This window comes from Pristiophorus japonicus, chromosome 20, assembly GCF_044704955.1.
Source record: "Pristiophorus japonicus isolate sPriJap1 chromosome 20, sPriJap1.hap1, whole genome shotgun sequence".
Taxonomy (NCBI): Eukaryota; Metazoa; Chordata; class Chondrichthyes; family Pristiophoridae; genus Pristiophorus; species Pristiophorus japonicus.
In genome coordinates this window covers 82,084,187-82,156,275 of record NC_091996.1, presented here as the reverse complement: position 1 = coordinate 82,156,275, position 72,089 = coordinate 82,084,187, and the positions used below count along the sequence as shown (strand labels likewise).

Here is a 72,089-nt window from a genome sequence, read left to right as displayed (position 1 = left end):
AACCTTCACCATGAAATGTCCACCGATCATGTTAAAAGTTGAACTGAACGGAATTCCAGTATCCATGGAATTAGACACGGGTGCGAGTCAGTCAATCATGAGCAAAAGGGCCTTCGAGAGGCTGTGGTGCAGCAAGGCACAAAGGCCCAAGCTGCTGTATGTATAGGGTTAATCACATTGGGTTAATTATGATATTTAGTCATTTACAGTGTGTCTCTGCTTTATGCCTCGTGAAGTGTTGTTGCTAAGGAGAGAGAAAGAGAGAGAGAAGCGACCTTGGGACGTACACCAGCTTGTTATGAGACGGTCGCCGCCTTGAGATCTCATGCTTTGTGGACAAGCACCTGGGGCCTTACAGATTAGGAGTTGGCCATAAGCCACATGCACCCATGTTTTGTTCAATAGTATCTTTGTTTAATAGTATAAAGGAGCGGCACTGTCCCATAGCTCTTTGAACTTCACCTTGGACCGTGATTGGCGAGCGGTGCCGGGACCCCCAAGGCTCCTGACCGGCCGTCGTTGCAGAGTTCCCGACGGGCTGAAGGCCGTGAGCTTTGTTGCATCTTATCATGCTTCTCTTTTCTTCGAAAACTGTATTATTAATGTTTCTTTTCTCTCAGTAAACGGTATTTTATTCTTTACTTCATTTGTCTTGTCTCTTAATTAACATTCATCCAGATCCCGAACCTGAGTCTATTATTATCGATCCAAAACAGCTGCCCTATTCATACCAAGCTGAGAACTTACACCAAATAGCTGATCCCTGTAATTGGCAGTGCAGTAGCAAAAGTCTCCTTTTGGAGTGGTGCACAAACTCCCACTTTGGATTGTGCCAGGAGATGGCCCCACAATGTTCGGCAGAAGCTGGCTGGGAAAAATCCGCTGGAACTGGGATGACATCTGAGCGCTTTCGTATGTTGACGATGCCTCATGTGCCCAGGTTTTGAGCAAGTTCCCGTCGTGGTTTGAACCAGGCATCGGAAATTTCTCTGGGCGAAGGTGCAGATCCACTTGGTTCCCAGTACACGACCCATCCACCACAAGGCACATGCGGTGCCATACATGATGCGAGAGAAAGTGGAGATCGAGCTGGACAGGCTGCAACGAGAAGGCATCATCACGCCGGTTGAGTTCAACGAGTGGGCCAGTCCGATTGTTCCGGTTCTCAAGGGCAATGGCACGGTCAGAATTTGTGGGGACTATAAAGTAACGATTAACCGTTTTTCGCTGCAGGACCAGTACCCGCTACCCAAGGCAGATGACCTATTTGCGACGCTGGGAGGGAAGACATTCGCCAAGTTGGACCTGACCTTGGCCTACATGACGCAGGAGCTGGCGGAATCTTCGAAAGGCCTCACCTGCATCAACACGCACAAAGGTCTGTTCATCTACAATAGATGCCCGTTTGGGATTCGATTGGCCACGACTATTTTTCAAAGGAACATGGAGGATCTGCCAAAGTCGGTTCCGCGCACCATGGTTTTCCAGGACAACATATTGATCACAGGTCGGGACACCATCGAACACTTGCAGAACCTGGAAGAGCTTCTATGTCGGCTAGATCGTGTGGGACTCAGGTTGAAATGCTCAAAGTGTGTTTTCCTGGCGCCAGAGGTCGAGTTCTTCGGGAGAAGAGTTGCGGCAGAAGGCATCAGACCCACTGACGCCAAGAGGGAGGCCATCAAGAACGCACCGAGACCACAGAACGTGACAGAGTTGCTGTTGTTCCTGGGACTCATCAAGTATTTTGGTAATTTCCTACCCGGGTTAAGCAGCTTGTTAGAGCCCCTACACAAAGGAGATGACAGGGTATGGGAGAAATCACAAGAGACTGCTTTTGAGAAAGCCAGAAATCTGTTATGTTCCAACAAACTGCTTGTTCTGTATTACCTATGTAAACGTTTAGTGCTAGCTTGCGATGCCTCTTCGTACAGGGTCGGGTGTGTGTTACAACAAGCAAACGAATCGGAAACATTGCAACCGGCCACCTATGCGTCCATGATGTTATGTATGCAATACCTTGTAACCAGCATTCTACCGCCACCAGAGGTCGCATCTGCTGAAGTCCCAGCATCCCTGGATCACTGTATATAGGCAGGCCTCCCATGCTGTGCCAGCACTCTGGAGTCAGAATAAAGAGACTAAGGTCACACTTACTCACGTCTACAGTACTCAGTCACATTGCTTTATTTGAGACATAATAGATACAGTCATCGATGTACCAGAAAAAGGGGAGAGGGAGGAGACCCGAGAAGGAGTGGAACAAAGAATGTTCCACATATCCCACAAAAAGGCAGGCATAGCTGGGGCTCATGTGGGTTCCCATAGCAACACCTTTAATTTGGAGGAAGTGAGTGGAGTTAAAGGAGAAGTTGTTCAATGTGAGAACAAGTTCAGCCAGGCGGAGGAGGGTGGTGGGGGATGGGGACTGGTTGGGCCTCTGCTCCAGGAAGAAGCGGAGCGCCCTCAGGCCATCCTGATGGGGGAAGGAAGTGTAGAGGGATTGGACGTCCATGGTGAAAAGGAGACTGTTGGGGCTGGGAAACTGGAAACTGTTACAGTGACGGAGGGTGTCGGAGGAGTCGCGGATGTAGGTGGGAAGAGAGTGGACAAGGGGAGAAAAAATAGCGTCGAGATAGGAAAAAAGCAGTTCTGTGGGGCAAGAACAGGCTGAACCGATGGGTCTACCGGGGCAGTCCTGTTTGTGGGTCTTGGGAAGGAGGTAGAAGCGGGCTGTGTGGGGTTGGGGAACTATGAGGCAGGTGGCTGTGGAGGGAAGATCTCCAGAGGAGATGAGGTTAGTGCCACTCTGGGAAATGATGGCTTGATGTTCAGTGTTGGGGTCATGGTCCAGGGGAAGGTAGGAGGAGTTGTCAGAGAGTTGGTGATCAGCCTCTGCAAGGTAGAGGTCGGTTCACCAATCAACAACAGTGCCACCCTTGTCAGCAGGTTTAATGACAAGGTTGGGGTTGGATCTGAGCGAGCGGAGTGCTGCAAGTTCAGAGGGAGGTCAGTTGGAGTGAGTGAGGGGAGCAGGGAAATTGAGACGGCCAATGTCCCGTCTGCAGTTTGCAATGAACGGGTCTAAAGAGGGTATGAGGCCAGAGGGAGGGGTCCAGGTAGAGCGAGAATTCTGATAATGGGTCAGCTGTGCGAGAAGACTCCTGGCCGAAGAAGTGGGCACGGAGGCGAGGGCGGCGGAAAAAGAGCTCAGCATCGTGCCGAGCTCGAAATTCATTGAGGTGGGGGTGTAAGGGGATGGAACTCAGGCCTTTGCTGAGGACTGATCATTCGGGGTCAGAGAGGGGAAGGTCAGAGGAGAAAGTGAACACACAGCGGGGGTGGGATTGGAAGAGAGGGTACGATCAGAGAGAAGTGTGGGGGAAGAAGATTCCGGAGGGGCGTTGGTGTCCAAGAGTTGTTGGAGCTTACGATCCTTGACATCTGAAAGGAAGAAAAAAGTATTTTGTTGAAGCACCGGATGAGGCGAAGGATGAAATGGAACTGTGGACCAGGACAGCTCAGAGATAGAGTGAGTCAGTGCTGCTGGAGAGAGGTCGAGAGTGTGCATACAGCATGGGTTAGATACAGAGTAAAGCTCCCTCTACACTGTCCCATCAAACACTCCCAGGGCAGGTACAGCACGGGTTAGATACAGAGTAAAGCTTCCTCTACACTGTCCCATCAAACACTCCCAGGGCAGGTACAGCACGGGTTAGATACAGAGTAAAGCTCCCTCTCCACTGTCCCATCAAACACTCCCAGGGCAATGTAAAGCTCTCTCTAAATTGGTTCACTAGGCACAGCCAACTGAGATATAGAATATGTTCAATGCAGCATACAGCTCCCTTGACATAGAAACATAAAAACATAGAAAATAGGTGCAGGAGTAGGCTTTCGAGCTGCACTACCATTCAATAAGATCATGGCTGATCATTTACCTCAGTACCCCTTTCCTGCTTTCTCTCCATACCCCTTGATCCCTTTAGCCGTAAGGGCCATATCTAACTCCCTCTTGAATATATCCAGTGAACTGGCATCAACAACTCTCTGCGGCAGGGAATTCCACAGGTTAACAATTCTCTGAGTGAAGAATTTTCTCCTCATCTCAGTCCTAAATGGCTTACCCCTTATCCTTAGACTATGTCCCCTGGTTCTGGACTTCCCCAACATCGGGAATATTCTTCCTGCATCTAACCTGTCCAGTCCCGTTAGAGATCCCCTCTCATCCTTCTAAACTGCAGTTGATCCAGTCTCTCCTCATATGTCAGACCTGCCATCCCGGGAATCAGTCTGGTGAACCTTCGCTGCACTCCCTCAATAGCAAGAACATCCTTCCTCAGATTAGGAGACCAAAACTAAACACAATATTCCAGGTGAGGCCTCACTAAGGCCCTGTGCAACTGCAGTAAGACCTCCCTGCTCCTATACTCAAATCCCATAGCTATGAAGGCCAACATACCATTTGCCTTCTTCACCGCCTGCTGTACCTGCATGCCAACTTTCAATGACTGATGTACCATGACACCCAGGTCTCGTTGCACCTCCCCTTTTTCTAATCTGCCGCCATTCAGATAATATTCTGCCTTCGTGTTGTTGCCACCAAAGTGGATAACCTCACATTTATCCACATTATACTGCATCTGCCACTCGTTTGCCCACTCACCTAACCTGTCCAAGTCACCCTGTAGCCTTTTAGCGTCCTCCTCACAGCTCACCCCGTCACCCAGCTTAGTGTCATCTGCAAACTTGGAGATATTACGCTCAATTCCCTCATCCAAATTATTAATGTATATTGTAAATAGCTGGGGTCTCAGCACTGAACCCTGCGGCACTCCACTAGTCACTGCCTGCCATTCTGAAAAGGACCCGTTTATCCCGACTCTCTGCTTCCTATCTGCCAACCAGTTCTCTATCCATGTCAGTACATCACCCCAAATACCATGTGCTTTAATTTTTCACATCAATCTCTTGTGTGGGACCTTGTCAAAAGCCTTTTTGAAAGTCCAAATACACCACATCCACCGGTTCTCCCTTGTCCACTCTGCCAGTTACATACTCAAAAAATTCTAGAAGATTTCTCAAGCAGGATTTCCCCTTCATAAATCCATGCTGACTTGGACCGATCCAGTGACTGCTTTCCAAATGTGCTGCGATTACATCTTTATTAATTGATTCCAACATATTCCCCACTACTGATGTCAGGCTAACCGGTCTATAATTACCCGCCTTCTCTCTCCCTCCATTCTTAAAAAATGGTGTTACATTAACTACCCTCCAGTCCATGGGAACAGTTGATAGACTGTTGGAAAATGATCAGCAATGCATCAACTATTTCCAGGGCTACTTCCTTAAATACTCTGGGATGCAGCCGATCAGGCCCCGGGAATTTATTGGTCTTTAATCCCATCAATTTCCCTAAAACAATTTCCCGCCTAATAAGGATTTCCTTCAGATCCTCCTTCTCACTAGACCCTCGATCACTCAGTATTTCCAGAAGGTTATTTGTGTCTACCTTCGTGAAGACAGAACCAAAGTATTTGTTTAACTGGTCTGCCATTTCTTTGTTCCCCATTATAAATTCACCTGAATCTGACTGCAAGGGACCAATGTTTGTCTTCACTAATCATTTTCTCTTCACATATCTATAGACACTACCCAATGAAACAGACCCCCTCAGGTACAACATGGGATGAATACAGAATAGAAATTGCTCTGCAGTGAAGTGTCGAGTTTCCCAGGTACTGGCCAAATTTATATTGAAGTTAAACTCCGGGTAACTCAGCATTTCTACAGCCGAGCCTTACTGCAGCTGCTGATCAGCTCCCAGTAACTGGTTCGACTCTCACCACGGCCAAATCCTGGACTAAACAGGCTCTCAGTACAGTTCCTCACCTCTCCAATCATTGCTGAAGCTTTCTGTTTAATGTCGTCTATCACACTGAGTGTGTTGGTCCCACCAGGTTTGCTCTGTGATCCCAGCCACAGATTGTAGTCCCAGACAGTGTGCTGATGATTTAACTTCTCTCTCTCCACCTTCCTGGGATATTGCTCACTCCAGGAAACTATCAATACAAAAATGCTTCATCTTAATTCATATTAATTCTCGAATCTGTAAGAGGAATATAATGGGAATATTTGTGTTACTATGATTATATTTAAGTTGACTATATTTGCAATTAATGACATTTACTTGAAATACTTTGGTATTAATTTGTTGTTTTCTGTCCTTTGCCCTGGTTATAGCGACCAAACTCACTTCCAGTGTCAGCTGTCACTCCAGCTCCGCCCACACTGACATCCACAGGAACATAGGAACAGAAGAAGGCCATTCAGCCCCTCGAGCCTGTTCCACCATTCAATGAGACCATGGTTGATCTGTGACCTAACTCCATATACCCACCTTTTCCCCATATCCCTTAATATCTTTGGTTCACAAAAAGATATCAATCTCCGATTTAAAATGAACAATTGACCCCCAGCATCAATTGCCGTTTGCGGAAGAGAGTTCCAAACTTCTACAACCCTTCGTGTGTAGAAGTGTTTCCTAATTTCACCCCTGAAAAGCCTGGCTCTAATTCTAAGACTATGCCCGCTCGTCCTAGAATCCCCAACCAGCAAAAATACTTTCTCTCTATCTACCCTCTCTGTCCCGCTTAATATCCAGAAAACTTCGATCAGATCATCGTTTAACCTTCTAAATTACAGCGAATACAACCCCAATTTGTGTAATCTCTCCTCGTAACTTAACCCTTGGAGTCCGGGTATCATTCTGGTAAACCTACGCTGCACTCCCTCCAAGGCCAATATATCCTCCCTAAGGTGTGGAGCCCAGAACTGCTCACAGTGCTCCAGGTGTGGTCTAACCAGGGCTTTGTACAGCTGCAGCATAACTTCTACCCCCTCGTATTCTCGTCCTCTAGATATAAAGGCCAGATTCCCATGAACATTTCTGATTATTTTCTGTACCTGTCCATGACATTTTAATGATCGATATACCTGAACCTCCAAGTCCCTTTGGACCAACACTGTTTTTAGCCTTTCCCTATTTAGAAAGGACCATGTTCGCTCCTTTTTAGCTCCAAAATGGATGACCTCACATTTGCCTACATTGAGATCCATTTGCCACAGTATTGCCCATTCACTGAATCTATCGATATCCCGGTGTAACATTACGCTATCATCGACACTGCCCACAATGCCACCTATCTTTGTGTCATCGGCAAATTTGGATTGATGACTTTCTATGCCATCGTCCAAGTCATTAATAAACATGGTGAACAGTTGCGGCCCCAACACAGATTCCTGCAGGACACCACGAGTCACATCCTGTCAATTTGAGTTCATAAGAACATAAGAAATAAGAGTAGGCCACACGGCCCCTCGAGCCTGCTCCGCCATTTAATACGATCATGGCTGATCCGATCACGGACTCAGGCTCACTTCCCTGCCCGCTCCCCATAACTCCGTATTCCCTTATTGGTTAAGAAACAGTCTAACTCTGTCTTAAATTTATTCAATGTCCCAGCTTCCACAGCTCTCTGAGGCAGCAAATTCCAATGATTCTCAACCCTCCGCGAGATGAAATTCCTCCTCATCTCAGTTTTAAATGGGTGGCCCCTTATTCTAAGATCATGGCCTCTAGTTCTAGTCTCCCCCATCAGTGGAAACATCCTCTCTGCATCCACCCTGTCAAGCCCCCTCATAATCTTAGGCGTTTCAATAAGATCACCTCTCATTCTTCTGAATTCCAATGAGTAGAGGCCCAACCTACTCAACCTTTCCTCATAAATCAACCACCTCATCTCTGGAATCAACCTAGTGAACCTTTTCTGAACTGCTTCCAAAGCATGTATATCCTTTCGTAAATATGGAAACCAAAACTGCACGCAGTACTCCAGGTGTGGCCTCACCAATACCCTGTATAACTGCAGCAAGACTTCCCGGCTTTTATACTCCATCCCCTTTGCAATAAAGGCCAAGATTTCATTGGCCTTCATGATCACTTGCTGTACCTGCATACTAACCTTTTGTATTTCAGGCACAATTACCCCCAGGTCCCGCTGTACTGCGGCACTTTGCAATCTTTCTCCATTTAAATAATAACTTGCTCTTTGATTTTTTTTCTGCCAAAGTGCATGACCTCACACTTTCCAACATTCTACTCCCTCTGCCAGATTTTTGCCGACTCACTTAGCCTGTCTATGTCCTTTTGCAGATTGTGCGCGTCCTCCTCACACATTGCTTTTCCTCCCATCTTTGTATTGTCGGCAAACTTGGCTACTTTACACTCAGTCCCCTTCATCAAAGTCGTTAATATAGATTGTAAATATTTGGGGTCCCAGCACTGATCCCTGCGGCACCCCACTAGTTACTGATTGCCAATCCGAGAATGAACCCACTCTCTGCTTTCTGTTCAGTAGACAATCCTCTATCCATGCTAATATATTACCCCCAACCCCGTAAACTTTTATCTCGTGCAGTAACCTTTTACGTGACATCTTGTCAAATGCCTCCCATTATCCCTACTCACTGTCTCCTGCCGCTCAGACAATTTCCTAATCAGGTCAATCATACGTCCTCAATTCCGTGGGCTTCTTAGATAACAGTATCTTATGTGGGACTTTACCAAATGCCTTCTGGAAGTCCTTATAAATAACATCAATAGACATTCCCCTGTCCACTACTTTAGACACCTCTTCAAAAAATGCACTCAAGTTTGTGAAGCATGGTCCACCTTTCATCATCATAGGCAGTCTCTCGAAATTGAGGAAGACTTGCTTCCACTCTAAAAATGAGTTCCTCAGGTGACTGAACAGTCCAATACGGGAATTACAGTCTCTGTCACAGGTGGGACAGACAGTGGTTGGAGGAAAGGGTGGGTGGGACTGGTTTGTCGCACGCTCCTTCCGCTGCCTGCGCTTGATTTCTCCATTCTCTCAGCGACGAGACTCGAGGTGCTCAGCGCCCTTCCTGATGCTCTTCCTCCACTTAGGGCGGTCTTTGGCCAGGGCCTCCCAGGTGTCGGTGGGAATGTCGCACTTTATCAAGGAGGCTTTGAGGGTGTCCTTGAAACGTTTCCTCTGCCCACCTGGGGCTCGTTTGCCGTGTAGGAGTTCCGAGTAGAGCGCTTGCTTTGGGAGTCTTGTGTCGGGCATGCGGACAATGTGGCCCGCCCCGCGGAGCTGGTCGAGTGTGGTCAGTCCTTCAATGCTGGGGATGTTGGCTTGATAGAGAACGCTGACGTTGTTGCATCTGTCCTCCCAGGGGATTTGTAGGATCTTGCGGAGACATCATTGGTGATATTAAAAGGTCCACCTTTCACACTGATAGGGTGTAACCAGGGGCGCAAACCTGTCTCCAGCTGACATCACTAAGGAGCCGGGAGCCAATCACACGGCAGCCAGGAACGATATCACAAAGCAGCCCTGGCCCCTCCCCCTTGAGGTGTGACAGGGTCACCTGACCAGACTGGACTCGGTGGTCTGCAGTGTCACTGGGCACCAACACAGGTTGTACACTCAATCTGACAGCAAAGTACTGCAATCCCTAAAATGGACAACAAATGCTGGGCGCACTCAGCAGGCCAGGCAGCATCCGAGGAGAGAGAAACAGGGTTATTGGTTCAGGTCTGACACACTTCATCACAACTGGGACAGTTAGAGATGTAACAGGTTTTACGTAGATGCAGAGGCAGGGATAGGGTGGGAGGCAGGAGCGGTTAAATGTTGCAAATGGGTTCGCAGAGTCATAAACAGCTGCTGCCTGAAAAATAGGGGCAGAGATTATGGTCTGAAATTGTTAAACTCGATGTTGAGTCCCGAAAGCTGTAAAGTGCCTGATCGAAAGATGAGGTGCTGTTCCTCGAGCTTGTGTTGAGCTTCATTGGAACAGTGTAGGAGGCCGAGGACGGATAGTTCAGAGTGGGAGTGGAGAGGGGAATCAAAGTGACAGGCGACCGGAAGCTCAGGATCACACTTACGGACTGAACAGAGGTGTTCCGCAAAGCGGGCACCCAATCTACACTTGGTCTCCCCAATGTAGAGGAGACCGCATCGTGAGCAGTGAATGCATTTGAAAGTGTACTAATTTGAAAGAAGTACAAGTAAATTGCTGTTTCACCTGGAATCCCAGGGCAGGTACAGCATGGGTTAGATACAGAGTAAAGCTCCCTCTACACTGTCCCATCAAACACTCCCAGGGCAGGTACACGGGGTTAGATACAGAGTAAAGCTCCCTCTACACTGTCCCATCAAACACTCCCAGGGCAGGTACAGCACGGGGTTAGATACAGAGTAAAGCTCCCTCTACACTGTCCCATCAAACACTCCCAGAGCAGGTACAGCATGGGTTAGATACAGAGTAAAGCTCCCTCTACACTGTCCCATCAAATACTCCCAGGGCAGGTACAGCACGGGTTAGATACAGAGTAAAGCTCCCTCTACACTGTCCCATCAAACACTCCCAGAGCAGGTACAGCATGGGTTAGATACAGAGTAAAGCTCCCTCTACACTGTCCCATCAAACACTCCCAGAGCAGGTACAGCACGGGGTTAGGTATAGAGTGAAGCTCGCTCTACACTGTCCCATCAAACACTCCCAGGGCAGGTACAGCACGGGTTAGATACAGAGTAAAGCTCCCTCTACACTGTCCCATCAAACACTCCCAGAGCAGGTACAGCACGGGGTTAGATACAGAGTAAAGCTCCCTCTACACTGTCCCATCAAACACTCCCAGGGCAGGTACAGCACGGGGTTAGATACAGAGTAAAGCTCCCTCTACACTGTCCCATCAAACACTCCCAGAGCAGGTACAGCACGGGGTTAGGTATAGAGTGAAGCTCGCTCTACACTGTGCCATCAAACACTCCCAGGGCAGGTACACGGGGTTAGATACAGAGTAAAGCTCCCTCTACACTGTCCCATCAAACACTCCCAGAGCAGGTACAGCATGGGTTAGATACAGAGTAAAGCTCCCTCTACACTGTCCCATCAAACACTTCCAGAGCAGGTACAGCACGGGGTTAGGTATAGAGTGAAGCTCGCTCTACACTGTCCCATCAATCACTCCCAGGGCAGGTACAGCACGGGTTAGATACAGAGTAAAGCTACCTCTACACTGTCCCATCAAACACTCCCAGGGCAGGTACAGCACAGGGTTAGATACAGAGTGAAGCTCGCTCTACACTGTCCCATCAAACACTCCCAGGGCAGGTACAGCACGGGTTAAATACAGAGTAAAGCTCCCTCTACACTGTCCCATCAAACACTCCCAGAGCAGGTACAGCACGGGGTTAGATACAGAGTAAAGCTCCCTCTACACTGTCCCATCAAACACTCCCAGGGCAGGTACAGCACGGGGTTAGATACAGAGTAAAGCTACCTCTACACTGTCCCATCAAACACTCCCAGAGCAGGTACAGCACGGGGTTAGGTATAGAGTGAAGCTCGCTCTACACTGTCCCATCAAACACTCCCAGGGCAGGTACAGGGGGTTAGATACAGAGTAAAGCTCCCTCTACACTGTCCCATCAAACACTCCCAGAGCAGGTACAGCATGGGTTAGATATAGAGTAAAGCTCCCTCTACACTGTCCCATCAAACACTTCCAGAGCAGGTACAGCACGGGGTTAGGTATAGAGTGAAGCTCGCTCTACACTGTCCCATCAATCACTCCCAGGGCAGGTACAGCATGGGTTAGATACAGAGTAAAGCTACCTCTACACTGTCCCATCAAACACTCCCAGGGCAGGTACAGCACAGGGTTAGATACAGAGTGAAGCTCGCTCTACACTGTCCCATCAAACACTCCCAGGGCAGGTACAGCACGGGTTAGATACAGAGTAAAGCTCCCTCTACACTGTCCCATCAAACACTCCCAGAGCAGGTACAGCACGGGGTTAGATACAGAGTAAAGCTCCCTCTACACTGTCCCATCAAACACTCCCAGGGCAGGTACAGCACGGGGTTAGATACAGAGTAAAGCTACCTCTACACTGTCCCATCAAACACTCCCAGGGCAGGTACAGCACAGGGTTAGATACAGTGTGAAGCTCGCTCTACACTGTCCCATCAAACACTCCCAGGGCAGGTACAGCATGGGTTAGATACAGAGTAAAGCTCCCTCTACACTGTCCCATCAAACACTCCCAGAGCAGGTACAGCACGGGGTTAGATACAGAGTAAAGCTCCCTCTACACTGTCCCATCAAACACTCCCAGGGCAGGTACAGCATGGGGTTAGATACAGAGTAAAGCTCCCTCTACACTGTCCCATCAAACACTCCCAGAGCAGGTACAGCACGGGGTTAGGTATAGAGTGAAGCTCGCTCTACACTGTCCCATCAAATACTCCCAGGGCAGGTACAGCACGGGTTAGATACAGAGTAAAGCTCCCTCTACACTGTCCCATCAAACACTAATACAAAAGCAAAATACTGCGGATGCTGGAAATTTGAAAAAGAAACAAAAAACATTCTAAATACTCAGGCATCTGTGGAGATAGAAACATAGTAAATGTTTCGGATCAATGGCCTTTCGTCAGAACGGGAAAAAGTTTGAGATGTAAGAGATCTTAAGTTGGTTTAGGCGCAGGGGAAGTGGGAGGGGAGGAAAGAACACAAGGGAAGGTCTGTGATAGGGTGGAAGGCAGGAGAGATTAGAGAGACAAGAGAGATGATGGTGGTGAGTCAAAAGGAGATGGTAATGGAACAAGTTAAGAAACAAAAAATGAATCTCGATGAGTTTCAAATGGGAATGGCAGCATCATCAACATCTGCCCTGTGATAAAATAGGGGCAGAGGTTATGGTCTGAAATTGTTGAACTCGATATTGAGTCCAGGAGGCTGTAAAGTGCCTAATCGAAAGACGAGGTGCTGTTCCTCTTGCATTGAGCTCCCTTGGAACAGTGTAGGAGGCCGAGGACGGAGAGGTCAGAGTGGGACTGGAGTGGAGAATTAAAGTGACAGGCGACTGGAAACTCGGGGTCGCCTTTATGGACTGAACAGACCCAATCTGCGCTTGGTCTCCCCAATGTAGAGGTGACCACATCGTGAGCAGCAAATACAGTGCACTACATTGAAAGAAGTACAAATAAATCACTGCTTCACCTGGACAGCGGGAAGGGAGGAGGTAAAAGGGCAGGTGTTGCATCACCTGCGCTTGTACGGGAAGGTGCCGTGGGAAGGGGAGGAGGTGATTGAGGAGTGGACCAGCACAGGTTAGATTTGTTTTTATTGGTTCCAGGATGTGGGCGTCGCTGGCAATGCCGGCATTTATTGCCCATCCCCTAATTGCCCCTTGAGAAGGTGGTGGTGAGCCGCCTTCTTGAACCACTGCAGTCCGTGTGGTGAAGGTGCTCCCACAGTGCTGACTGTTTGGGAGGGAGTTCCAACGATGAAGGAACGGCCGATATATTTCCAAGTCGGGATGGTGTGTGACTTGGAGGGGCACGTGGAGGTGGTGGTGTTCCCAAGCGCCTGCTGCCCTTGTCCTTCTAGGCGGTAGAGGTCATGGGTTTGGGAGGTGCTGCCGAAGAAGCCTTGGCGCGTTGCTGCAGTGCATCTTGTGGATGATACACACTGCAGCCACGGTGCGCCGGTGGTGGAGGGAGTGAATGTTGAAGGTGGTGGGTAGCGTGCCGATCAAGTGGGCTGCTTTATTCTGGATGGTGTCAAGCTTCTCGAGTGTTGCTGGGGCTGCATTCATCCAGCCAAGCGGAGAATATTCCATCACACTCCTGACTTGTGCCTAGTAGATGGTGGAAAGGCTTTGGGGAGTCAGGAGGTGAGACACTCACCGCAGAATACCCAGCCTCTGTCCTGCTCTTGTAGCCACAGTATTTATGTGGTTGGTCCAGTTAAGTTTCTGGTGACCCGCAGGATGTTGATGGTGGGGGATTCGGTGATGGTAACACTGTTGAATGTCAAGGGTTGGTGGTTAAATTCTCGCTTGTTGGAGATAGTCATTGCGTGGCACTTGTGTGGCATGAATGTTACTTGCCACTTACAAGCCTAAATGTCGCCAGGTCTTGCGGCATCCAAGCATGGACTGCTTTATTATCCGACTGGCGAATGTCACTGAACAGCCCCACTTCTGACCTTATGATGGAGGGAGGTCATTGATGAAGCAGCTGAAGATGGTTGGACCTAGGACACTGTCCTGAGGAACTCCTGCAGCGATGTCCTGGGGCTGTGATGATTGACCTCCAACCACCACAACCATCTTCCATTGTGCGAGGTATGACTCCAGCCAGTGGAGAGTTTTTCCCTGATTCCCATTAACTTCAGTTTTACTAGGGCTCCTTGATGTCACACTCGGTCAAATACTGCCTTACTGTCAAGGGCAGTCACTCTCACCTCACCTCAGCTCGTTTGTCCATGTTTAGACCAAGGCTGTAATGAGATCTGGAGGCGAGTGGTCCTGGCGGAACCCAAACTGGGCTTCGGTGAGCAGTTTATTGGTGAGTAAGTATCGCTTGATAGCGCTGTCGATGACACCTTCCAGCACTTTGCTGATGATTGAGAGTAGACTGATGGGGCGGTAATTGACCTGGTTAGATACAGAGTAAAGCTCCCTCGACACTGTCCCATTAAAGCTTTAGATCAGGGAGAGGGAACAGTGTGAATCAGGGAATGGAAACTGTTAAGTAACCCCACAAGGCTAAGTATGGTGAACTAGTTCAGGCATGACCTTACTCCAGTTTATTTATTCTCAAAGTGAGGATTCAACATGGCTGCCAACATTATATACAGAGCTTGCACGTGTCTGCCAGTGACCATTAGGACTCTGAGTGTGGCGCCCTCTGGTGGCAGGTAAAACCCAGTTAACATACATAACATCATTCCCCCCAAAGTCCTTGGTACAGGTTGTATTTACAAGTTGAGACAGTCCAGGGCCTTCCGCTCCCTGGTGGATCTTCTCAGTTCGAACCCAAGCTTGGGTGAGTTAGTAGGACCATTGCTGCATTGCGGAGCAGTCGGTCTGACAGGACTGTCAGGGATGGTAGGTTCATCTTCATGAATGACACAAGTGTCAACTGATGGTTGGATGTGTTGGTTGGCCGATGATGATGTCATCTTCAATTTGTTCTGGGGGTCTGTGAATCGCAGTTTGGTTTGGTCGATGTGCCTCTTGCATGCTTGACTACAAACACCCTGTTATCCTCCTTGGCCAAAACCGTGCCAGCAACCCACTTTGGACCATGACCATAATTCAGGACAAACACAGGGTCATGAACAGCAATATCACGTGATACGGCCAAGCAATCGTGGTACCATTGCTGCCGTTGCCTTCTGGTTTTGACGTGATCATTGAGATATGGGTGTACAAGGGAGAGCCTGGTTTTGAGGCCTCTCTTCATTAACAGCTCGGCAGGAGGGACCCCGGTGAGCGAGTGGGATCTCGTCCGGTAACTGAGCAGAATGTGGGACAGGCAGGTCTGTAGGGAGCCGAGAGTCACACGTTTTAGGTTCTGCTTAAATGTTTGGACAGCCCGCTCCGCTTGACCGTTAGACACGGCTTTGAAAGGGGCAGACCTGACATGCTTGATGCCACTACGGGTCATAGTGGAACTCCGAACAGGTGAAACACAGTCCGTTGTCGCTGACAAGGACATCGGGCAGGCCATGGGTAGTGAACATGGCCCGGAGGCTTTCAATAGTGGCTGTGGATGTGCTGGATGACATGATTACACATTCAAAGCAGTTGGAGTAAGCATCCACTACCACCAAAAACATTTTGCCGAGAAAGGGGCCGGCAAAGCCTATGTGCATCCTTGACCAAGGTTTGGATGGCCATGACCACAGACTCAGAGGAGCCTCCACAGATGCGTTACTCAGTTGCATGCAAGAGTTGCACTGATGCACGCATGACTCCAAGTCCGAGTCAATGCCCGACCACCAAACGTGAGACCTGGCAATGGCCTTCATCATGACAATGCCTGGGTGGGTATTGTGTAAATCTCACACAAAAGTTTCCCTGCCTTTTTTTGGCATAACAACACGATTACCCCTAACAGACAATCAGACTGAATAGACAATTCATCTTTGCGGTGGCTATAAGGCTTAATTTCATCCTGCATTTCCCTGGGAATGACAGACCAATTTCCATTTATTACACACCTTTTAATGCTTGACAGTACAGGATCCTGGCAGGTCCAGGTCCTAATTTGGCGAGCCGTGATGGATGACCCCTCACTCTCGAAGGCATCCATGACCAGCAACAAGTCAGCGGGCTGCGGCATTTCCACCCTGGTTGTGGGCGATAGTAGCCGGCATCAGCACAGTTTTCAGTGCCTGGTCTGTGACAGATGACATAATCATAAGCGGATAATGTCAGTGCCAATCTTTGGATGCGGGACGAGGCATTGGTGTTTATACCTTTGCTCTCAGAAAACAATGAAATGAGCGGCCTGTGGTCTGTTTCAAGCTCAAACCGAAGCCCAAACAGGTATTGGTGCATTTTCCTAACCCCATATACGCATGCTAAAGTCTCTTTCTCTACCATACTATAGGCTCTTTCAGCCTTAGACAGACTTCTGGATGCGTATGCAACTGGTTGGAGTTTGCTTGCTGGAGCACACAACCGACCCCATATGATGAGGTGTCGCAGGCCAGCACTAACCGCTTACATGGGTCATAGTGTACCAGTAATTTATTGGAACATAGCAGGTTCCTGGCCTCCTCAAAGGCTCTTTCTTGAGATTTGCCCCAAACCCAGTCATTACCCTTTCTCAGCAACATGTGCAAGAGCTCTAGCAATGTGCTCAAACTAGGTAGAAAGTTACCGAAATAGTTGAGAAGATCCAGGAACGAACACAGCTCCGTCACACTCTGGGCTCTGGCTGCGTTCTTGATGGCTTCTGTCTTCGAGTCCATAGGCCGGATGCCGTCTGCTGCAATCTTTCTCCCCAGGAATTCGACTTCTGGTTCCATGAAAATGCACTTGGAACATTTTAGCCTGAGTCCCACTCTGTCCAGACGACGTAGAACCTCTTCCAGGTTGTGCAGGTGTTCGGTGGCGTCGCGACCGGTGATCAGGATGTCATCTTGGAACACGACGGTTCTCGGGAAGGACTTCAGCAAACTCTCCATGCTTCTCTGAAATATGGCTGCCGCTGATCGAATTCCGAAAGGGCATCTGTGGTATATAAACAGTCCTTTGTGTGTGTTGATGCACGTCAGTTTTTTCATCGATTCGACCAGCTCCTGTGTCATGTAAGTGGAGGTCAGGTCCAATTTGATGAACGACTTACCCCCGCTAGCATTGCAAACAGGTCGTCAGCCTTGGGTAATGGGTACTGATCCTGTATCGAGACTCGGTTGATCATTACCTTGTAGTCGCTGCAGATCCTGACCGTGCCATCACTTTTCAACACTGAGGCAATTGGACTGGCCCATTCGCTGAACTCGACTGGTGATATTATTCCTTCCCATTGAAGTCTGTCCAGTTCAATCTCGACCTTCTCCCTCATCATGTATGGAACCGCCCGAGCCTTGTGATGGACTGATCTTGCATCTGGGCCTAGGTGGATCTGCGCCTTGGCTTCCGTGAAGTTGCCGATGCCTGGTTCGAACAACGAGGGAAACTTGCTCAGCACTTGAGCACATGAAGCGTCATCCATTGATGATAAGGCTTTAGTATCGTTGCAGTTCCATTTAATTTTCTCAAGCCAACTCCTACCGAACAGCGTTGGGCCATTGCCTGGAACAATCCACAACGATAAATCATGCACAGCTCCAACCTTTACTGCCGCGCTACCAATGACTGGTATGAGCTCTTTGTATAGATACGCAGCTTCACATTGATTGGGCTCAGTTTGGGTCTTTTGCCTTAGTGTTCCACAGCTTTTCGAAAGCCCTCTGGCTCATTATTGACTGATTCGCACCCGTGTCCAATTCCATGGATACTGGAACCCCATTTGATTTAACTTCCAGCATTATCGGAGGACTTTTGGTAAAAGAATGTACCCCATACATTTCTTCGTCCTGTACCTCGGGTTGAATTGTCTGTGTCATTTGATTCACGCTGGATCGATTATCCTCAGCCACGTGGTGTGTCACAGCACGCTTGCTCGGTTACGGACACATTCACTGAAGGTGCCCAATTGTTGCACTGCCTTTGCACACGTACTGTTTGATTCGGATTTGCTGAGCCCGATGATAGCCCCCGCAACATCAACAAGGCGAGATTTGATTCACCCCCGATGGCGGACTTTGAGCAGTTACAGGTCGTATGAACGTGGATGACTAGGCCCTGCCATGTGCAGCTCTGCCTGCCGACGATATTATTTAATGCACAGTACTTGCCGGTGATTTTCAATGCTGGAAAGATATCTGTTTCGAGTTTTCGTCCGTGGACATGCATGCCTGGGCGATCGTGATGGCCCTGCTCAGGTCTCGAGATTCAGCAGCCAACAGCTTTCGAAGGATGGCCTCGTGGTCAATGCCAAGCACGAAAAAGTCCCGCAGCATTTCCTCCAACGCAGCTCCGAAGCTGCACAGCCCAGCAAGACGTCTCAGGTTGGCGACAAATTCCGTCACGTCCTGGCCCTCGGAGCGATTGTGCGTATAGAAACGATACCTCGCCATGATGGTGCTTTCCTTCAGTTTAAAGTGGTTCCGAACCAGCGTACACAATTCATTGTAAGTCTTATCCATTGGTCGAGTCGGTGAGAGTAGATTCTTGATAAGACCATACATTTTTGACCCACAAACGGTGAGGAGAGCCGCTCTGCGCTTAATTGCATTATCGGTTCCTTCCAATCCGTTGGCTACGAAGTACTGATCGAGGTGATCAGTGAAATCCTCCCAGTCTTCCCCTTCCACTAATCACGCCAAAATTCCAACAGACATGGTTGTGTGAAAGTTCGTATTTTTAACTCGTCACCAATTGTTAAGTATCGAATTATTCCACGAGGCTAACTACGGTGAGCTAGTTCAGGCATGACCTTACTCCAGTTTATTTGTTCTCAAAGTGAGGATTCAACATGGCTGCCAACATTATATACACGGCTTGCACGTGTCTGCCAGTGACCATTAGGACTCCGACAGTCACGCTCTCCAGTGGCAGGTAAAACCCAGTTAACATACATAACAGAAACAGTGTGAATCTGGGAGTGGGAACAGTGGAGTGTGGATTATAGTCGCCAATATTAGAGCATCAGCCTTGTTATTCCCACCGTCTGTTTTCCGCTTGATAGGGAATCAAATGTGGGTGTTTAACAGCGTTACTGAAATGTAAAGACTGCAGCGATGGGGGGGGGAATTCCCACGATCCCATGGAAATGGGGACTCCAGGGTGAATCAGTTCCAGCGATGCTGTAAAGAGCTGAGGCCGGCGCTAGGAGCGGCCGTCCCATCGATCGATGAACAGCTGATTGCCACTTCGATTGCCTGCTGCCGCTCATTACAGTATTTTGGTGGCTGGCCCTTGATCTAACACCCTCCGCTAATGGTGACCCATTGATTGGGAGGGGACATGGAGTTGCTGGGGACTTTGAGCGCGAGTTAAAGGCAGATCACCGTTTACTGTTCACTTGCTGTAGGTTGGAGGAGAACTTCTGAAACACATCGGGAGATTATCTGGGACCTTGTCAGGAACTCACCAACACTTCATCAACATATTTTCCTGAAATTCTCTGAGGACTTCACCTGAAAAGAATGAGTTCGCAACCTGCAGGTGTCTCTGTTTTAGCGCACTAGGTCTCTCACCAGGACCTCCCACACCAGGACCTCCCACATCAGGACCTCCTGCACCAGGACCTCCCACACCAGGATCTCCCCCACCAGGACCTCCCACACCAGGACCTCCCCCACCAGGACATCCCCCACCAGGACCTCCGCACCAAGACCTCCCCCACCAGGACCTCCCCACCAGGACCTCCCACACCAGGACCTCCCCCACCAGACCCTCCCCACCAGGACCTCCCACACCAGGACCTACCCCACCAGAAACTCCCAAATCAGGACCTCCCCCACCAGGACCTCCCGCACCAGGACTTCCCCATCAGGACCTCCCCCACCAGGACCTCCCCCATCAGGACCTCCCCCACCAGTATCTCCCCCACCAGGACCTCCTCCACAAGAACCTCCCCCACTAGGACCTCCCCCTCTGCACCTCCCCCACCAAGACCTCCCCCACCCAGACTTCCCCCATCAGGCCCTCCCCCACCACGACCTCCTCCTCTGGACCTCCCCCTTTGGACCACCCCCTCTGGACCACCCGCTACCAGGATCTCCCCCACCAGGATCTCTCCCACCAGTACCTCCACCACCAGGATCTCTCCCACCAGTACCTCCTCCTCGGGACCTTCCCCCACCAGAACCTCCCCCTGTGACCTCCCCCCACCAGTGCCGTGCCCTCGGTCCCTGGGCCACCCTGAACCCTGCCGCTGTGTGTCAGCCAGAGCACTCCGTACCTTCAGTGGGAGTGGGTGTGGACCCACACATACCGCTCGCAGACGTTGCCTCGCATCAATACTTGAATGCCATTGTATCGGCGCAGGCCCGAGGGAGGTATTAAAGGATATTGCAAAAGTGCTTATACCAGAATGTTTTTATGCCGGACACTGTACTGTTTACAGATTGTGTTCATCTGATTGTTTGCTGAAAATGTCTGGAGCGGACCGAGGCCTCTGGGCAACAATGGCCAGGAGAGAAAACTCACCCCAGGCGATTGGCAGGATTGTTCAGTAATGGAAAACCATTTAGCCCAAGATCAGCTGTGCAGCAGAAACCTATCAACGGCCATTGACGCCATTACCTGGATGAGATAGTCCCGAAAGGTGGGAAAGAACTGCCATTAAGTCCCAGACCCAGTGGAACCAGAAGCCATCAGGAGCCATCATTGGAATACACAAACGTAAGATCTGCGATGATGGGCCATTCGGACAATCACCCCAGACAAAGGAAATACTCTATTTTGGCAGGAAGTAGCATGGACTGTAATGTAAAAGAGAAGGCAGTTGGCTGCCATCTCTCCCTCTTCTCTCTTTGCTCCAAGCACTGTGCATTCCATCCGGGACGGAGAGGAAATGCACCAACGAGGGATCAAGATCCTCGCTACTCTACCTTCGGAAGGATCGTCGAGACCAGGACCTGAATGCTGCAATGGCGGCACGGAATCGGAAGCTTTCCCCAAGGAAGAAGCAGCGAGTGAGCCAATGGGTAATCTGGGTGAGCATTATCCAAGCCCCCGCACCGCTTTGACCATCGAATGGAGTGTGAGGGGGTGTCGTGTGTCCCAAACCAAGCCTTAGTGGTTTAGTGGGGAGGTGCTGTGTGTGATTATAGTGTGTGTAAGGTGGGATTTGTTGGACGAATCCAGTTGTACCCTGTACATTACCGTAGTGTTTTGATTTCTTAGTCGTCTTAATTGGTGACAGGGGCCTGTTAGGACGGGCCAGTTTCTGTACTGTTGTACTGTTTCGTTTACACCAGCAGGTGTTACTTTTACTGGAGGGTGTGTCTGTGTGTGTGTGTGTGTGTGTGAGTGTGTGTGTCGATGGGTCTAAGTGTGTGTGAATGTGTGAATGTGAGACTGTGTGTGTGTGAGTGTGTGTACGTGAGTGTGTGTGTGGTGTGTGAGTGTGTGTGAGTGTGTGTCTGTGTGTGTGTGTGAGTGTGTGTGTGAGTGTACGTGAGTGAGTGTGTGTCTGTGTGAGTGTACGTGAGTGTGTGTGAGTGTCTGTGAGTGTGAGTGTGTGTGTGTGAGTGTACGTGAGTGAGAGTGTGTGTATGTGTGTGTGTATGTGTGTATGTGGGTGAGTGTGTGTATGTGAGAGTGTGAGCATGTGTGTGTGTGTATGAGTGTGTGTGCTTGGAACCGAATGAAGTATTGTACAGTTGAGACCTAAAGACCTGACTCTGGCTCAGTTTTCTGTTCCCCCAAATAATTCCCGTGTCTAGAACCGTAGGCTGGGGTGATTCGAAACCACCGACACTATACTTGCAGGTGTCTCTGTTTTAGCGCCTCCAGGAAAGTTCAAATTCTGCTTGTCAACAATTAGATTCTAAAACCAGACTTTGAAGCAGGCATGTCTTATTAGCACAGGACCCATTTAGCGCCTGTTTGACCCTGCCATTAGAATGAAGCCAGTGACTGCGTGTCCCGGTGAAAGTGAGTTGGAGTGGTGATGTCCTGATTGCCAGCGCGATTACCCCATGGTGTGGGAGAAAGTGACAGCGAATGTATTCTGTGCTGATCGGGTGACTGTATTACGCACTGATAATAATGATTGATTAGCTTTAATGGGCTGTGTTTAAAGGCTGCAATGTACTTCAGCCTTGACAATCGGTAGCTGGTAAAGGAAAGGGAGCAGCTGTTTAATGAATAGCTTCCCTCTGATCTGAACAGCAGTCACCACGCTCCAAACTCCCAGCTCCAATTCACTGCAAGTAGCCTTAGACACTCCCTGCGGGGCCCACTGGTCCAATCAGCAGCCGGTCCCTTCAAATGGAGACATCCGCAAAGGCTTCATCCGACAAGTCTCCTGTACATACGGCCCGGGTTAGTGACCTTGTACTCTGCACCCATCTCATTAATAATCACTCCAGGCAGCTCAATAAAGCTGCCATCAGATTAATAATTGCAACTGAGACCATAACTGTTCACTTTGATAATATTGCAAGGGCTTTAATTGGATGTGCTGGGAGGGTGTCCCCACTGACGTATTTGTGGGGAGTTTCAGGCTCCATCGATAGCCCAAATACTGTGGGTTCCATGGTGTAATGGTGAGCTCTCTGGACTCTGAATCCAGTGATCTAAGTTCAAGTCTCGGTGGGACCTGAATTCTTGTTGTCCCAGCTGTTGTGCAAACCAGTGAAAGACTGCTGGGATGTTGTGTATGTATATACTCCGTACACTCAATGTACAGTTACATAAGACCAATGAATGTATCTTTACACTGTATACAATATGCCTGCACCACCAGAGGGTGCAACTGGTGGAGACCGAGAGGTCACCTGCACACTCCAGGTGTAAAAGGGAGTCCACCTTACTGTAACCTCATTCAGGAGCTGCAATAAATGGACTAAGGTCACAACAGTTCAAGTGCAATACCTTGCCTCGTGGAGTAATTACAAGAGTGCCTGCAAACACTACACAAAAACTGTGGGTTGCATGGTGTAATGGTGAGATCTCTGGACTCGCAATCCGAGTTCAAATCTTGGTAGAACCTGAATTCTTGTTGTCCCAGCTGTTGGGAACTGTGCTGCAAACCAGCGAAAGATCTCTGGGATGCCATCACAGCAGCTGGGCATTTTCCTGCCTGAATCAATGAGGATTGATCTCCTTGTCTCAATATCGATTCATTAACTCAGCTTGTCTTTCCCTCTTCTAAATCAGCAGTAGACAAAGTTCTTTGTTGTTTTTTTTTATTTATTGGGGCTGAAATTGCCTTCGACCTGAAACATTTCTACGAAAGTAGCTGGTGGTGCGGGAGGAACGTGGGATTCCGGTGGGGAGGCCTTCTCTTCCCGTGCTGCGAAGCGCGCTCCCGTCCTCCAGGTTGCCACAGAGACGGCGCAGTCACGTGTGAGTGCTCAGCCAATCAGGTATAGTATTCCACAGCTTTCTCATTAACAGCGAGGGGAACTCCGTATCTACCAGTTCTCCATTGCTATTAATGGCCCAGAAATCCCGTTTTTTCCTTCCCGCAGGCATTCGAATGGAATATAGAGAAAGATGCGCACCTACCTGTTCCTGCTGCACCCACGCGAGTTCCCGGTCCCAAGGCCTCCACTGACTGCGCATCGCAGCGCGTGCACATCGGGACGTGCGCAGGGCCGGAGCTGCAGTCACATGGCTCTGGGCAGCCAATCAAGGTGCAGTATATTCTCATTCATAATAACGGGAAGTCCATTAGTTGGAATTCCCATTATTATGAATGAGAACCAGCCTCCAAACGCACTAATATACAATAATAAAAGATAGAAAAAAATGCACAGCATATTTTTATTAATTTAAATTAAAGTTATTTATGTATTTAAAATATATATATTTTCCCGATATTTTAAAAATAAACTTACCGTAGTGGGGAGGGTTTTTAACAATAAAATGTGTTTTTAAAACTTTAATTATAAAATGTTTTTGTGTGTATTAAAATCCTTACGCCTGTAAAAGTACGCGATATATCTGCTTTTATCAGGTTCAAGAGTTTTGAGGACATTTGCCGGGCAAGATATGGATAAATCCCGCAATCTTGCCCGTGCAAATGTCCTCACTCCCAAGATGGCTAGGATCTGTCCAGCTCCAACCTGACAGATCGAAAAGCCGGTTTTCAGTGCATGCGCATTGTGCGCTTGCGCAATGGAGGGAGGCCATTGGAGGGAGCAGCGTATGGGGGCCCGGCCCGGAAATCGGCGCGGTCCCAGCCTGCAAGACCATCAGCAGGCCGGGGCCGTTAGAGAGAGCAGCGTGCGGTGACATACCACTGCAGGGAGCAGCGCGTGCTGCTGCAGGAGGGCGACGACTGCGAAGCCAGGTCGCTGATTGCAGTGCGGACAGGCACAGCAGGAGGGACGAAGGAGCGGCAAGAGTTTGTAGAGGGAAGTGACCGAGGCCCAGGGGAGGCGAGAGTTGGGGGCCCAGAAGAGGCGAGGGCCCAGGGGCAGCACGGGCCCAGCCCACACTGCGATATGTGTGCGTACTAGGTCCGTGCAGCAGAGCTGGTCTCCAGTCGTCCTGGTTAACCCTTGCCACTGGACCAAGACCTCGCTCTGTCAAGCCCGTGTGGTGGCTGGTGTACAACGGCCACCCCATGTTAAAAAAATCCACACACAGGCATCTTCCACCCTTCAACATGCAGTTCGGGATCTGGAATATTAGGTCCTTCATTGAAACACCTGTGAACTCATCCTTTTTTGGCGTGGAAGCAAGTCATCCTCGATACGAGGAACCGCCTATGATGATGATTGCGTGCTGAAAACCGGCTTTTCCGATGCCTTCCCGGGTCCATATACACTCCGTACACACTCCGTACAGACCCGGGGGGGCCGTGATTTCTGGGCCAGTGACTTCTCATTGCTACTAATGAGAAAAAAAAACACACTAAACACATACGAGAAAAAATAAAAAACAGACCTCACATAATTAAAATTAATTGAAATTAAAGTTAATAAATATCTTAGAGAAAATAAAAAATTCCGAGTTTTTAAAAAGTTGTTTTAATTATGGTTAAAAATAAATGTAACATAGTGGACAGGGTTTTTAGAAATAAAATGTGTTTTTTTAATTTAATGTAATTATATTTTGAATGTTTTTAAACTCTTACACCTATAACAGTCGGTTATGTACCGGCTTTTATCAGACACAAGAGCTTTGAGGCCATTGGGTAATCCCGCAATCTTGCCCTTGCAAATGTCCACGTTAGCGAGATGCAGAGGATCTGTCAAGCTGCAGCATTGTGCGCTGAAAACCGGTTTTTGCGATGCCTTCCTGGATCCGTACACACTCCGTACACACTCCATACAACACACTCCGTACACACTCAGTACAACACACTCCGTACACATTCCGTACACACTCCATACACACTCCATACACACTCCGTACACACTCCGTACACACTCCTTACACACTCCTTACACACTCAGTACAACACACTCCGTACACATTCCGTACACACTCCATACATACTCCGTACACACACTCCGTACACACTCGGTACGGACCCCGGGAGGCCGGGATTTCTGCACCACTGATTCTCGGGATGTGGGCGTCGCCCGCAAGCCCAGCATTTATTGCCCATCCCTAACTGCCCCTTGAGAAGGTGGTGGTGAGCCGCCGCCTTGAAACGCTGTAGTCCGTGTGGTGAAGGTACAGGTGTACTCCCAATAACTGTCTGGTCAATGGTGACCCCCAGGATGTTGATGGTGGGGGATTCAGCGATAATAATGCCGTTGAATGTCAAGGGTTGGTGGTTAGTCGCTCTCTTGTTGGAGATTGTGATGGCCTGGCTCTTGTGTGGCGCGAATGTTACTCGCCACGTTATCAACCCAAGCCTGAATGTTGCTGCATCTGGGCATGGAGGGAAAGTCATTGATGAATCAGCTGAAGATGGTTGGGCCGAGATCACTGCCCTGAGGAACTCCTGCAGCGATGTCCTGGGGCTGTGATGATTGAGCGCCAGCAACCACAACCATCTTCCTTTTGTGCTAGGTATGGCTCCAGCTTTTTCCTGTTCCAAATCAGCGGAGGAGAAATCAGTTTGTTGTCTAGTGCTGCCTTTGCCTGCACAATGTGCGCTGAGATTATCTGTGCAATATGCATTCAACGGGATGAATAAATCTGCCGACTGTTCTTTGCATTTTCGCGCGGTTGTTCGTTATCTCGTCGCCAATTGTTACATTTATAATAAATGATGGGACTGAGTACTGTGAGTAATGAGCAAGTGTGACCTTAGCTCCTTTAATAAGATTTCAGAGTGCTGGTACCTCGTGGTGGCCTGCTTATATAGCGTGCTCCCAAGGAATGCTGGGATCCCTTGTGACTCCAACAGGTAGGCCCTCTGGTGGTCAGATGTGATGCAGATTACAAAGGGTTAAATACATAACAGTGGCAGGACACGTTGAGAAGGCTGTTTTTAAAAAGCATGTGTGATCCTTGTCTTTATTAATAAAGGCACAGGGGCCGATTTTCATCAAGGCCCACGCCTGCCCAAGGGCCGCCCAAAGTGCCGTTGATGGCCGTTGAGGTACCGGACGGTACTTTGGGCGGGATATTCATGGCCGAGGTCCCTCGAGGGTTGGTGGACAGCAAATGGACGACGCCCGCCGCCAATCTGGGCGGGCAGCGGGCGGGAGGTCGCATTCTCGGCGGCAGAGGCGCTTGCCGCCCAAGTACCGCCGAGGATGGAGTCGAGCTCACGGAGGGTCGAAGACCTGAAAATAAAAATCACCAGTAAAAAAATACAAAAACTATCGGAAGATCTTCAGGGGACCCGATGCAGGTAAGTCGCTGTGGAAAAAAATATATAAAATGTTCATTTACCTTTTTTTTGTCAGGTTCTTCGGGCTTACCGTCAGGGACAGGCTGCCATCCGGCCAACGGTCCTTCCCCCGTTCTGCCACCGAGTCCCGCCCGCAGGAATCTGGGAGCTCAGTTGCGCCATTCGGACAGCGGGTGGTTCCCGGCAGCTCTCCCCTCCCGCCTGCTCCAGGCCGCCTCCAAGGTGGCACTGGGCGCATCGTCAGTAGGAATGTCGGTGGCAGTGGGCGGTGAGGTGATGAATTTTGGCCCCTTGGATTTATATAGCACCTTTCACGACCACCAGACATCTCCAAGCGCTTTACAGCTAATGAAATACTTTGGGAGTGTAGTCACTGTTGTAGAATCGCAGACATTTACAGCGCGGAAGGAGACTATTTCGGCCCATCGTGTCCGTGCCGGCCGACCAAGAGCTATCCAGCCTAATCCCACATTCCAGCTCTCGGTCCGTAGCCCTGCAGGTTACGGCACTTCAGGTGCACATCCAAGTACTTTTTAAATGTGGTGAGGGTTTCTGCCTCTACCACCCTTTCAGGCAGTGAGTTCCAGACCCCCACCACCCTCTGGGTGAAGACATTTCCCCTCAAATCCCCTCTAAACCTCCCCCCAATTACTTTAAATCTATGCCCCCTGGCTGTTGACCCCTCTGCTAAGGGAAATAGGTCCTTCCTATCCACTCTATCTAGACCCCTCATAATCTTATACACAATCAGGACTCCCCTCAGCCTCCTCTGTTCCAAAGAAAACAAACCCAGCCTATCCAATCTTTCCTCATAGCTAAAATTCTCCAGTACAGGCAACATCCTGGTAAATCTCCTCTGTACCCTCTCTTGTGCAATGAAGACCAGGCCCTCAAAACTGCCACCAAGTTCATGGTCTACACCGCTGTAGTAATATCCGCCCTCCTGTATGGCTCAGATACATGGACCATGTGCAGTAGACACCTCAAGTTGCTGGAGAATTATCACCCACGATGCCTCCACAAGATCCTACAAATTCCCTGGGAGGACAGGTGCACCAACATCAGCGTCCTCATCCAGGCTAACATCCCCAGCATTGAAGCACTGACCACACTCGATCAGCTCCGCTGGGCAGGCCACATAGTTCGCATGCCAGACACGAGACTCCCAAAGCAAGTGCTCTGCTCAGAGCTCCTTCACGGCAAATGAGCCAAAGATGGACAGCGGAAATGTTACAAGGACACCCTTAAAGCCTTCCCTGATAAAGTGCGACATTCCCACTGACACCTGGGAGTCCTTGGCTCAAGGGAGGACATGCATCCGAGAGGGCACTGAGCACCTCGAGTCTCATCACCGAGAGCATGCAGAAATCAAATGCAGGCAGCGGAAAGAACGTGTGGCAAACCAGTCCCACCCACCCCTTCCCTCAACGACTCTGTCCCACCTGTGACAGAGTCTGTGGCTCTCGTATTGAACTGTTCAGCCACCAAAGAACTCACTTCAGGAGTGGAAGCAAGTCTTCCTCGATTCCGAGGGACTGCCTATGATGAGGGAGTGCAATCACATACTTCCTGTAATGTGGTGACCAGAACTGCACGCAGTACTCCAGCTGTGGCCTAACTAGTGTTTTATACAGTTCAAGCATAACCTCCCTGCTCTTGTATTCTATACCTTGGCTAATAAACCACCTTATCTACCTAGCCTGCTACCTTCAGGGATCTGTGGACCTGTACTCCAAGGTCCCTCTGTTCCTCTACACTTTTCAGTGTCCTACCATTTAATGTATATTCCCTTGTCTTGTTAGCCATCCACAAATGCATTACCTCACACTTATCCAGATTGAATTCCATTTGCCACTGTTCTGCCCACCTGACCAGAACATTGATATCTTCCTGCAGTCTACAGCTTTCTTCATTATCAACCACACAGCCGGTTTTTAGTATCATCTACAAACTTCTTAATCATACCCGCAACATTCAAGTCTAAATCATTGATATATACCACAAAAAGCAAGGGACCTAACACTGAGCCCTGCAGGACCCCACTGAAGGACACCTGCAATTGAGCAGAGAAGGTGAAGGGTTTTGATGGAGTCAGTGAAAAGAACTGTTTCCATTGGCAGAAGGGTGGGTAAGCAGAGGACCCAGAGTTAAGGTGATTGGTGAAAGAACCAAATGTGACATGGGGAAACATTCATAATGCACCAAGTTGTTATGATCTGGAATGCACTGCCTGAAAATGTGATTGAACAGTAACGTTCAACAGGCAATTGGGTAAATACTTGAAGAGAAAAGATTTGCAGGTCTTTGGGGAGGTAGTGGGGGAGTGGGACGAGCTGGATAGAGCCAGTACAGGCATGATGGGCTGACTGACTTCCTTTTATGCTGTAAGGCAAGTATATCCTTCCTTAGATAAGGAGACCCAAACTGTGCGCAGTACTCCAGGTGTGGTCTCACCAGGGCCCTGTACAATTGTAGCAAGACTTCCTTACTCTTATACTCCAACCCCCTTGCAATAAAGGCCAACGTACCATTTGCCTTCCTTATTGCTTGCTGTACCTGCCTGCTAACGCTCTGTTTCTTGCACAAGGGACACCCAAATCTCTCTGAACACCAACATTTAAAAGTTTCTCACCAATTAAAGAATATTCTGTTTTTCTGTTCTTCTTACCAAAATGAATAACCTCACATTTCCCTCTATCAAACTCCATCCACCACCTTACTGCCCACTCTCTTTGTCTATCTATATCCCTTTGCAGACGCTCTGTGTTCTCCTCGCAGCTTCTGTCCCACCTAGCTTTGTATCGTCAGCAAACTTGGATACATTACACTTGGTCCCTTCATCTAGGTCATTAACATAGATTGTAAATAGCTGGGGCCCCAGCACTGATCCCTGCGCCATGCCACGAGTTACAGCCTGCCTACTGGAAAATTACCTGTTTATTCCTACTCTCTGTTTTCTGTCCGTTAACCAATCCTCTATCCAAACAAATATATTACCCCCAGCCCCATGAGTCCTTATCTTATGTAGCAACCTTTAATGAGGCACCTTATCGAATGACTTTTGCAAATTCGAACATACAACATTCGCTGATTCCCCTTTATCTGCCTTACCAGTTACAGCCTCAAAAAACTCCAATAGATTGGTCAAACACAATATCCCTTTCATAAAACCATATTGACTGCATAATTATGGTTTGATTTTCTTAATGCCCCGATACCACTTCCTGCCCTGCTACACAAACACGTCAGTGGGGAGATTCCCCCCAAAACAAAACATCCGATTAAAGCCCTTGCAATATTATCAAAGTGAACAGTTATGGTCTCAGTTGCAATTATTAATCTGATGGCAGCTTTATTGAGCTGCCTGGAGTGATTATTAATGAGATGGGTGCAGAGTACAAGGTCACTAACCCGGGCCGTATGTACAGGAGACTTGTCGGATGAAGCCTTTGCGTATGTCTCCATTTGAAGTGACCGGCTGCTGATTGGACCAGTGGGCCCCGCGGGGAGTGTCCAAGGCCACTTGCGGTGAATTGGAGCTGGGAGTTTGGAGCGTGAAGACTGCTGTTTAGATCAGAGGGAAGCTATTCATTAAACAGCTGCTCCCCTTTCCTTTACCAGCTACCGATTGTCAAGGCTGAAGTACATTGCAGCCTTTAAACACGGCCCATTAAAGCTAATCAATCATTATTATCAGTGCGTAATACAGTCACCCGATCAGCACAGAGTACATTCGCCGCTACTCTCTCCCACACCATGGGGTAATTGCGCTGGCAATCAGGACATCACCACTCCAACTCACTTTCACCGGGACACTCAGTCACTGGCTTCTTTCTGGTGGCAGGGTCATACAGGCGCTAAATGGGTCCTGTGCTAATATGTGTGGCTTCCACACCCATTCCCACTGAAGGTGCGGAGTGCTCTGGCTGACACACAGCGACAGGTTTCAGGGTGGCTTAGGGATCGAGGGAGAGGGCGCACAGGGTCTCGGGCACGGCACTGGAGGCCCTGGTGGTAGTGGTCCTGGTGGACGAGGTCCGGAGGGGGAGGTTCAGAGGTGGGGATTGAGAGGAAGAGGTCCTGATGGGGGAGGTCCAGAGGAAGAGGTCCTGGTGCGGGAGGTCCTAGTGGGGGAGGTCCTGATTGGGAAGGTCCTGATCGGGGAGGTCCAGAGTGGGAGGTCCAGAGGGGGAGGTCCTGGTTGGGGTGGTCCAGAGGAGGAGGTCCTGGCGGGGGAGGTACTGGTGGGAGAGGTCCTGGTGAGGGAGGTGCAGAGGAGGAGATCCTGGTGGGGGAGGTCCAGAGGAGGAGGTCTTGGTGGGGGAGGTCCAGAGGAGGAGGTCCTGGTGGGGGAGGTCCAGAGGGGGTGCCCTCCTGTCCCTCCCTCCTGCAGCAGCTGGTGCTGCTCTGACTGGCCTCGTGTATTCCTCCTGCGGACCGAGGGGACCCCTTGCTCTCACTTGGTCCTGCTGACCCCTGACCCCTACAAGGTACCCCGTGAGGTGGAGCAGCACAGCATCACTCTGCTCAGGCCCTCAAGGAACTTCTCCAATAAATGCTGTTCGTGTAGAGGGTCCTGACAAGGTGTCCCAGAGAGTCTCTCGGTGTGTTTCAGAAGTTCTCCTCCAACCTCCCGCAGCAAGTGAACAGTAAACGGTGATCTGCCTTTAACTGGCGCTCAAAAACCTCCACAACACCGTGTGTCCCCCCCCAATCAATGGGTCACCGTTAGGTCAGAGGGCCACTGTTAGGGGAGGGCGGTAGGTCACCGTTAGGGGAGGGCTTTAGGTCAGAGGTCACCGTTAGGGGAGGGCTTTAGGTCAGAGGGTTACCGTTAAGGGAGGGCTTTAAGTCAGAGGTCACCGTTAGGGAAGGGCATTAGGTCACTGTTAGGAGAGGGCGTTAGGTCAGAGGGTCACCATAAGCGGAGGGCATTAGGTCAGTGGTTTGCCGTTAGGAGAGGGCGTTAGGTCACAGGGTCACCATTAAGGGAGGGCGTTAGGTCAAGCAGTCACAGAAATACCATGACCCTCGTTAATGAGTGCCAGCAAGCAATCTAAGTGGCAATCAGCTGCTTCACGATCCACGGGCGGCCGCCCTGAGCGCCGCCTTCAGCTCCTTTACCAAGATGGTGTTTCACACTAACCACGGGCTAAAGCGGAATTTCAGCTCAAGACCCAAACTTGGCCGCCTCGGAGGCACATTAGCGCCTAAAGTATCCGGGGAAATTCACCCCAGTATCTCTTCACCAAATTTCTTACAGTTACTATCATCGCTGGAAATGTCCTATTTGCATGGGATCTCGGAATTCTCCATTACTCGGGTCTTTACATTTGATCAATGCTGAATCAGCCACATTCAATTCCCTTTCAAGGGAAACTCAGGCGGTCGGCAAGGATAAATCACACTCCACAGTTCCCATTCCCTGATTCATAATGTTCCCAGTCCCTGATTCACAATGTTCCCATTCGATGATTCACAATGTTCCCAGTCCCTGATTCACAACATTCCCACTATACTATCTGGGCCCGTCTCCTGTACAATCTAGTCTCTAAAAGGACATTAGTGAACCAGATGGATTTTTACAATCTTGCAGTTTCACAGTCACTATCACTGATATGAGCTTCTTAGTTCAGATTTATATAGTTAAAGAAATAGAAATTCCCCAGCTGCCATGGGGAGAAATCTGCAGATTATTAGTCCAGCCCTGTGGGTTACTCGCCCAGTAACATAACCACTATGCTGACGTTCCCATAGTCACAATAATAACAATAAAACCAGACTGACCACCCCGAATCGATCTAGGCATCAGATTCAGTCATGAGAAACGCACACCCAGCCCCATCGACCCGGCAAAGCCCTCCTCACCAACATCTGGGGAAGTGCCACAATTGGGAGAGCTGTCCCACAGACTAGTCAAGCAACAGCCTGACAGTCATACTCACAGAATCATACCTTTCAGCCAATGTCCCAGACTCCTCCATCACCATCCCTGGGTATGTCCTGTCCCACCGGTGGGACAGACCCACCAGGGGTGGCGGCACAGTGGTATACAGTCGGGAGGGAGTGGCCCTGGGAGTACTCAACATTAACTCCGGACCCCCAGGCAGTCTCATGGCTTCAGGTCAAGCATGGGGAAGGAAACCTCCTGCTGATTACCACCTACCGCCCTCCCTCAGCTGATGAACCAGTAATCCTCCATGTTGAACACCACTTGGAAGAAGCACCAAGGGTAGCAAGGGCACAGAATGTACTCTGGGTGGGGGAGCTCAATGTCCATCTCCAAGAGTGGCTCGGTAGCACCACTACTGACCGGGCTGGCCAAGTTCTGAAGGACACAGCTGCCAGACTGGACCTGCGGCAGGTGGTGAGGGAACCAACATGCGGGATTAAGGGGTCACATAATAAGAGGTTAGCCATTTAGGACAGAGATGAGGAGAAATGTCTTCACTCAGAGGGCTGTGAATCTTTGGAATTCTCTATCCCAGTGGGCTGTGGAAGTTCAGTCGTTGAGTATATTCAAGACCGAGATCGATAGATTTTTAGATATTAAGGGAATCAAGCGATATGGGGAAAATGCAGGAAAGTGGAGTTGAGAACACAAGAACGTAAGAAATAGGAGCAGGAGTCGGCCATTTGACCCCTCGAGCCTGCTCCGTCATTTAATGAGATCATGACTGATCTGATCAGGGATTCAGCTCTGCTTCCCCGCCCGCTCCCCATAACCCTTTATTCCCTTATCACTCAAAAATCTGTCGATCACCGCCTTAAATATATTCAATGACCCAGCCTCCACAGCTCTCTGAGGCAGTGAATTCCACAGATTTACAACCCTCTGAGAGAAGAAATTCCTCCACATCTGTTTTAAATGGTGCCGGCCCATTATTCTGAGACTATGCCCTCTAGTTCTAGTCTCCCCTATCAGTGGAAATATCCTCTCTGCATCCACCCTTGTCAAGCCCCCTCATTGTCTTAAATGTTTCTGAACTCCATTGAGTATAGACCCAACCTACTCAACCTAGCCTCATAAGTCAACCCCCTCATCTCCGGAATCAACCGAGTGAACCTTCTCTGAACAGCCTCCAATGGCAAGTATATCCTTCCTTAAATACGGAGACCAAAACTGTACGCAGTACTCTAGGTGTGGCCTCACCAATATCCTGTACACTTGAGGTAGAAGTTTAGCCATGATCTCATTGAATGGCGGAATATGCACAAGGGGCCGAATGGCCTACTCCTGCTCCTAATTCTTATACAAAACCTACTTGATTTGTCCTCACCAAACTACCTGGCGAAGATATATCTCTCCATGACAGTATTGGTAGGAATGACCACCGCACAGTCCTTGTGGAGACAAAGTCCCGCCTTCACACTGAGGACACCCTCCATCGTGTTGTGTGTCCTACCACTGTGCTAAATGGGATAGATTCAGAACAGATCTAGCAGCTCAAAACTGGGCATCCATGAGGCGCTGTGGACCATCAGCAGCAGCAGAAGTGTATTCCACCACAATCTGTAACCTCATGGCCCGGCATATCCCTCACTGTACTATTACCATCAAACCAGGGGACCAACCCTGGTTCAATGAGGAGTGTAGAAGAGCATGCCAGGAGCAGCACCAGGTGTACCTAAAGATAAGGTGCCAACCTGGGGAAGCTGAAACACAGGACTACATGCATGCTTATCAGCGGAAGCAGCATGCTATAGACAGAGCTAAGCGATCCCACAATAAACGGATCTGATTAAAGCTCTGCAGTCCTGCCACATCGTGTCGTGAATGGTGGTGGACCATTAAACAACTAACGGGAGGAGGAGGCTCCATGAACAGTCCCATCCTCAATGATAGGGGAGTCCAGCACACGAATGCAAGAGACAAGGCTGAAGCGTTTGCAACAATCTTCAGCCAGAAGTGCCGAGTGGATGATCCATATCGGCCTCCTCCTGAGGTCCAAATCATTACAGGTCAGTCTTCAGCCAATTCGATTCACTCCACGTGATATCAAGAAACGGCTGAGCGCACTGAATACAGCAAAGGCTATGGGCCCCGACAACATCCCGGCTGTTGTGCTGAAGCCTTGTACTCCAGAACTATCTGCGCCTCTAGCCAAGCTGTTCCAGTACAGCTACAACACTGGCATCTACCCGACAATGTGGAAAACTGCCCAGGTATGTCCTGTCCACATAAAGCAGGACAAATCCAATCCGGCCAATTACTGCCCCATTGGTCTACTCTCAATCATCAGCAAAGTGATGGAAGGTGTCGTCAACAGTGCTATCAAGCAGCACTTACTCACCGATAATCTACTCACCGATGCCCAGTTTGGGTTCTGCCAGGACCACTCAGCTCCAGACCTCATTACAGCCTTGGTCCAAACATGGAGAAAAGTGCTGAATTCCAGAGGTGAGGTGAGAGTGACTGCCCTCGACATCAAAGCAGCATCTGACCGAGTGTGGCATCAAGGAGCCTGAGTAAAACTGAAGTCAATGGGAATTGGGGGGGAAACTCTCCACTGACTGGAGTCATACCGAGCACAAAGGAAGATGGTTGTGGTTGTTGGAGGGTCAATTATCTCAGCCCCAGGACATCGCAGCAGGAGTTCCTCAGGGCAGTGTCCTAGACCCAACCATCTTCAGCTGTTTCATCAATGACCTTCCCCCCATCATGTCAGAAGTGGGGATGTTCGCTGATGACTGCACATTATTCAGTTCCATTCGCAACTCCTCAGATAATGGAGCAGCCCATGCCTGCACTTGGCAATTTTACTCGGGCTCCTTGATGCCTACAAGAGTGGGTCAGAGGCTGGGTATTCTGTGGTGAGTGTCTCACCTCCTGATTCCCTCAAAGCCTTTTCACCATCTACAAAGCACAAGTCGGGAGTGTGATGGAACACTCTCCACTTGCCTGGATGAGTGCAGCTCCAACAACACTCGAGAAGCTCGACACCATCCAGGCCAAAGCAGCCCGCCTGATTGACTCCCCATTCACCACCGTTAACATTCACTCCCTCCACCACCAGCGCCTCCTGGCTGCAGTGTGTACCATCTACACGATGCACTGCAGCAACTCGCCAAGGCTTCTTCAGCAGCACCTCCCAAACCCACGACCGCGACCACTTAGAAGGACAAGGGCAGCAGGCGCATGGTAACACCACCACCTCCACGTTCCCCTCCGAGTCACACACCATCCTGACTTGGAAATATATCGCCATTCCTTCATCGTCGCTGGGTCACAATCCTGGAACTCCCTCCCTAACAGCACTGTGGGAGCACCTTCACCACACGGACTGCAGCGGTTCAAGAAGGCGGCTCACCACCACCTTCTCAATTAGGGATGGGCAATAAATGCCGGCCTTGCCTGCGACGCCCACATCCTAGGAATGAATAAAAAAGAAACCTAGACCAATATATCCTTCCTGAGGTCCTGTGCCCAGAACTGAATGCAGTTACTCAAGATGGTGGCTCACCAGAGCTCTGTACAACTATAACTTCTTCCGCTTTGTGTTCCAGCCTTGGAGATAAAGGCCAATATTCCATTAGCCGTTTAATTATTGTTTCTGTTCCTGTCCGGTAGCTTTCAGTGATTTGTGGACATGGATCCCTCAATCTCTCCGCTCCTCCATAGTTCCCAGCTCCTCACTATCAATAGCCCAGAAATCCCAGCCTCCGCGGGTCGGTATGGTGGGCGTGTGTACGGGGTGCGTGTGTACGGGGTGCGTGTGTACGGGGTGCGTGTACGGACCCAGGCAGGCATCACAAAAGCCGGTTTTCAGCGCACAATGCGCATGCACTGAAAACCGGCTTTTCCGATCTGTCAAGCTAGAGCTGGACAGATCGGGAGCGAGGACATTTGCAAAGGCAAGATTGCGGGATTTATCCATATCTTACCCAGCAAATGCCCTCAAAAAACTCTTGTGTTTGATAAAAGCAGGCACAAAGCCAACCTTTACAGGCGTAAGAGTTTTAAAATACACAAAAACATAAAATAAAATTTTAAAAACACATTTTATTGTTTACAAACCCTCTCCGCTACAGTAAATTTATTTTAAACCATAATTTGAAAAACTTTTTTAAAAATCGGGAAGATATATTTTTTTATAATACATAAATAACTTTAATTTAAATTAATAAAAATATGTGGTGTATTTTTTTCTATTGTTTAATAATGTCTTGTGTGTTTGGGAGGGTTTCTCATTCATCATAATGGGAGGTCCAACTTATGGACTTCCATTATTATGAATGAGAACATACTTGACCTGGATTGGCTGCCCAGTGCCATGTGACTGCTGCTCCAGCCCTGCGCATATGCCGACGTGCACGTGCTACGATGCGCAGTCAGTGGAAGCCTCGGGACCGGGATCGCTGGTGGGTGCAGCAGGAACAGGTAGGTGCGCATCTTTTTTGAACTTCTTTTTACCCGATCGCCCGCGGGAAGCAGCCAACAGGGATTTCTAGGCCTGTAAAATACTGTGCCTGAAATTGTGGTCGAAGACTTCATTCATACGATCGCCTCTGACCGGAAAACAAATCTGCGCGAACCTGTTGGTCCCGGAAGAACGTAGGATCCCGGTTGGAGGCCGAGACTCGCTGTGCTTCACATGACAACCTGTCTTCGAGGTCGGTAAATCCAAGCTGGAGTCAGGTGGGCCTGGACAACCAATCACGACGCAGTATTCTCATTGATAATGGGAACTCTATTTGTACGGGCTCCTATAACTATCAATGAGCAAAGACCCTAAAACACAGCATAATAAATAAATAAAACATCTCACATATTTAAAATTAATTGAAATTAAATGTAATTAAATGTTTTAGAAAAAATATGTTTTTGGAAAAAAATGTGTGTGTTAAAAATAAACTTACCTTAATGGACAGGGTTTTTACTATAAAAATGCGTATTTAAATTTAATTTTTATGTGTGTTAAAACTCTTACGCTGGTAAAAATAAGCTATGCACCTGCTTTCACCAGGCGTAAGAGTTTGAAGGACATTAGCTGGGCAAATATCCCAGTCTCTCCCGCGCAGATGTCCTTCTCCCGGGGATGCGGAGTATTTGTTGAGGGAAATCTTTGACAGATTGGAAAAGCCGGTTTTCTGGCGCGTGTGCATCGCGGCCCATAAACGGGCTTTTGCGAGTCCTCACCGGGTCCATGCGCACTTCGTACGGACCCAGCGAGGCTGGAATGTTAGGGCCACTCTGACCTATCTTAGTTCAACAGTAGCTGACCTCACTGACCTCACTTTCACTTAACTGAATTTATCGCCACAGTTTGGCCCACTCACGCAATCTGTCAATGTCCCTTTGCAACTTCCTGCACCCACCTACAACACTTACTGATCCACCTAACTTAGTGTCGTCGGCAAACTGAGATACATGGCTCTGTAGCCCTCCATAACATAAGAATTAGGAGCAGGAGTCGGCCATTCGGCCCCTCGAGCCTGCTCCGCCATTCAATAAGATCATGGCTGATCTTCCACCTCAATTTCACTTTCCTGCACTGTCTCCATAATCCCTTGATTCCCTTAATATCCAAAAATCTATCGATCTCTGTCTTGAATATACTCAACGACTGAGCCTCCACAGCCCTCTAGAGTAGAGAATTCCAAAGATTCACCACCCTCTGAGTGAAGAAATTTCTCCTCATCTCAGTCCTAAATGGCCGACCCTTTGTTGGAGTGGACATAGAAAAGCATGATGGGGTAAGCCAACTATCTGCCTTTCCACTAAAATGATCTTTGTACCAAGAAGCCTATCTGCTGTCCCTGATATGAACTCTGCAGCAACAAGTGACTCCTGGCCAGATGCAGGCCACTGTTTCATAGAAAGCTTTGCAACAGAATAACTAACCACAAAAGAAGATACAGAGGAAGGGCCCCCAAACTCGCGCCATGCTATCAGATTTCACTCGGACTAAAAAGTTGTATGTAAATGAATTGCGTTGCGATATGGAGTGATTGGTTGTATGTAAATGAATTTAAATGATTGTATTCCACCCCCTGTAAACTGCTTATAACCCCGCGGCACAAGGCACTCAGGGAGGTGATTCATGGGTCGCGGGACCTCAACTCTTCTCCCAGAGCTCTGTTAGCAATAAAGTTGTCTCTCTTACTTTACTTCAGTCTTATGTGAATTTATTTTCACTAACACCCTTATCCTGAGACTGTGACCCCTGGTTCTAGACTCCCCAGCTCGGGAGAAACATCCTCCCTGCATCTACCCTGTCAAGCCCTGTAAGAATTTTGTACGTTTCAATGAGATCACCTCTCATTCTTCTAAACTCTAGAGAATATCGGCCTAGTCTACTCAATCTCTCCTCATAGGGCAATCCCCCAATCCCAGGAATCAGTCTGGTGAACCTTCGTTGCACTCCCTCTATGGCAAGTATATCCTTCCTCAGCTAAGGAGACCAAAACTATACACAATACTCCATGTGCAGTCTTACCAGGGCCCTCCATAATTGCAGTAAGACATCTTTACTTATACTCAAATGTCTTCATCCAAGCATTTATGAATACAGGTTGAACCTCCCTTATCCAGATCTCGCTTATCCGGAACCACCCCTCGTCCAGAACCATTCCCAGCCACCGGGTGGCGCACGCGCAGAACTCCAACATGAACAAATTGAGGTCCTTCCTCACTGTCGACTCCCGCAATCGCTGGCCTGACCCCGCGATCCACTGCCCCCCCCACCCCTCCCCCCCCACCATGATCTCTCTGTCGCACTCCCAGCTCCAAGCCAGCCAGCCCCAATATCCCCTTGCTCAGTACCTGCCCCATCCAATTTAACGTGGCCACCCTTCATCCGGAAAAATCCCTTATCCGGAACAGGCCATGTCCCGAGGGTTCCGGACATGGGAGGTTCAAACTGTATAGTGAAAAGCTGAGGCTCCAGTACCGTTACCTGGAGGACACCACTAGTCAAATCTCGGCAATTGGAGTACAGTCATTATCCCTATCGCTGTATCTTGCCTCCTAACCAAGTCCCGAACCAAGTCAATGGGCTGCCTCTAATTCTGCGCCAACAATCTCTATTGTCTCTGTACACAGGTTAGAATGCCGGGGGGGCAGGGGATTCCAGTACACGATGGCTTGAATGACCCTGCTGGTTCTTGCGAGAGCCTTGGCCAGAATCTCTCGCACCAATTGCCCTCGTTTGATTATTCTGCTCGCCCCTCAGCGTCACTGGCCGCAATGAAACATTCAGCAGAGACATTGTTTATTCGGTCAGGGTTTTATTTCTCCTTCAATCATCGATCACCTTCTCCCCCACTCCCCTGTCGGAAGGAGCAGGTTGGTCAGCATCTCTTCAGGTCATTGATAGCGGTCAGATGTAACAAAAGGCAGCAAAGACAAAGCTAGCAGTACAGCATGGAGGGAGCTGGACGAGATGCCACGGGGTTCAGTCCATACCCACCCTCGGGCAGGGCAAGCAGGGCGCTGGTGGAACAGCCCCGTGTGCGGCCCGACAATCAGCCCGATCACCAGGACCAGCGGTCAATCCAAGGCTCCCGCTGCCCCCTCAGACGTAGGCGTTCTTCCCGTAGTTACTGCCGTTGTCCACCTCAGAGGTCCATTTCCTGGACGGGGGCTGTCCAACCCTGGACCTGGGCGCTTGGTACTTGTACGAGTAACTGCTGCAGAGAGACAAAACAGGATCAATGGGCCCGGCACTGGGTCAGGGGCAAGGCAGGGTCACCGTCAGCAGCATCCCAGAGCGATTCCCCAGCACGGCATGTGTCCGGGGGGAGTGGGGGCAGTGCCCAGGGAAGAGGGGAGGGGGTGGAGTAGCTGGGGGGGGGGGGGGGGGGGGGGGGCGGCAGTGCCCAGGGGGGATAGGGGGAGCAGTGTCTGTGGGGGGGTGGGCCATGCCTGGTTGGGGGGGGGGGGGGGCGTGCCCAGGGGGTGTGGGGCAGTGTCCGGGGGGACGGGCAGTGTTTCGGGGGGGGGAAGGGTCAGAGCCATGGGTCAGGGTTCAGAGTCGGGGAGGTCAGGGGTCAGAGCCGGGGAGGTCAGGGATCAGAGCCGGGGAGGTCAGGCGTCAGAGCCGGGGAGGTCAGGGGTCAGGGTGAAGGATGTGATGTCTGTATTGACCCCTGGGACTGGGACATTTTGAGACACTTACCCTGTCGCTCCAGTGGCTGCTTTACAAGAGAGGCACAGGCAGATGCCACCAATCAGCTGCAGCGCTGCCCCGGCCCAGCCAATGTAAAGTCCCGGCCCGAGCTCGTACCTTGAATGAGAGAGGGAGGGTTACCAACACCCACATCTCACAAAGCCAATCTCTGATAGCAGTTGTCTCCTTTACTCACTCTTCCCCACACCCCCCGCCGCAGTCCCTGCCCACCCCCACCCAGTGCACGTCCCAAACCAGCCATTCTTCCTGACTCAGCGCCTGCGGGCTATTCGGCTCTCACTCTCTCTCACTGCCCCCCTTCCCCTCCCCCCTCCCGCCCCCACCCACACTCCTAATTCCCGCCCCCCCACTCACCCTTCCCTCTGCACCTCCTCACTGCTCCTGCCCCTCCCACATTCCTTCCCCTTTTCCCATCCCCCCAATTCTCAGCCCCCTCCCCCACCCCCACAAGGCCCAGCAAAGGTCATGGTCAAATTATTTCTCTAGGCTCCAGAGGAGGCAGGAGAGTCGATCGTGGCTCGGTGCGTCGCCTCAGTGTCAGAAGATCAAGGGTTCGGGTCCCACTCCAGAGCCATGAGCACATAATCCAGGCAAACCAGCACAGTACTGAGGGAGTGCCGCACTGACGGAGGGACAGTGCTGAGGGAGTGCCGCACTGACGGAGGGGCAGTACTGAGGGAGTGCCACACTGTCGGAGGGGCAGTACTGAGGGAGTGCCACACTGTCGGAGGGGCAGTACTGAGGGAGTGCCACACTGTCGGAGGGGCAGTACTAAGGGAGCGCCGCACTGTCAGAGAGGCAGTACTAAGGGAGCGCCGCACTGTCAGAGAGGCAGTACTGAGGGAGCGCCGCACTGTCAGAGGGGCAGTACTGAGGGAGCGCCGCACTGTCAGAGGAGCAACACTCGGTGGCCCCCGACCCTCGGTGACCCCCGACACTTGGTGACTCCTCCCCCGACACTCGGTGACCCCTCCCCCGACACTCGGTGACCCCTCCCCCGACACTCGGTGACCCCCACGATCCCCAGACCTTCTGGCCCCCCCCCAACCCTCACCAACCTCGTGACAGCCCCCATCACTCCACGACCCCCAAACCTCATGAACCCCGCGGTCCCCCCAACCCTCTGTCCACAACCCTTCACCGACCCTTGCGACCACCCCAACCGTCATTGTCCCCGAAACCCCCCCGACCCCATGACCCAACCCCCGACCCTTGCGATCCCTGCGATCACCCTAACACTATGCCACCCCCACAGACAGTCCTCACACTCTCTGCACACTCACACACGCACACACACACACTCCCAGTAAACTGTCCTCACACCCACTCACTCCAGACGTCCCGCTCCTCAAAAGCCTGTTGTTAAAATTGTGAGTGTTTGCATCAACGCATCAAAGTCGTTTGAAAAATGCAATGGTCGGTGATAGGCCAGGAAACAGCGGCTAAACGTGCAGCAATGACTTACTTGGTGCCCGGGAAGATCGGGTCATAGAACTCCCGAGTGACATTGAAGGCGTACCAGGAAACCGGCACCATGGTGCAGAGAGCTGGGGGAGAAAGACAGGTATCAGACACTGCGGGGGGGAATACACGACACCCTCCTGGTCTGTCTTAGCCCTGCACCCCACTCACACCTCCACCCCCCAGTCACACACACCCACACCAACCACTTTCACCTCCCCACCCCACTCTCTCTTCTCCCCCCCCCCCGCCACTCACTCACTCTTCCCCCCACCCCACACACATTCTCACCTCTACCCCCTCACACCCCCGCCACACACTCTCTCTCTCCCCCCGCCCCCACTCTCTCTCTCTCCCGCCTGCTCACTCTCTCCCCCCCTCACTCGCTCTCCCTTCCCCCCCTCCACTCTCTCTCTCTCTCTCTCCCCAACCCCACTCTCTCTCTCTCCACAACCCCACTCTCTCTCTCTCTCGCTCTCTCTCCCCCCACCCCCACTCTCTCACCGCACTCTCTCTCTCTCTCTCTCTCCCCCACCCCTCTCTCTCTCCCTCCACACCCCATTCTCTCTCTCTCTCACCGCCCCCCTCTCTCTACACCCCCCACTCTCTCACCCCCCCTTCTCTCTCTCTCTCCCCCCCACTCTCTCGCTCGCCCCCCTCACTCTCTCTCTCTTCCCCCACCCCCACACACATCCTCCCCTCTCCCCCGTCACAACCCCCCTCTCTCTCTCTCTCTCTCCCCCCCCCCACACACACTCTCTCGCTCTCCCGCCCGCTCATTCTCTCCCCCCCACTTTCTCTCCCCCCCACCCCCCACTCTCTCTCTCTCTCTCCCCCCCCACTCTCTCTCTCTCTCGCTCTCCCGCCCGCTCACTCTCTCCCCCCCCCCCCACTCTCTCCCTCTCTCTCTCTCCCCCCCACTCTCTCTCTCTCCCCCGCTCCACTCTCTCCCTCTCTCCCCCGCTCCACTCTCTCTCTCCCCACCCCCACTCTCTCTCTCTCTCTCTCTACCCCCCCCCTCCACTCTCTCTCTCCCCACCCTCCACTCTCTCTCTCCCCACCGTCCACCCACCACTCTCTCTCCCCACCCGCTCACTCGCCCCCCACCCCACTCTCTCTCACTCACTCTCTCCCCTCTCTCTCTCTCTCCCCTCTCTCTCTCTCTCTCTCCCCCCCACACTCTCTCTCCCTCCCCCCCCCACTCTCTCTCTCTCTCTCTCTCTCTCCCCCCGCCTCTACTCTCTCGCTCTCCCGCCCGCTCTCTTCCCCCCCCCCACTCTCTCTCTCTCTCTTCCCGCCCCTCTCTCTCTCTCTCCACCCCCATTCTCTCTCTCTCCCCCCACACACTCTCTCTCTCCCCACCTCTTTCTCTCTCTACCCCCACCCCACTTTCTCTCTCTCCCTCTCTACCCCCCCACTCTCTCCCCACTTTCTCTCTCTCTCTCTACCCCCCACTTTCTCTCTCTCTCCCCCTCCCCATTCTCTCTCTCTCTCCCCCCGCACATTCTCTCTCTCTCGCCACCCCCTACCCCCCCCACTCTCTCTCTCCCTCCCTCTCTCCCCCCCACTATCCCCCCCATACTCTCTCACTCTGTCTCCCCCCCACACTCTCTCTCCCCCCCCACACACTCTCTCTCTCGCCCCCCACACACATCCTCCCCTCTCCTCCCTCACACACACTCTCTCTATCTCTCTCTCCCTCCCCCCCACTCTCTCTCTCCCCCCCTCTCTCCCTCTTTCCACCCCCCCCCACACTCTCTCTCTTCCCCCCCACACTCTCTCTCTCTCTCCCACTCTCTCTCTCTCCCCCCCGCTACTCTCTCTCTCTCTCTTCACCCCCCCCCCACTCTCTCTCCACTCCTCCCACTCACTCTCTCTCCACTCACTCTCTCTCTCTCTCTCCACTCCTCCCACTCTCTCTCTCTCCTCACCCCCCCCACTCTCCCTCTTCCCCCCCCCCACTCTCCCTCTTCCCCCCCCACTCTCCCTCTTCCCCCCCCCCCACTCTCCCTCTTCCCCCCCCGCACTCTCCCTCTTCCCCCCCCGCACTCTCCCTCTTCCCCCCCGCACTCTCCCTCTCCCCCCCCGCACTCACCCTCTTCCTCCCCCACTCTCCCTCTTCCCCCCCCACTCTCCCTCTGTCCCCCCCCACTCTCCCTCTGTCCCCCCCCACTCTCCCTCTGTCCCCCCCCACTCTCCCTCTCTCCCCCCACCCTCGCTCTCTCCCTCCCCCTACCCTCGCTCTCTCCCTCCCCCTACCCTCGCTCTCTCCCTCCCCCTACCTTCGCTCTCTCCCTCCCCCTACCCTCGCTCTCTCCCTCCCCCCACCCTCGCTCTCTCCCTCCCCCCACCCTCGCTCTCTCCCTCCCCCCGCCCTCGCTCTCTCCCTCCCCCCGCCCTCGCTCTCTCCCTCCCCCCACCCTCGCTCTCTCCCTCCCCCCGCCCTCGCTCTCTCCCTCCCCCCGCCCTCGCTCTCTCCCTCCCCCCACTCTCTCTCTCCCCTCCCCCCACTCTCTCTCTCCCCTCCCCCCGACTCTCTCTCTCTCCGCCCCCCCACGACTCTCTCTCTCTCCGCCCCCCCACGACTCTCTCTCTCTCCGCCCCCCCACGACTCTCTCTGCTCCCCACTACACCCCCCTTCCCCCCTACTCACTCACCTCCCCCCACGCACACCCCCCCCCACGCACACATACCCCCCTCCCCCCGCACACATACCCCCCTCCCCTCACACACATACCCCCACACATACACCACCCCCTCTCACACATACATCCCCCCCACTCTCACACATACATCCCCCCCCACCCTCTCACACACATCCCCCCCACCCTCTCACACACATACATCCCCCCCCACCCTCTCACACACATACACCCCCCCTTTCACACACACACCCCCCCCTCACACACACACCCCCCCCCTCACACACATACACCCCCCCCTCACACACATACACCCCCCCTCTCACACACATACACCCCCCCTCTCACACATATACACCCCCCCTCACACACATACACCCCCCCCTCACACACACATACACCCCCCCACTCACACACACATACACCCCCCCACTCACACACACATACACCCCCCCCACTCACACACACACACATACACCCCTCACACACACACACATACACCCCCCACCTCACACACATACCCCCCCCCACCTCACACACATACCCCCCCTCTCACACACATACCCCCCCTCTCACACACATACCCCCCCTCTCACACACATACCCCCCCTCTCACACACATACCCCCCCTCTCACACACATACCCCCCCTCTCACACACATACACCCCCTCTCACACACATACACCCCCTCTCACACACATACACCCCCTCTCACACACATACACCCCCTCTCACACACATACACCCCCTCTCACACACATACACCCCCTCTCACACACATACACCCCCTCTCTCACACATACACCCCCTCTCACAAATATACCCCCCTCTCACACACATACCCCCCTCACACACACATACACCCCCCCTCACGCACACATACACCCCCATCACACACACGTACACCCTATCCTCACACACACATATACCCCCCCTCACACACACACACATACAACACCCCCTCTCACACACACACACATACCCCCCCTCTCACACATACACCCCCCTCTCACATATACACCCCCCTCTCACACACACCCCCCCCCTCTCACATACATACCCCCCCCTCTCACACACACACCTCCCCTCACACACACACACCTCCCCTCACACACACACCCCCCTCACACACACATACACCCCCTCCCTCACACACATACACCCTCCCCCTCTCACACCCCCCCCTCACACACCCCCCCCTCACACTCATACCCCACCCCCCCCCTCTCACACACACACACCTCCCCCCTCTCACACACAAACACCCCCCCTCTCACATACATACCCCTCTCACACACATACGCCCCCCTCTCACACACATACCCCCCTCACACACACATACACCCCCTCCCTCACACACATACACCCTCCCCCTCTCACACCCCCCCCTCACACACCCCCCCCTCACACTCATACCCCACCCCCCCCTCTCACACACACACACCTCCCCCCTCTCACACACAAACACCCCCCCTCTCACATACATACCCCTCTCACACACATACGCCCCCCTCTCTCACACATACCCCCCCTCACACACACATACCCCCCCTCCCTCACACACATACACCCTCCCCCTCTCACACCCCCCCCTCACACACCCCCCCTCACACTCATACCCCACCCCCCCCTCTCACACACACACACACCTCCCCCCTCTCACACACAAACACCCCCCCTCTCACATACATACCCCTCTCACACACATACGCCCCCCTCTCACACACATACCCCCCCTCTCACACATACCCCTCTCACACACATACGCCCCCCCTCTCACACACATACCCCCCCTCTCACACACATACCCCCCCTCTCACACACATACCCCCCCCCCTCACACACATACCCACCCCCTCTCACACACATACCCACCCCCTCTCACACATACACCCCCCCTCACACACATACCCCCCCTCTCACACACATACACCCCCTCCCCTCTCACACACATACCCCCCTCACACACATACTCCCCCCGCCCTCTCACACACATACCCCCCCTCTCACACACACATACCCCCCCCTCTCACACACACATACCAGCCCCCCCCTCACACACACATACCCCCTCCTCTCACACACATACCCTCCCCCTCACACACACACATACCCCCCCTCACACACACACATACCCCCCCCCCCCTCACACACACATACCCCCCCCCTCTCACACACACATACCACCCAACCCCCTCACACACACATACCCCCCCCTCACACACACACATACCAGCCCCCCCCTCACACACACATACCCCCTCCTCTCACACACATACCCTCCCCCTCACACACACACATACCCCCCCTCACACACACACATACCCCCCCCCCTCACACACACATACCCCCCCTCTCACACACACATACCACCCAACCCCCTCACACACACATACCCCCCCCTCACACACACACATACCACCCCCCCCACACACACATACCCCCCCTCACACACACACATACCCACCCCTCACACACACATACCCCCCCTCACACACACATACCCACCCCTCACACACACATACCCCCCCTCACACACACATACCCCCCCTCACACACACATACGCCCGCCCTGTCACACACATACGCGCCCTCCCCTCTCACACACACCCCCCCCTCTCACACACATACCCCCCCCCTCTCACACACATACCCCCCACACTCACCGGCCACGATCAGCAGAGCTCCGCCAGCCGTGGCGATCTTGGATTTGATGATGGGGTCGGTGCTCCCGAATTGGGTGCATTGCAGCCCAGACAGACTGACGAGGCCGGCCAAAAAGCCCAGGATGATGGCGATGATCATCAGGGCCTGGGCCGCACGGACATAATCTGCGGGCAGGGAAAGGGACAGGGGTCAGGGGTCAGGCTGGGGTTTAGGGGTCACAATGCAACAGAGAATGGCAGCAACAGCCAATCCATGGAGTGCTTCTCACCCAACCTATCCCAATCAAATCACCGCACAGATACCCAGCGTCCAAACCAATCACCGCACAGATACCCAGCGCCCAATCAAATCACCGCACAGATACCCAGCGTCCAAACCAATCACCGCACAGATACCCAGCGCCCAATCAAATCACCGCACAGATACCCAGCGTCCAAACCAATCACCGCACAAATACCCAGCGCCCAATCAAATCACCGCACAGATACCCAGCGCCCAATCAAATCACGTCACAGATACCTGGCACCCACTCAAATCACCGCACAGATACCCAGCGCCCAATCAAATCTCCGCACAAATACCCAGCGCCCAATCAAATCACGTCACAATACCCGGCACCCACTCAAATTATCACAGACCTCCAGTGTCCAATGAAAACACAGTGTGAATGTTCAGTACTCAACGAGCCTGGCTGTGAGAGATGGTACATTGCTCTCGCATTCGGACCAACCCACATTGTCTGCTGACTGGGATCCCTGCCCCAGAACGGGGCAGCTTTGGGCCACACAACCTCAGCACTCCTTAAACCACTTTGTATTTCAAGTCTGCCAATTTTAGACGTTGCATCACAGAAACTGGCCATGGGCCCAGTCAGTCAGAGCAATTAGCCTTGTCGCCACCTCCCTTCAGCCCCTCTTCATTCACCCACCGATCCACTCCAATCTCCACTGTCTACCTCGGTCACTAACCCTGCAGGTGAATAGCGTAGCCTCACAGCACTCTACGTAAGAAATAGGGGCAGGAGTAGGCCATACGGCCCCTCGAGCCTGCTCCGCCATTCAATACAATCATGGCTAATCTGATCATGGACTCAGCTCTGATCATGGACTCAGCTCCACTTCCCTGCCCGCTCCCCATAACCCCTTATTCCCTTATCGGTTAAAAAACTGTCCATCTCTGTCTTAAATTTATTCAATGACCCAGCTTCCACAGCTCTCTGAGGCAGAGAATTCCACAGATTTACAACCCTCTGAGAGAAGAAATTTCTCCTCATCTCAGTTTTAAATGGGCGGCCCCTTATTCTAAGATCGTGCCCTCTAGCTCTAGTCTCCCCCCATCAGTGGAAACATCCTCTCCGCATCCCGCTCATAATCTTATACGTTTCGATAAGATCGCCTTTCATTCTTCTGATCGCTCCCAACTCAGATCTGAGAGCTTATCAGCAATGCTAACTTTCATTTCTGAAGCGGTCAAAAGGTCTGCTTGAAATTGATCTTTCCTGATATGCCAGCCATCTCGTATCGTAGGCAAAGCATGTTCACACCAACCAGCTGCTGTAAACAGTGGGGACTGCAACAGCGGAGGTCCAGCCCAGATTTACTGAGATGCAGCCTGGTATCAGGAATTCATCATCATCATGGGCAGTCCCTCGCAATCGAGGAAGACTTGCTTCCACTCTAAAAATGAGTTCTCAGGTGGCTGAACAGTCCAATATGAGAACCATAGTCCCCGTCACAGGTGGGACAGACAGTGGTTGAAGGAAAGGGTGGGTGGGGAGTCTGGTTTGCCGCACGCTCCTTCCGCTGCCTGCGCTTGATTTCTGCATGCTCTCGGCGACACTCGAGGTGCTCAGCGCCCTCCCGGATGCTCTTCCTCCACTTAGGGCGGTCTTTGGCCAGGGACTCCCAGATGTCAGTGGGGATGTTGCATTTTATCAAGGAGGCTTTGAGGGTGTCCCTGTAACGTTTCCTCTGCCCACCTTTGGCTCGCTTGCCGTGAAAGAGTTCAGAGTTGAGCGCTTGCTTTGGGAGTCTCGTGTCGGGCATGCGAACTATGTGGCCCGCCCAACGGAGCTAATCAAGTGTGGTCAGTGCTTCAATGCTGGGGATGTTGGCCTGGTCGAGAACGCTAACGTTGATGTGTCTGTCCTCCCAGGGGATTTGTAGGATCTTGCGGAGACCTCGTTGGTGATATTTCTCCAGCAACTTGAGATGTCTACTCCTGTACATGGTCCATGTCTCTGAGCCATTCAGGAGGGAGGGTATAAGGAATTGCCAAGACAAAGAAAGACGTGAAATACTGGGTTGTTTTCCTAGAACAGAAGATTAAGAGATTTGACAAGAACGTTTGAACAAATTTTTTCTGTATTCATTCTCAGGATGTGGGTGTCGATGGCACGATCAGCATTTATTGCCCATCCTGATTTGCCCCTTGAGAAGTTGGTAGTGAGCCGCCTTCTTGAACCGCTGCAGTCCGTGTGGTGAAGGTGCTCCCACAGTGCATCTTGTAGATGGTACACACTGCAGCCACGGTACGTCGGTGATGGAGGGAATGAATGTTGAAGGTGGTGGGTAACGTGCCGATCAAGCGGGCTGCTTTGTCCTGGATGGTGTCGAGCTTCTCAAGTATTATTGGAGCTGCATTCATCCAGGCAAGTGGAGCGTATTCCATCAGACTCCTGACTTGTGCCTTGTAGATGGTGGAAAGGCTTTGGGGAGTCAGGAGGTGAGACACTTGCCGCAGAATGCCCAGCCTCTGACTTGCTCTTGTAGCCACAGTATTTATGTGGCTGGTCCAGTTAAGTTTCTGGTCAATGGTCACGTCCCCCAGGATGTTGATGGTTGGGGATTCTAGTGGGGTGCCACAGGGATCAGTGCTGGGGCCTCAACTATTTACAATCTATATTAATGATTTGGATGAAGGGACGGAGTTTAATGTAGCTACGTTTGCTGCTGATACAAAGATGGGTGGGAAAGCAAATTGTGAGGACATAAAAAATCTGCAAAGGGATATAGACAGGCTAAGTGAGTGGGCAAACATTTGGCAGATGGAGTATAATGTGGGAACATGTGAGGTTATCCACTTTGGTAGAAAAAATAAAAAAGCTAACTATAATTTAAATGGAGAAAAATTACAAAATGCTGCAGTACGCGGGACCTGGGGGTCCTTGTGCATTAAACACAAAAAGTTAGTATGCAGGTACAGCAAGTGATCAGGAAGGCAAATGGAATGTTGGCCTTTATTGCAAGGGGGATAGAGTATAAAAGCAGAGACGTCCTGCTACAAATTGTTATGTATTTATGCTTGGGGTCGCCAGACACCAGGGGGCACCACTGTCGGAGGTCATCAGGCTGTACGCGTGCGTGCGCGGTCATTGGTATATAAGCGTGGGTACCATGTCACGCGGGTTACTTTGGGCGTGAATAAAGTTGGATTAGGTTTACACCCGAGGCAGTTTACAGTAACAAGTCTTTTGATTAATTACATTCATTACATTTGGCGACGAGGTAACTTAAGAAACTTCGCATGTACAATGGGCACTATTGGAATTCTGGAGAGATTCACGGATGGCAAGAATTGGGCAGATTTTATTGACCGTCTGGATCAATATTTCGTGGCCAACAAAATGGAGGGAGACGCCGACGCAGTTAGGCGCAGGGCGGTTTTCCTCACCGTTTGTGGTCCAAAAATTTATGGCCTTATAAAGAATCTTCTCTCGCCTGCACGTCCAACGGACAAAGACTACGGAGATTTGTGCGCTCTGGTGCGTGACCATCTCAAGCTAAAAGCGGGGATTATCATCTCACACTATCTCTTCTCCACGTATGTTCGTGCTGAGGGCCAGGATGTGTCGGGATTCATCGCTGACCTGCGACGTCTGGCTGAGCCGTGTAAGTTCGGGAACATGTTGGAAGACATGCTGCGAGATTTCTTCATGATAGGCATCAACCATGATGTGATTCTTCGGGAGTTATTGGCCAAAAAGAAACTGGATTTGAGCAAGGTCATTGCGACTGCCCAGGCATGCATGTCGACTGATGATAATTTGAGGCAGATATCATCGAAGAGTCGGAGCTCTACGGCAAGTACTGTAAACAAGATTGTGTCGTCGTCTAGCAGAGCTGCTAATGGCAGGGCCTACTCAACTGCTTATGTGAAACCTGCAGCTGCTCAAAGTCCGCCAACTGGTACAAATCTGATTTCAGCTTGTTGGCGTTGTGGGGGCAATCATTGGCCTAATCAGTGTCGGTTTAAAGAGTACTCCTGTAATAGTTGTTTGAAAGTGGGGCATCTTCGGAGAATGTGCCCACAACTGAGCAAGCGTGCTGCCACTCATCACATTACCGATGATGACCAGTCCAGTGCTGGCCCGGATATACAACCCGAGGAGGAAGTGTATGGTCTGTATTCGTTCTTGGGAAGGAGCCAGCCGATAATGGTTAATGTGAAGCTGAATGACGTGCCTGTATCAATGGAGCTGAACACGGGTGCGAGTCAGTTGATAATGAGCCTAAGGGCATTTGACAAGATGTGAGACACTGAGGCTGTGAAGCTTAAGCTGAGTTCAGTCAATGCCAAGTTGAGTACTTACACTAAGGAACTCATACCGGTGATTGGCAGTGCAGTAGTCAAGGTGTCATATGATGGTGTGGTTCATGATCTACCATTATGAATTATCCCAGGTAATTGTCCAACGGTATTTGGCAGGAATTGGCTCAAGAAAATAAAGTGGAATTGGAATGATATCAAAGCGTTGTCATCGGTGGACGACACTTCGTGTGCTCAAGTGTTGAAGAAGTTTCCTTCTTTGTTTGAACCAGGCATTGGTAATTTTACTGGAGCCAAGGTGCAGATTCACCTGGATTCTGATGCAAGGCCTGTCTATCACAAAGCTTGGTCTGTTCCGTGCATGATGAGGGAGAAGTTTGAAATTGAGCTTGACAGACTCCAACGTGAAGGGATCATAGCACCGGTCAAGTTTAACAAGTGGGCCAGTCCTATTGTTCCTGTGTTGAAGAGCATTGGCACTGTCAGGATTCGTGGAGACTACAAGGTTATGATGAACTGAATTTCGAAACAGGATCAGTACCCATTACCAAAGGCTGGTGACCTGTTCGCCATGCTAGCTGGTGGAAAGTCGTTCACAAACTGGATCTGACATCGGCCTATATGACACAGGAGCTTGTCGACACTTCGAAGAAACTCACCTGCACCCAGGCCTCAGAATGTGACGGAGCTGCGTTCATTCCTTGGGCTACTCAACTACTTTGGTAATTTCTTACCCAGATTGAGCACTTTGTTAGAGCCACTGCTCATGCTACTCAGAAAAGGCGACAACTGGGTCTGGGGTGTGTCTTAAGATAGAGCCTTTGAGAAAGCTAAGAATCTGCTCTGTTCAAACAAGTTGCTTGTTCATTATGATCCATGTAAGCGTCTTGTATTGGCCTGTGATGCTTCATCATATGGGGGTTGGCTGTGTACTCCAACAAGCAAATGAGTCGGGTAAGCTACAACCTGTTGTGTATCCTTCGAGAAGTTTGTCAAAAGCAGAAAGAGCTTACAGCATGGTAGAAAAAGAAGCTTTGGCCTGTGTGTATGGGGTCAAAAAGATGCATCAATACTTGTTTGGTCTTCGTTTTGAACTCGAAACGGATCACAAGCCACTCATTTCATTGTTTTCGGAAAACAAAGGCATTAATACCAATGCATCGTCCCATATCCAGAGGTGGGCGTCGACATCACAGACCGAGCACTGAGAATTGTGCCGATGCACTGAGTCGTCTGCCATTGCCCACACCTGAGGTGGAGACGCTTCAACCTGCAGATCTACTTTTAGTAATGGATGCTTTTGAGAGTGAAGGAACTCCTGTCACTGCTCAACAAGTTAGGATCTGGACCAGCCATGACCCTATTTTGTCGGTTGTGAAACGTTATGTCCTTAGTGGTGATTGGTCTGCCATACCCAAGCAAATGTGTGATGAGACCAAACCTTACAACCGTCGCAAAGGTGAACTGTACGTTCAGTCAGATTGTTTACTGTGGGGTAATCGTGTTGTTATGCCTAATAAAGGTAGAGAAAAATTTGTACTTGAATTACATAGCACTCATTCTGATATTGTCATGATGAAAGTCATTGCTAGGGCTCATGTATGGTGGCCTGGAATTGACTCTGATCTGGAATCATGTGTGCATCAGTGCAATACTTGTATGCAGCTAAGTAAAGTACCAGCGGAATCTCCGCTGAGTCTTTGGTCGTGGTTATCTAAACCATGGTCGAAGATCCATATCGATTTTGGTGGCCCTTTCCTGGAAAAGATGTTTTTTGTTGTGGTGGATGCATATTCAAAGTGGATAGAGTGTATTATTATGTCATCCAGTACGCCCACAGCTACTATTGAGTACCTTCGTGTCATGTTTGCTACTCATGGCTTGCCTGGCAGTGTTGTGAGCGACAACGGATCTTGCTTCACAAGTCTTGAGTTTCAAGAGTTCATGAAACTCAATGGCATTAAACATGTGAGGTCAGCCCCATTCAAACCTGCTTCCAATGGTCAAGCAGAGCGTGCTGTTCAAACGATCAAGCAGAGTATGAAATGTGTAACTCAGGGTTCACTGCAGACTCGCTTGTCCTGTATACTGCTCAGTTACAGGACCAGACCTCATACGCTTACCGGGGTCTCCCCTGCTGAACTACTGATGAAGAGAAATCTCAAGACCAAGCTCTCTCTTGTTCATCCCGATTTGAATGATCATGTTGAAAACAGACGTCATAGTCAGCAAGGGTATCAATATCGTGCTGCTGTGTCACGTGACATCTCTGTCAACGATCCAGTTTATGTACTGAATTATGGTCAAGGTCCAAAGTGGATCGCCGGTACTGTTAGGGCCAAGGAGGGTAACAGAGTGTTTATTGTCGTGCTCAAGAATGGGCAAACGTGCAGGAAACATGTTGATCAGATAAAACTGCGGTACACGGATGAACTGGATCCGCTTGAGGAAGATGCAGTGTGACCAACCAACCAATGTTCATTCATCAGAGGACTTTGCTGTCATTATTGAAACTGGGCCTCCAGTCTCGATGTGGTCATCACCACTCCCATCAGATCGGTTACTCAGCCTTCAGTTACAACTGACTCAGAACGCTGGCCCAGAACTGAAGTTGAACTGAGACGATCAACTCGTGAGCGGAAAGTCCCAGACCCTCTTAATTTGTAAAAAGACTGATATTAAGATCTTGAAAGGGGATGGATGTTATGTATTGATGCTTGGGGTCACTAGACTCCAGGGGGTGCCATTGTCGGAGGTCATCGGGCTGTACGCGCCCATGCGCGGTCACTGGTTATATATGCGCGGGTACCATGTCACGCGGATTACTTTGGGTGCGAATAAAGTTGGATCAGGTTTACACCTGAGGCAGTTTACAGTAACAAGTCTTTTGAGTCATTACATTCATTACACAAATGTACAGGGTGTTGGTGAGGCCACACCTGGAATACTGCGTACAGCTTGGGTCTCCTTATTTAAGGAGAGATATACTTGCATTGAAGGCTGTTCAGAGAAGGTTCACTAGGTTGATTCCTGAGATGAAGAGTTTGACTTATGAAGAAAGGTTGAGTAGGTGGGGCCTCTACTCATTGAAGTTTAGAAGAATGAGAGGTGATCTTATTGAAACATACAAGATAATGAAGGGGCTCGACAGCATGGATGCAGAGAGGATGTTTCCACTCATTGGGGAATCTAGACCTCGAGGGCATTGTTTCAGAATAAGGGGCCGCCCATTTAACACTGAGATGAGGAGGAATTTCTTCTCTCAGAGGGTTGTGAACCTTTGGAATTCTCTGCCCCAGAGAGCTGTGGAGGCTGGGTCATTGAATATATGTAAGGCTGAGATAGAAAGATTTTTGAGCGATAAGGGAGTAAAGGGTTATGCGGAGCGGGCGGGGAAGTGGAGCTGAGGGGAGGGAGCGTAGAGGGCAGAGGCGACTGAATAGACAGTGCCAATCTTAGTGACAATGAATTCCATGAGCTCCTCACACTTGTTGTTGGAATCAGGGTGGCGGAGAAAGGAGCGAGGGGCTTACAAAGAGGTTTGTAGTGGAGAATAGAAGTTGGGGGTGAGCAGTTTTTTGCAGAGTAGAGTAGGATCTGATAATGCCTTATACCTTCTGAGAGAGACAGATTTTTGAGCGATAAGGGAGTAAAGGGTTATGGGGAGCGGGCAGGAAAGTGGAGCTGAGTCCTCGGTCAGATCAGCCATGATCTTATTGAATGGCGGAGCAGGCTCGAGGGGCCAAATGGCCGACTCCTGCTCCTATTTCTTACGTTCTTACGATTCGGCGATGGTAATGCCGGTGAATGTCAAGAGGGGGCTGGTCATACTCCACCACCATGACTGTTCGTTCGACCGTTAAATCTCCGCCCTCCCTTCGGAGCCTTGCGACACTGTTGGCTACATCCCTTCTGCACCCTCCCAAGTGCTCAGTAGGATGGTTCATGGAATTCACAAGCTCTGGGCTTTGATCCAGGGACTGGGTGCTGAACCTTTGCTCAGCCCGGATCAGTCGGACCTGTGGATTATCTATCAGTGATATTCCTCGATGACAGCACTACACTCAAACTTTACTGCATGCTCAGATAGCCCGTTCTGACGTACCATGACATAACACCATATTACATGATATGATCTGATTTTATTAGGAGGGATAACTATTTAATTGTATTATTAGTGGGTGATAATTCTACTGTCTGGGAGCACACAACGAACTCACAGATACGATCACTACAGCTGGACACCGCCATTGCGAGCAGAAATTATCCATCACACACTGGTCAGTCCGTGGAGCAAGTCCCGATCTCGACCATCCTCCTGCAAAGGGATATTGTGCAGCCTGGAGATTATTCCCAATGGAGCAAGGAGCAGACAGCATGGCCCTCAGTATCACTGGAGATCTCACTCTGAGACACAGCACCGTCCACAGAATGGCAAGTGACCAAACCATGCACAAAGTCTGGGTAGAGAAACTCTGTATCTAACCCGTGCTGTACCTGCCCTGGGAGTGTTTGGTGGGACAGTGTAGAGGGAGCTTTACTCTGTATCTATCCCGTGCTGTACCTGCCCTGGGAGTGTGTGATGGGACAGTGTAGAGGGAGCTTTACTCTGTATCTATCCCGTGCTGTACCTGCCTTGGGAGTGTTTGATGGGACAGTGTAGAGAGAGCTTTACTCTGTATCTAACCCGGTGCTGTATCTGTCCTGGGAGTGTTTGATGGGACAGTGTAGAGGGACCTTTACTCTGTATCTAACCCGAGCTGTACCTGATGTGGGAGTGTTTGATGGGACAGTGTAGAGGGAGGGTCACCCCTCTCAGATACTGCTCGAGTCCCACTCCCCCCCACCCCCTCCCAGCCTAGATATTCCTAGAGGCCCAGTCCTCCCTTCCAATAATTCAGTCTCCATTTTACGGTCCTTATTTGAAAAATCCTGAAATATAAAGGACAGCGAACCTCGACATTGTGTTTGTGCCGAGTGCTTTGTGACAGTTTTGTAATCTAATCTCTGCGCTATCTCAGCTAAGGTTCAAAGTTCACATATCAGGCCCCATTAAAGCTCTCACAGGGCTGATAAGCTCCGGACTGTGATCAGAGCAACAACTGCCTGATCGATAATCTTTGGGGCTGTTCACCCCACTCAACCTGATCATCAGAAAATGATGACCGCCATTCAATCCGAAAACCGCAAGAGGTCAACACATGCAGACATCCGCAACACGGCCCCTCACACACACCTCACACACACACACATCTGATACAAACTATAGGAGTGTGCGGGGGTGCTGTAGGCCTATCTGAGGAAGGTAAAGCTCCCTTTACACCGTGCCAGGGCAGGTACAGCACGGGGTTAGATACAGAGTAAAGCTCCCTCTACACTGTCCCATCAAACACTCCCAGGGCAGGTACAGCATGGGGTTAGATACAGAGTAAAGCTCCCTCTACACTGTCCCATCAAACACTCCCAGGGCAGGTACAGCATGGGGTTAGATACAGAGTAAAGCTCCCTCTACACTGTCCCATCAAACACTCCCAGGGCAGGTACAGCATGGGGTTAGATACAGAGTAAAGCTCCCTCTACACTGTCCCATCAAACACTCCCAGGGCAGGTACAGCATGGGGTTAGATACAGAGTAAAGCTCCCTCCACACTGTCCCATCAAACACTCCCAGGGCAGGTACAGCACGGGGTTAGATACAGAGTAAAGCTCCCTCTACACTGTCCCATCAAACACTCCCAGGGCAGGTACAGCATGGGGTTAGATACAGAGTAAAGCTCCCTCTACACTGTCCCATCAAACACTCCCGGGGCAGGTACAGCATGGGGTTAGATACAGAGTAAAGCTCCCTGTTGTTTCCTTAGATGCTCTAGTAATGACTCCATGTGGCAATGTATTGTACTTGAACTGTAGTGATCCTAGTCCTTTATTTGTTAACTCCCGAGTGAGGATCAAACCTGCTGGCCTGTCTTTTATTCGAGGCCAGTCACACCTGTACAAGTAACCTACGAGTCTCCCACTGCTGTGCCCTCTAGTGGCACACTTTGTGATAGTGCCAACAGTAGCCATGTAGGATACATGACACTCTCTGTACACTGTCCCATCAAACACTCCCAGAACAGGTACAGCACCGGGTTAGATACAGGATAAAGCTCCCTCTACACTGTCCCATCAAACACTCCCAGGGCAGGTACAGCACGGGGTTAGATACAGAGTAAAGCGCCCTCTACACTGTCCCATCAAACACTCCCAGGGCAGGTACAGCACGGGGTTAGATACAGAGTAAAGCTCTCTCTACACTGTCCCATCAAACACTCCCAGGACAGATACAGCACCGGGTTAGATACAGAGTAAAGCTCTCTCTACACTGTCCCATCAAACACACCCAGAGCAGGTACAGAGACATCCGATACAAGTACCCTCACACACACTCGCATCTCTCGCGCGCCCACACTGAGGAACATCCGATACACTTGTACACACACACGGTCAGGATCCCAGTGATGCATTTCTTTTATTCATTCACAGCATTTCGGTGTCGCTGGCAAGGCCAGCATTTATTGCCCGTCCCTAATTGCCCTTGAGCCGCCTTCTTGAACCGCTGCAGTCCGTGTGGTGAAGGTGCTCCCACAGTGCTGTTAGGGAGGGAGTTCCAGGATTTTGACCCATTGACGATGAAGGAACAGCCGATATATTTCCAAGTCAGGATGGTGTGTGATTCGGCGGGGACTGCTCTTGTAGCTGGTCCAGTTAAGCTTCTGGTCAAAGGTGACGTCCAGGATGTTGACGGTGTGGGGATTCAGCGATGTTAATGCCGTTGAATGTCATGGGGTGATGGTTAGACTCTCACTTGTTGGAGATGGTCATTGCCTGGCACTTGTGTGGCGCGAATGTTACTTGCCACTTATCAGCCCATGCCTGAATGTTGCCCAGGTCTTGCTGCATGCACGGACTGATCCATTATCTGAGGAGTTGCACATGGAACTCAACGCTGTGCAGTCATCAGCAAACATCCCCACTTCTGACCTTATGATGGAGAGAAGGTCATTGATGAAGCAGCTGAAGGAGTTGGGTCTTGGACACTGCCCTGAGGAACTCCTGCAGCGATGTCCTGGGGCTGGGATGATTGATCTCCAACAACCACAACCATCTTCCTTTGTGCTAGGTATGACTCCAGCCAGTGGAGAGTTTTCCCCCTGATTCCCATTGACTTCAGTTTTACTCGGGCTCCTTGATGCCACACTCGGTCAGATGCTGCCTTGATGTCAAGGGCACTCTCACCTCACCTCTGGAATTCAGCTCGTTTGTCCATGTTTAGAGTCCATGTAATGAGGCCTAGAGCAGAGTGGTCCTGGTGGAACCCAAACTGGGCATCAGTGAGCAGGTTATCGGTGAGTAAGTGCCGCTTGATAGCACTGTCGATGACACCTTCCATCACTTTGCTGATGATTGAGAGTAGGCTGATGGGCCAGTAATTGGCCGGATTGGGTTTGTCCTGCTTTTTGTGGACTGGACTCACCTGGGTAGTTTTCTACTTTGTTGGGTAGATGCCAATGCCAGTGATCTGGCCAATATTTATCCCTCGATCAATATCAGAAAAAAAGATTATCTGGTTATTATCACATTGCTGTGTCTGGGAGCTTGCTGTGTGCAAGTTGGATGCCGCGTTTCCCACATTACAACAGTGACTGCACTCCAAAAGTGCTCATTGGCTGTAAAGCACTTTGAGTCATGAAAGGGGCTATATAAATGCAAGTCTTTCTTTCTGTACTAGATACCTCACAGTACAGTGACTGATCGCAGTTATACCTCACAGTCATCATCAATCATCATCATCATAGGCAGTCCCTCGGAATCGAGGAAGACTTGCTTCCACTCTAAAAATGAATTCTCAGGTGACTGATCAGTCCAATACGGGAATTACAGTTCCTGTCGCAGGTGGGACAGACAGTGGTTGAAGGAAAGGGTGGGTGGGGAGTCTGGTTTGCCGCACGCTCCTTCCGCTGCCTGCGCTTGCTTTCTGCACACTCTCAGCGACGAGACTCGAGGTGCTCAGCGCCCTCCCGGATGCACTTCCTCCACTTAGGGCGGTCTTTGGCCAGGGACTCCCAGGTGTCAGTTGCACTTTATCAGGGAGGCTTTGAGGCTGTCCTTGGAACGTTTCCTCTGCCCACCTGGGGCTCGCTTGCCGTGTAGGAGTTCAGAGTAGAGCGCTTGCTTTGGGAGTCTCGTGTCGGGCATGCGGATAATGTGGCCCGCCCAGCGGAGCTGATCGTGTGGTCAGTGCTTCAATGCTGAGGATGTTGGCCTGATTGAGGACACTTATGTTGGTGCGTCTGTCCTCCCAGGGGATTTGTAGGATCTTGCGGAGACATTGTTGGTGGTATTTCTCCAGCGACTTGAGGCGTCTGCTGTACATGGTCCATGTCTCTGAGCCATACAGGAGAGCGAGTATTACTACAGCCCTGTAGACCATGAGCTTGGTGGCAGTTTTGAGGGCCTGGTCTTCAAACACTCTTTTCCTCAGGGTCGAAGTACGCAGTGACTGACCCCAGTTATACCTCACAGTACGCAGTCCGGTACAAACTCAGCAACAACAGGACCAGTCCAGTTCAAACCCCAACATAGCACAGCCAAACTGAGAAAATTCAGGCTCCTAATAACATAAGAAATAGGAGCAGAAGTAGGCCATAAGGCCCCTCGAGCCTGCTCTGCATTTAATACGATCATGGTACTATATGAGGCGATGCAACTAGCTGGGTTAAAAGGGAGGTGAGTGCACAAATTTCAGGAGGGCCAGAGACGGGTTAGTGGGATGGGCAGAGGGGCAGATACAGGTTAGTGGTGTACCTATTCTGACACTCCAGTGCAGTGCTGAGGGAGTACCGCACAGTCAGAGGTGCTGTCTTTTGGATGAGGGATTTGAATAAATGGTTCATTCTCTGGTTGGCAACCAGTAACTAGTGGGGTGCGATAGGTATCAGTGCTGGGACCCCAACTATTTACAATCTATATTAATGACTTGGAAGAAGGGACCACGTGTAACGTAGCCAAGTTTGCTGACGATACAAAGATGGGAGGAAAAGCAATGTGTGAGGAGGACACAACAAATCTGCAAAAGGACATAGACAGGCTCAGTGAGTGGGCAACAATTTGGCGGATGGAGTATAATGTTGGAAAGTGTGGGGTCATGCACTTTGGCAGAAAAAAATCAAAGAGCAAGTTATTATTTAAATGGGGAAAGATTGCAAAGTGCCGCATTACAGCGGGACCTGGGGGTACTTGTGCATGAAACACAAAAGGATAGTATGCAGGTACAGCAAGTGATCAGGAAGGCCAATGGAATCATGGCCTTTATTGCAAAGGGGATGGAGTATAAAAGCAGTGAAGTCTTGCTACAGCTATATAGAGTATTGGTGAGGCCACACCTGGAAAACAGCGTGTAGTTTTGGTTTCCATATTTACGAAAGGATATACTTGCTTTGGAGGCAGTTCAGAGAAGGTTCACTAGGTTGATTCCGGAGATGAGGGGGTTGACTAATGAGGAAAGGTTGAGTAGGTTGGGCCTCTACTCATTGGAGTTCAGAAGAATGAGAGGTGATCTTATCGAAATATATAAGATTATGAGGGGGCTTGACAAGGTGGATGCAGAGAGGATGTTTCCACTGATGGGGGAGACTAGAACTAGGGGGCATGATCTTAGAATAAGGGGCCGCCCATTTAAAACTGAGATAAGGAGAAATTTCTTCTCAGAGGGTTGTAAATCTGTGGAATTCGCTGCCTCAGCGAGCTGTGGAAGCTGGGACATTGAATAAATTTAAGACAGAAATAGTTTCTTGAGTGATAAGGGGATAAGGGGAGTGGGCAGGGAAGTGGAGCTGAGTCCATGATCGGATCAGCCATGATCATATTAAATGGCGGAGCAGGCTCGAGGGGCCGTATGGCCGACTCCTGCTCCTATTTCTTATGTTCTTAAGTTAACCCGAGGCCACGTCTGCTCTCTCAGGTGGAATGTAAAAGATCCCGTGGCACTATTTCGAAGAGCAGGGGAGTTATCCCCGGTATCCTGGCCAATATTTATCTCTTAATCAACATCACTAAAACAGATCATCTGGTCATTATCACATTGCTGTTTGTGGGAGCTTGCTATGCGCAAGTTGGCTGCCACGTTTCCTACATTTCAACAGTGACTACACTTCAAAACGTATTTCATTGGCTGTAAAGCGTTTTGGGGTGTCCAGTGGTCATAAAAGGCACTATATAAATGCAAGTCTTTCAATCTAGGGGTGGCACTGGTCTTTCTGTTCCTGTACCTACCCACAGTAGGGTAGGTATACAGCCAACATCAGAGCGGTAACCCCAATATTCAACCAGAGCACAACTCTGAGCACCCAACCCCCAAAAACAACCCAGTGCCCAATACCAAACCTTCAATGCCAAACCAGTCTTTGAATTTCCACTGGGATTTGTTGTGCATTCTCCCTCTCACTGTGTGTGTGCTGCCTGTACTGTTGAATATAAGAACATAACAATTAGGAGCAGGAGTCGGCCATTCGGCCCATCGAACTATTCAATGAGATCATGTCTGATCTTCCAGCTCAATTCTACGTTACTGCACTATGGACAGAGGGGCAGATACAGGTTAGTGGGATGGGCAGAGGGGCAGATACAGGTTAGTGGGATGGGCAGAGGGGCAGATACAGGTTAGTGGGATGGGCAGAGGGGCAGATACAGGTTAATGGGATGGGCAGAGGGGCAGATACAGGTTAATGGCATGGGCAGAGGGGCAGATACAGGTTAATGGGATGGGCAGAGGGGCAGATACAGGTTAGTGGGATGTGCAGACAGAGGCAGATACAGGTTAGTGGGATGGGCAGATACAGATTAGTGGGATGGGCAGAGGGGCAGATACAGGTTAGTGAGATGGGCAAAGGGACAGATACAGGTTAGTGGGATGGGCAGAGGGGCACATACAGATTAGTGGTGTACCTATGCTGACATTCCAGTGCAGTGCTGAGGGAGCGCTGCACTGTCGGAGGTGCCGTCTTTTGGATGAGACATTAAACTGAGGCCCCGTCTGCTCTCTCAGGTGGAATGTAAAAGATCCCATGGTTTGGCAATACTAGCCAGGACACCGAGGATAAGTCCCCTCGATTCCCTTAATATCCAAAGATCTATCGATCTCTGTCTTGAATATACTCAAAGACTGAGCCTCCACAGCCCTCTGGGGCAGAGAATTCCAAAGATTCACCACCCTTTGAGTGAAGAAATTTCTCCTCATCCCAGTCCTAAATGGCCGACTCCTTATTCCGAGAGTGTGACCCCTGGTTCTAGACTCCCCAGCCCGGGGGAAACATCCTCCCTGCATCTATCCTGTCAAGCCCGGTCAGAATTGTGAATGTTTCATTGAGATCACCTCTCATTCTTCTAAACTCTAGAGGATATCGGCCCAGTCTACTCAATCTCTCCTCATAGGACAATCCCCCCATCCCAGGAATCAGTCTGGTGAACCTTCGTTGCACTCCCTCTATGGCAAGTATAAGAACATAAGAATTATGAACAGGAGTAGGCCAATACGGCCCCTCGAGCCTGCTCCGCCATTCAATAAGATCATGGCTGATCCGATCATGGACTCAGCTCCCCTTCCCTCCTACTCCCCATAACCCCTTATCCCTTTATCGGTTAAGAAACTGTCTATTTCTGTCTTAAATTTATTCAATGTCCCAGCTTCCACAGCTCTCTGAGGCAGCAAATTCCACAGATCCACAACACTCTAAATGGGCAGCCCCTTATTCTAAGACTATGCCCCCTAGTTCTAGTCACCCCCATCAGAAGAAACATCCCCTCTGCATCCACTTTGTCAAGCCCCCTCATAATCTTACACGTTTCGATAAGATCACCTCTCATTCTTCTGAATTCCAATGAGTAGAGGCCCAACCTACTCAACCTTTCCTCATAAGTCAACCTCCTCATCCCCAGAATCAACCTGGTGAACCTTCTCTGAACTGCCTCCAAAGCAAGTATAGCCTTTCATTAAAAACGGAAACCAAAACTGCACGCAGTGTTCCAGGTGTAGTCTGGAATATATCCTTCCTTAGGTAAGGAAACCCTAACTGTGCACAGTACTGAATACACAATACCCCCAGTATGGTGTGTTGCTGTTTGACTTTCTCGCTGGCCGTTACAACTATTTTAGTAAAAACGATAAATCAAGAGCCCCTTCCCATGAAAACGAACACTAAAACCGACAAATTAAACTTTTTACATTATTGGATCAAATTAAAATTTGGTTGCCGGGGGTGATGATGCATTCCAGTCCCTCCGGCGCCCACCTCTCGCGGAAGGCCGCGAGCGTACCAGTGGACACCGCGTGCTCCCTCTCCGGGGACACCCTGGCTCGGATGTAACCCATGGAAGAGAGGCAGGCAGTCGGGCTGAACGACCCCCTCGACCGCCCGCTGCCCGGACTAGTTGATGGCCACCGTTAGGGTTTTAGCAGGCACATGCCACCCTTTCTCTCCCCCCCTCCCACCTTCTGTCCGCTGCCCAGTACCTGAGAGCCCGAAGAGGCTGAGGAAGTCCCTGCAGTTGTACACCCCGGTCGAGTCACTGGCACAGCTTTTCCACAGGTTCTGGTAGATGGTGGAGGTGGTGATGACACTGCCGTCCAGAGAGGAAACTTTCCACTGGTCGTTGCCCAGGCACACAGCGGTCAGCACCCAGCCCCCCAGTCCCAGCACAAAGCCCAGCACCTCCACAGCCGACATGGCCCCGGCTCAGGCCCGCCCAGCACCCCGCGGCTCGGCTCAGCTCGCCTCGTGTCCGCTAACCTGGGCCAGTTGGCAGGTGGAGCGCTTCACTCGGGCTGGTTGGGAGGTGCTGTCCTGACCCGGGTTAGTTGCTGCAATCCTGTCCCGGGTTCGTTCTCGACAGCCCTGACCCGGGTTAGTTGCTGCAGTCCTGACCCGGGTTAGCTGTCTGCAGTCCTGTCCCGGGTTAGTTGCTGCAGTCCTGACCCGGGTTAGCTGTCTACAGACCTGACCCGGGTTAGTTGCTGCAGACCTGACCCGGGTTAGTTGCTACAGTCCTGACCCGGGTTAGCTGTCTGCAGACCTGACCCGGGTTAGCTGTCTGCAGTCCTGACCCGGGTTAGTTGCTACAGTCCTGACCCGGGTTAGTTGCTACAGTCCTGACCCGGGTTAGCTGTCTGCAGACCTGACCCGGGTTAGTTGCTACAGTCCTGACTGACCCGGGTTAGCTGTCTGCAGTCCTGACCCGGGTTAGTTGCTACAGTCCTGACCCGGGTTAGTTGCTACAGTCCTGACCCGGGTTAGTTGCTACAGTCCGTTGCTGCAGTCCTGACCCGGGTTAGTTGCTGCAGTCCTGACCCGGGTTAGTTGCTGCAGTCCGGGCTCGGGTTAATTTGCTGGAGTGGTGTCCCGGGCTAATTCCCCGCAGTCCTGGCCCGGGCGAGTTGCCTGTGAGTTGTCTACAGTCCTGTCTCGGTTAGTTGCTGCAGTCCGGGCTCGGGTTCATTGCCTAGAGTGCTGTCCCGCGTTATTCCCCGCAGTGCCGTCCCGGTTTGCTGACTGGGACCCAGTGGATCTCCGGCTCTTTCTGAGATCCCGCTGGGGAGGTGTTGTAAATGGTGACGTCACATGTTCCAGCCCAGAATCGAAAACATCCGAGAGAGAAACCTTCGTCCCAGATACCCGCAAACCTCCCCTCACCCCCAGATACCCCTCACCCTCACTCCCAGATAGCCCCCTCACCCCCAGATACCCCCTCCCCAAACCCCCCTCACCCCCAGATACCCCTCACCCTGACTCCCAGATAGCCCCCTCGTCCCCAGATACCCCCTCCCCAAACCCCCCTCACCCCCAGATACCCCCCAGCCCCAGATACCCCCCTCACCCCCAGTTACCCCCTCCCCAAACCCCCCTCACCCCCAGATACCCCTCACCCTCACCCCCAGATAGCCCCCTCACCCCCAGATACCCACCCCCAGATACCCCCCTCACCCTCAGATACCCCTCCCCAAACCCCCTCACCCCGAGATACCCCTCACCCTCACTCCCAGATATCCCCCTCACTCCCAGATACCCCCCAGACCCCCTCACACCCCCAGACACCCTCAAGTAAGTGTTATGTATGTAAACATTACCAATGTGTAAGACTTGCCACCAGGGGGCGCACCTGTGGGAGACCCAAGGAGCACCTGCACACCCTGGGTAAGCAGGTATAAAAGGCAGTCTACCATGCTGCCCCCTCACTCTGGAGTTACAATAAAGGATCCAAGCTCACAACAGTTTGAGCTTAAGATATAGTCTTGTGGAGTTATTCTAAATGTAACAATTGGCGACGAGTAACAGATCACGAATTTTCACGTAGTAATGGCTGCTGTTGGTATTCTTGAGAAATTTGTTGAGGGTGATGATTGGGAAGCCCTCGTTGAGCGTCTTGACCAGTACTTCGTGGCCAACGAGCTGGAAAAAGCAGAAACCACGGTCAAGTGCAGGGCGATTCTCCTCACCATTTGCAGGTCCATGCTATATGGCCTCATCAAAAATCTGCTAGCACTGACGAAACCAACGGAGAAGACATATGAAGAGTTGTGCACGCTGGTTCGGGAACACCTCAAGCTAAAGGAGAGCATCTTGATGGCCAGGTATCGCTTTTATACATATGATCGCTCCGAGGGCCAGGACATGGCGAGCTATGTCATCAACCTTAGACGCCTTGCGGGACCGTGCGTATTTGCTGGATTTTTGGAGGAAGTGTTGCGGGACTTTTTCGTGCTTGGAATCGGCCACGAGGTCATTCTTCGCAAACTGCTGTCTGCCGAATCCCTCGATCTGAGCAAGGCCATCACGATAGCCCAGACGCTTTTGTCCACGAATGATAACACTAAACAGATATCATTGGAACTCACCGGCAAGTACTGTGCATAAAATAACGCCTTCAGCAGGCAGAACTGTACATGGCAGGGCCACAGAGGCCAGACCTAGGATGACTCAGATTCCGCCGTGGGGCGTGAATGCAAATCCATTAGCACCGTGTTGGCGCTGCAGGGGTAATCATCGAGCCCATCAATGTCAATTCAAGCACTACGTGTGCAAGGGCTGTGGAACAATGGGGCACCTCCAGCGAATGTGCAGACGTGCTGTGACTCACCACGTGGCAGAGTCGGCAGAAGATGACCGATCCAGCGCGGATCATGCTGAACGAGTAAGAGAGGCAACTCAACCCGAGGCTGAAGAGGAAGTGTAGGGGGTACACACCTTCCACACCAAAAGCCCTCCAATAATGTTAAAAGTCAAATTAAACGGCATTCCAGTTTCCATGGAATTGGACACAGGGGGCGAGTCAGTCAATTATGAGCCAGAAGGCTTTTGAGAAACTGTGGGGCAACAAGGCACAAAGGCCAAAACTAAGTCCGATCCACACCAAGCTGCGCACTTACACCAAAGGGCTCATACCAGTCATTGGCAGTGTGGCAGTGAAGGTATCGTATGATTGAGCTGTGCATGATTTACCACTATGGACTGTACCAGGCGATGGCCCAATGCTGTTCAGCAGAAGCTGGCTAGGAAAGATCCGATGGAACTGGAACGACATCAGAGCACTGTCTTTGGAAGATGTTGCCTCACGCGCCAAAGTGCTAAACAAATTCCCGTCGTTATTCGAGCCAGACATCGGCAACTTCACAGGCGCTAAAGTGCAGATCCATCTAGTCCCTGATGCACGACCCATTCATCACAAGGCCTGAGCAGTTCCAGATGTGATGCGAGAGAAAGTCGAGATCGAGCTGGACAGACTTCAACGAGCGGCCAGTCGAGTTCAACGAGTGGGCCAGTCCAATTGATTCGGTGTTGAAGAGCGATGGGACGGTCAGAATCTGCGGGGACTACAAGGTAACGATCAACCGAGTCTCGTTACAGGACCAGTACCCACTACTCAAAGCGGATGACCTGTTTGCAACAGGAGCTGGCTGAAGCTTCTAAAAAATTGACATGCATCAACACGTACAGAGGACTGTTCATATACCACAGATGCCCCTTTGTGATTCGTTCGGTGGCAGTCATCTTCCAGAGGAACATGGAGAGTCTGCTGAAATCAGTTCCGCGCACCGTGGTGTTCCAAGATGAAATCCTGATCACTGGCCGCAAGGCCACCGAACACTTGCACAACCTGGAAGAGGTTCTCAAGCGACTGGACAGAGTGGGACTCAGGTTGAAATGCTCCAAGTGTGTTTTCCTGGTGCCAGAGATCGAATTTCTGGGGTGAAAGTTAGTGGCGGACGGCATCAGACCCACGGACTCCAAGATGGAGGCCATCAAGAATGACCCAGACCACAGAATGTGACAGAGCTGCCTTCGTTCCTGGGACTCCTCAACTATTTCGGTAACTTTCTACCGGGGTTGAGCACTTTGCTGGAACTATTGCATTTATTGCGATGCAAGGGTGACGACAGGGTTTGGGGTAAATCTCAAGAGACAGCCTTTAACAAGGCCAGAAACCTGCTATGTTCCAACAAGTTACTTATATTGTATGACCCATGTAAACGTTTAGTACTAGCTTATGATGCATCTTCGTACGGGGTCGGTTGTGTGTTATAGCAAGCCAATGTGTCAGGCAAACTGCAACTGGTTGCAGATGTGTCCAGAAGATTATCTAAGGCTGAAAGAGCCTACAATATGGTTGAAAAAGAAGCATTAGCATGCGTATATGGGGTTAAGAAAATGCACCAATAACTATTTGGGCTCCGGTTTGAGTTTGAAACCGACCACAAGCCGCTCATTTCGTTGTTCTCAGAAAGCAAAGGTATTAACACCAATGCTTCGTCCCGCATCCAAAGATGGGCACTGCATGTGATTATGTAATCTGCCACCAACCAGGCACTGAGAACTGTGCGGATGCCCTCAGTCGGCTACCTTTGCCCACCACTGGGGTGGAAATGGCGCAACCCGCAGACTTGCTTCTTGTAATGGATGCTTTTGATAGCGAGGGGTCACCCGTCACGGCTCGACAGATCAGGGCCTGGACTAGCGAGGACCCGGTGCTATCACTAGTAAAAAGCTGTGTCCTCAATGGGAGCTGGTCGACGGTCCTCGGGGAAATGCAAGACGAAATTAAGCCGTTCCACCGACACAAGGATGAAATGTCCATCCATTTGGACTGCCTCCCATGGGGGAATCGTGTAATTTTGCCAAAAAAAGGCAGGGAAACATTTATACACGACCTACACAGTACTCACCCAGGCATAGTCATGAGGAAGGCTATCGCCAGGACGCACGTTTGGTGGCCCGGGATTGACTCGGAATTGGAGTAATGTGTACACCAATGCAACACTTGTTCACAATTGAGCAATGCACCAAGGAAGGCTCCACTGAGTCTGTGGTCATGGCCCTCCAAACCGTGGTCAAGGGTCCACGTAGATTTCGCTGGCCCCTTTCTAAGAAAGATGTTCCTAGTAGCAGTGGACGCTTCCTCTAAATGGATTGAATTTACAATAATGTTGTCATGTACGTCCACTGCCACCATTGAAAGCCTCCGGGCCATGTTCGCCACCCATGGTTTACCCGATGTCCTTGGTAGTGACAATAAACCATGCTTCACCAGCTCGGAATTCAACAAGTTCATGACCTGCAATGGCATCAAGCATGTCAGGTCTGCGCCGTTTAAGCCGGCATCCAATGGTCAAGCGGAACGGGCAGTCCAAACCATAAAGCAGAGCTTGAAACGCGTGACGGACGGTTCCTGCAGACCCGGTTATCTCGGATTCTGCTCAGCTACCGCACGCGACCCCACTCGCTTACCAGGGTTCCCCCTGCAGAATTGCTAATGAAGAGAGCACTCAAAACCAGGCTCTCCTTAGTCCACCCGGATCTCAATGATCATGTAGAAACCCGGCGTCACCGGCATAACGTGTACCACGATCGGGCGGCTGTATCACGCGACATTGAAGTTAATGACCCTGTGTCTGTTCTTAATTACGGTCATGGTCCCAATTGGGTTGCTGGCACTGTGTTAGCCAAGGAGGGGAATAGAATGTTTGTTGTCAAACTTTTGAACGGACAAATGTGCAGAAAGCACTTGGATCAGACCAAACTGCGGTTCACTGACAACCAAGAACAGTTTGAAGAGGACATTACCATCAGTGATCCACCCACACACACACCCAACCAGCAATCGACCTCGCTGTCAACCACGAGGATGAACCCACCATGCCCGACAGTCTGATCAGACCAGCCGCGCCGCAGTGCAGCAATGATCCGACCGACTCACCCATGCCAGGACTTCAACTCAGGCGATCAACCCGGGAACACAGAGCCCCGGATTGCCTCAACTTGTAAATAACTTGTACATAAGACTTTGGGGGGGTGGGGGAATGATGTTATGTATGTAAACATTATCAATGTGTAAGACTTGCCACCAGGGGGCGCACCTGTGGGAAACCCAAGGGTCACCTGCACACCCTGGACAAGCAGGTATAAAAGGCAGTCTACCATGCTGCCTCCTCACTCTGGAGTTACAATAAAGAGACCAATGTCACAGCAGTTTGAGCTTAAGATGTACAGTCTTGTGGAGTTATTCTAAACGTAACAGAAAGAACATAAGAAATAGGAGCAGGAGTAGGCCACACAGCCCCTCGAGCCTGCTCCGCCATTCAATAAGATCATGGCTGATCTGATCATGGACTCAGCTCCACTTCCCTGCCCGCTCCCCATAAGCCCTTCTTCCCTTGTCGCTCAAAAATCTGTCTATCTCCGCCTTAAATATATTCAATGACCCAGCCTTCAGCTCCCTGGGGCAGAGAATTCCACAGATTTACAACCCTCTGAGAGAAGAAATTCCTCCTCGTCTCAGTTTTCAATGGGCGGCCCCTTATTCTAAGACTATGCCCCCTAGTTCTAGATTCCCCCATAAGGGGAAACATCCTCTCTGCATCCACCTTGTCGAGCCCCCTCATTATCTTATGTGTTTCAATAAGGTCACCTCTCATTCTTCTAAACTCCAATGAGTATAGGCCCCCCCTACTCAACCTTTTTTCATAAGACAACCCCTTCATCTCAGGAATAGATAAGAATGGAACCAGGCGAGTGCAGTCCCACCCAGCTGGACAACGGTGGAGAGGCGTTGGGGGAGGATGGAGTGGTCAACCGTGTCAAAGGCTGCAGACAGGTCGAGAAGGACGAGGAGGGAGGGTTTACCTTTGTCACAGTCACACAGGATGTTATTTGTGCCTTTGATGAGAGCCGTTTCGGTACTGTGGCAGGTGGCGGAATCCTGATTGGAGGGATTCAAACATGGAATTGTGGGAATGGTGGGCACGGATTTCGAAGGCGACAACACGTTCAAGGACTTTGGAGAGGAAAGGGAGGTTGGAGATAGGGCGGTAGTTTGCAAGGTTGGAGGGGTCAAGGGTGGGTTTTTCGAGGAGAGGGGTGATGACGGCAGATGTGAAGGGGAGGGGGAACAGTACCTGAGGAGAGAGAACCGTTAACAATGTCGGAAAAGGAAGTTGGGTGGTCAGCAGTTTGGTGGGAATAAGGTCAAGGGAGCAGGAAGTGGGTCTCATGGACAGGATGAGCTCGGAGAGGTCAAGAGGTGAGATCGGCGAGAAACTGGAGCGAGATGCGAGTTTAGGGCTAGGGTAGGAGGGAGCGTCAGAGGAAATTTGGCCCTGTG

At 50.9% G+C, this 72,089-nt stretch overlaps 1 protein-coding gene across 1 annotated transcript; it reads right to left on the bottom strand.

Moving 5' to 3' along the window:
- Positions 1 to 40,190: 40,190 nt before the first annotated feature.
- On the bottom strand, positions 40,191 to 65,217 carry LOC139232982 (claudin-15-like). Its single transcript, XM_070863480.1, has 5 exons — positions 64,951 to 65,217; positions 47,852 to 48,016; positions 42,547 to 42,628; positions 41,070 to 41,177; positions 40,191 to 40,581 (listed from the first exon to the last, which is right to left on the bottom strand). The coding sequence occupies exons 1-5, from the start codon at positions 65,162 to 65,164 to the stop codon at positions 40,467 to 40,469; spliced, it is 684 nt and encodes a 227-aa protein (XP_070719581.1). The 5' UTR covers positions 65,165 to 65,217; the 3' UTR covers positions 40,191 to 40,466.
- Positions 65,218 to 72,089: the final 6,872 nt, after the last annotated feature.

What these genes read in the sequence shown, in the direction of transcription:
- LOC139232982 (XM_070863480.1), bottom strand. Translation starts at nt 65,164, where the DNA reads ATGTCGGCTGTGGAGGTGCTGGGCTTTGTGCTGGGACTGGGGGGCTGG. An exon ending in AGCTCTGCTGATCGTGGCCG is followed by an intron (nt 42,629 to 47,851) that starts GTGAGTGTGGGG and finishes TTTCTCCCCCAG; the next exon opens with CTCTCTGCACCATGGTGCCG. An exon ending in CCGATCTTCCCGGGCACCAA is followed by an intron (nt 41,178 to 42,546) that starts GTAAGTCATTGC and finishes CTCTCATTCAAG; the next exon opens with GTACGAGCTCGGGCCGGGAC.